General features: G+C 35.0%; 7 protein-coding genes across 7 annotated transcripts; 4 read left to right on the forward strand and 3 right to left on the reverse strand.

The window, feature by feature from the left end:
• The first annotated feature begins 6,882 nt into the window (after positions 1–6,882).
• LOC120156425 lies at positions 6,883–9,833 on the forward strand. Its single transcript, XM_039167736.1, has 3 exons — positions 6,883–7,603; positions 8,031–8,182; positions 8,275–9,833. The coding sequence occupies exons 2-3, from the start codon at positions 8,038–8,040 to the stop codon at positions 9,675–9,677; spliced, it is 1,548 nt and encodes a 515-aa protein (XP_039023667.1). The 5' UTR covers positions 6,883–7,603; positions 8,031–8,037; the 3' UTR covers positions 9,678–9,833.
• A 1,447-nt stretch (positions 9,834–11,280) lies between these two features.
• On the forward strand, positions 11,281–12,988 carry LOC120156426 (zinc finger protein ZAT4-like). The gene has a single exon (XM_039167737.1). It carries the CDS (start codon positions 11,907–11,909, stop codon positions 12,867–12,869), a length of 963 nt encoding a protein of 320 aa, XP_039023668.1. The 5' UTR covers positions 11,281–11,906; the 3' UTR covers positions 12,870–12,988.
• Positions 12,989–18,638: 5,650 nt separating this feature from the next.
• Positions 18,639–21,552, reverse strand: LOC120156427 (probable WRKY transcription factor 57). The gene is made up of 3 exons (XM_039167738.1): positions 20,952–21,552; positions 19,676–19,819; positions 18,639–19,009 (listed from the first exon to the last, which is right to left on the reverse strand). The coding sequence occupies exons 1-3, from the start codon at positions 21,359–21,361 to the stop codon at positions 18,643–18,645; spliced, it is 921 nt and encodes a 306-aa protein (XP_039023669.1). The 5' UTR covers positions 21,362–21,552; the 3' UTR covers positions 18,639–18,642.
• Positions 21,553–37,067: 15,515 nt separating this feature from the next.
• LOC120156408 (alpha-1,4 glucan phosphorylase L-2 isozyme, chloroplastic/amyloplastic-like) lies at positions 37,068–42,425 on the reverse strand. The gene is given in 17 exon segments (XM_039167719.1): positions 37,068–37,376; positions 37,507–37,563; positions 37,565–37,708; positions 37,792–37,978; positions 38,195–38,271; positions 38,428–38,664; positions 38,836–38,964; positions 39,156–39,308; positions 39,412–39,722; positions 39,725–39,812; positions 39,923–40,040; positions 40,212–40,483; positions 40,958–41,233; positions 41,356–41,532; positions 41,667–41,768; positions 41,880–42,109; positions 42,230–42,425. Coding segments are annotated over 17 exon segments (2,871 nt in total). The 3' UTR covers positions 37,068–37,259.
• An 854-nt stretch (positions 42,426–43,279) lies between these two features.
• LOC120156410 (putative SNAP25 homologous protein SNAP30) lies at positions 43,280–45,024 on the forward strand. Its single transcript, XM_039167721.1, has 6 exons — positions 43,280–43,388; positions 43,556–44,038; positions 44,297–44,390; positions 44,495–44,622; positions 44,700–44,797; positions 44,890–45,024. Exons 2-6 carry the CDS (start codon positions 43,613–43,615, stop codon positions 44,984–44,986), a joined length of 843 nt encoding a protein of 280 aa, XP_039023652.1. The 5' UTR covers positions 43,280–43,388; positions 43,556–43,612; the 3' UTR covers positions 44,987–45,024.
• A 212-nt stretch (positions 45,025–45,236) lies between these two features.
• On the reverse strand, positions 45,237–47,821 carry LOC120156409 (probable inactive purple acid phosphatase 2). The gene is made up of 2 exons (XM_039167720.1): positions 47,076–47,821; positions 45,237–46,677 (listed from the first exon to the last, which is right to left on the reverse strand). The coding sequence occupies exons 1-2, from the start codon at positions 47,763–47,765 to the stop codon at positions 45,409–45,411; spliced, it is 1,959 nt and encodes a 652-aa protein (XP_039023651.1). The 5' UTR covers positions 47,766–47,821; the 3' UTR covers positions 45,237–45,408.
• Positions 47,822–50,471: 2,650 nt separating this feature from the next.
• LOC120156481 lies at positions 50,472–51,250 on the forward strand. Its single transcript, XM_039167793.1, has 3 exons — positions 50,472–50,512; positions 50,693–50,784; positions 50,931–51,250. The coding sequence occupies exons 1-3, from the start codon at positions 50,487–50,489 to the stop codon at positions 51,248–51,250; spliced, it is 438 nt and encodes a 145-aa protein (XP_039023724.1). The 5' UTR covers positions 50,472–50,486.
• The last annotated feature ends 14,831 nt before the right edge of the window (positions 51,251–66,081 follow it).

The raw sequence follows: 66,081 nt of genomic DNA on the forward strand, positions 1-66,081 counted from the left end.
TTGAAAAGCATACATGCCAACACAAAGTGAAAAAAAAAATCTGATCTGATAGTGTAAGGAGTATACTGTCTTGATAATAGAGTTAAATTGTTATGTTATGTTATGTTAGATATATGATCATGAGATATTCCAAAGTGAAGCACAAGGCAATAGACTGAAGGTAATAACATTCACCTGCCCTGGTCAGGCAAGGAGAAGAAGGAAAACTTCAGGGAGTGCATGTACAAAATTAGAGAATGTTTCATGATGTTAAATGATATTATGATGTGTTTTTAATTTTATACTTCTATAATTCATAGAATGATTGTATTAAAAAGAGTTGAGAACACCCGAGTTCAAGGGTGAATTTGAGAAATGTTCTATTTTTATGGACATTTGATTAAATGATAGGAAGATAATGTTAGAAGGTTTTCCTTTCTCCAAAATGGATAAGTTAAATTGAGTAGTTTCGTTACTACGTGGGTAAACTAGAGTATGGTGAACAAATCACTATAATAATGTTAAAAGATCAAGTGGGTGGTTATTATTTGTAGAACAATTCAAGAATAAGTACATCGATGGCAGATTATAATAAAAATGAAGTTAGAATATACTAGCTTGAAGCAAGGGAATTACACGTGCATGTGTATGAATATAAGTTTAATAAGTTAAGCATATGTATTGTTGAGTTGATTCTAATTAAGAAGGATAAGAATGATACATGTGATTGGTTGTTTAGGGCTTGCGCCTCAAATTAAAAAGAGTGTTATTGATTTTGAAATTGTTCTCATTTCAAGAAATGGTTAATCGTGTTAAAGCTCTAGAGAGAGCTAAGAATTAAAAGATTGGAGAACAAAATTATCAAATGATTAAGATAATCATTGCTTCATAAAGTTAAACACCATCAAAGAAAGATAGAGATTATGGCTTTCAACTTTAAACCATATATGAATTAGTTGTATTCTCCGCTAGAGAATAAAGCCAATCAGTTCAGATGGATTGGAAATTATAGTATTAAAGTAACTTTATCGTCCTGAAATAGAATAGTTTCTTTATAGCATGGGCAAGATAAAGTGGAAGAGATTGATGTTAATTGGAGAATATTAAAAGACCAGGAATGGTTTAAGAATATGTATATCAGTGATCAGTTATAAGACAAAGGTAAATGGAATGGTTGAATTTGAACCAAAAGAATTGTATTATGGACAAGTGAGAATGAAGGTTTAATAAGTGAAGGAAATAACGAATGAATTATTTTGACTGGAAAGAATATATATATATATATATATGGATCGTTTGATGAAGGTTTATGTTTTTATTGAAAGAAATAAGTCGAATAATAAAGCAGTGTGATAGTGAATGTATTAAAGTTAAAGGATTTGTATGTTTTACGGAAACTAAGGATTGATAGGAAGGTTAAAAATGATAAAGAAGGAAAAGTATAAAGGATATGAAAGGAATGTAAAAGTATAAGGGAAAAAGGTAATGAAGGAATTAAAGTAATGAAATGAAGATTATGATAGCACGAAAGATTTATTGAAGGGGTGATATGTGAAAAGGAATATTAGAATTGTAAATAGTACTGTGTATAAGCAAGAGTATGGATATAATAAGGGATTTGCATTATAGATGGAAAGAGTTAGCAATGGCTAACAAAATTATGTGATGGAAATGTATTGAAATTATAAGATATTGTCAGGTTATAACCAAATATGAAGTGGATTCGAATACAATGTATATTTTTAATTATGTAATGTGATGTAGTGAAGGAGAAAAGGATTGATATGTTTAAGAGAAGATAAAGGGTAAAAAAAAACTTTAAGAATGAATATATCAGTGAGCAGTTTATAAGACAAAGAAAGTTACAACGTTTGATTTTGAAACAGAGGACTAGTAGTGTGTGTGAGTAAGAGTATGAGTTTGAAAAGTTGAGTAAATACCGTTGAGGAAAATTTCAACGAAAAAGAAGGTATATGATCAGGTTGATAAGGGTTGTACCCTAATTAAAAAGTTAAGGATACGTTCAGAAAATTAAATGTGCAACTGGATAATGTTAGAGGAAGTCCACTATTCTAAAGTAGAAAAGTTAGGTGAAATAATTTAGTTATTATGCGGTTGAGCTAAAATATGATAAACAAATATTATAATGGGAATAATGGAAGATTCATTAATGTGAATATTGTTTCAGAATGAGTTTAAAGAAACAGGTACATCGGTGATTATTTTATAAGATAGAATAAGTTGAAAGGTTGAGTGTGAACAAAGGAAATTTCATGATACATGAGAATGAATGTGGTTTGATAAGTTAAGTAAACTATTGTTGAGATAATTTTGATTAGAAAAGGGATAGATGATTAATTGATTAGGGTTTGTGCCCTAGATTGAATAGTTGTAAGAGTAAAGGTGATAGAGTTATAAGATTGGAAGAAAAGATAAAGTGAGTTAATCAAGTATGATGTGAATCTGGATTTGGTGGTGCATTATAATCATATAGATATGATGTAGGCAAAGAAATAAGTATTTGTATAAGATTAAGGAAGAAGTTTTCAGTACAAGAGATGGTAAAGGAAAATGTTCTGTATAAATAAAGAGAATTATCAAAATTATGAAGATGTGATGAAGATCAATAATCAGGAATAAGTATAAGCGATATGAAAAGGGTATGAGAGTCTGAGAAAAAGATATGACATAGGTTGTAAGGAGATTTGAATTTGTGAAGGAATGAAGGACTAAGGAAATTACATGATAAAGTTTAAAAGCTCAAGTATGACAAGGATTATGATGACGTATAAAGTATGATTTAGTATAAAAAAAAATGTTCGTAAGACTATATGAAAAATTGTTGGATTTTGGCAAAGTGTATGTATTAATCATCTGTAATGAGGATTTAAGGTTATGTTTCTTGGTCAAGTGGACATGGACAGAGAGATAAAGAATGATTCATAAATATTAAGGAAGTTAAGATGTAGATGAATAATAATTTAATAAAGTTGGTAATTAGAGACTTATGAGGAAAGTGAATGATTTGGGATTTTGAGTAATAAGAATTGATGTTACTATCTATATGATAAGGGATATGATATAGATGTCTAAAAGAAAAAGGTAATTGAAGGATTGAAGTAAGTTATCACCTTTTATTATAAAAGGGTGATTATTCCTTGAACAAGTACGTGAGATTATATGAAAAGATTTTGTGTATTGTAATATAGACAAAAATTAAGAAATGAGTAAAGATTTGGTTTATGGTGTAAAGCAATTAAAGAAGAATGTAGGAAATCAATTGATTCATAATATTGAGTAGTAAGGATTGGAAGTTACTATTTACGTGATGAGTGATATTATATGGAATTTTAGATAAATCAAAGAAAACTGCATAATCGAAGGAAAGAAAAGATAGAAATGAATGAGGTTACTGGTTATTGTTTATATGATAAGCGACAATAGATTAATGGAAAAATATTATTAGTTGAAGAATTAAATGAAGAAAAGATTAAATAAAGGAAGTAACATGAGATCATTAGAAGATATGTTTTTATCAAGAGGTGCAGTGAAAATTCGAGGACGAATTTTCTTAAAATGATGGGAAATTTGTAACATCCCAAACTACGGGTTAGTGACCAAATTGTAAAATTTTAGAATTTGGTGATTAAAGTAGAATAGTTGAATAGTTCAATGATTTATGTGGAGATATTTCCTGAAAGTTGTTATTAATTATCAAAAGAATTAAAGGGTAAAATGGTCATTTGACTTGAAAATTATAATAAAATGATATATAGGCATGTGGGGATAAGGATAAGGATATTTTCTCCACTTTATCTCCTTCTTCTTCTTCATCATACGAGAGAAAGAGAGACCCAAGCTTGCAAAGGTAAGTTTTCGAATTTGTTGATTTAAAGCTTGGGGTTTGATCATTAGATGATAACTACGCTTAAAGAAAACTTAAGTTATCTTAAAATCAAAAGATAAAGGAGTTATGATAGATTAAAGGAAATTGGTTTTTAGGTGGAATTTTGAATAAGAAGGTTTAAATGAATTTGGAAGATGAATTTGACTTGTCATCCATGAGAATAAGAAGTTATAAGTGTTAGAATTAAGTTTGAATAACAAGAAAATTTTGGTATGATTCTTAACCTTAAGAATTTGGATGAAATATGAGAGATTATAAAGTGTTGGAATGATAAAAACTAGTTAAAGTTGTTATAGATGAGTTTAGTAGCATAATAAGGATTTTATACATGAAAATATGGGTGAAGTATTGATTAATTTTGGGTGAAAATAGCCTATTTTGGACAGGTGCATCGATGCACTATGAGTGTGTACCGATGCACTAAGACAATTTTGAAGGTGCATCGATGCATGGAAATTTTGAAGCTATTTGTGTACCGATGCACCCATAGTGCATCGATACACCCCTAAAGGAAAAATGGAATTTTGGTTCATTAAATTAGCCTAAGTTATTAATACCAAGTTATAAGGTTTAGGCTTTTGATAATGGTTTTGAAAATTATGTTTATGTAGATATTGAGACTAAACAAGTTCCGGAACAATCAAAGAGTTAGGATCGAATCAAAGTAAGGCTAAGGTGAGTGCAATTTAATTGTACTTATGCTATCGAAAAACATTGGTTTGTGATGAGCCAGTGACGGAGTTACTATGGTAAGAAATGACTCCTAAAATGTTATATGATTGATATGATTCTTATGAGTGCATTAGGATTATAAGGAATTGGACTTGTGATAAGTCTATTTCCAATAGTTACAATGTATGGAGTATTGATTATAAGGATGTGAATGAAATGAAATGTACGTATACTTGATTATATGAACTGATATGTGCTTATATGTGCTATGTGATATATGTGATGCATGTGAAGCATATGAGAACAAGAGATGACATGATTTGTATGATAGATGAATTCTTGAGTAGAGGCATATATGTGAATATAATTTGTATGCATTATATGTCATATGAACATAAGAGAATAAAACATGTTATATGATATGAGGTTAAGTGATGAAAATAGATGAAATATATATATGATGATATAAGAATAAGACATGAATCAAAGGATATATATGTTTATGTGAATCCATGCAAAGTGATACGAGCTATGAGACATATGAATATGAATTCATATGAAAAGTGACATGAAAGTAAATTACGTGATTATATGCACATGTGATATGTGATTACAAGAGAAATGACATGAGTACATGAACATATGAAACATAAGAATAATGCTCATGTTATATGATACGAGAGCTATAGGTATATTTGGCATACCAAGAGTAGAGGGTCTACGCGGTCCTTTGGGACAAATTCTACGTGGTCCTTCGGGACATATATGTATTCTTTGGAGCATGTATGAGGTCTTTTGAGTCACTTACTTGATCCTTAGTATATGTATATGATTCTTAAGGAATTTATATGTGGTCCTTATGGACAATCTTATATGGCACTACGGTGCATTTCTACGCGGCACTTTGGTGCAAATTCTACGTGGCACTTCGGTGCAATTTATACGAGCTGTGGTGACAGCATTTGTGCACAACCTCAGTGTAGTCACATACCTTAAGTTCTCAACAGTGTACATGGGCTAACAAAGAAATTTAATAAGTATATTGACTATGATATGTATATGTGATTTGTTATATGAAATAGATCACAGAATTTATATAATGGTGTATTGCTCGGTTAATGCATGATATGTTATGTATAAGATTGTTAAATTATAAGGATTAATGATAATAAATATGAAATGTTAAACGTGTTGATAAGGGTATAAGTTACAGAAATGATATATGTTTTTATATGATATGATCGTAATAAATGTTCATGCATTTGATATGAATTATATGATGTTTCTTTATGAAATGTTTATTAGTTTCCATTATATGTTTATATGTTTCACTAAGTCTATGACTTAGCGTGTGATTGTTTCACATGTAGGTTCCGAGAAGAGGAAGATTGATAAAAGTTATGTAAGACAGGTCAGTTCCTCTTTTCCAAAAATCAGATCAGAAAAGAAATGTATAGTATGAATTTTGTAATAAGAAAAGTGGTTGGCATGTAAATAAAGGATTAAATCCGATATGTTCTAATCGGTTTTGAAAAGTCATACGATTGAGTTTTGTAATGGTACTGTTCATGGTACTGTTCACAGTACTGTTCATACCATATAATTTTGTTCATAAATACGTATTTGTACCTTAAATTTTTATAATGGTGCATAATTTAATAGTATTTATCATAATTTCTTAATATAAGTTCAAATGATTGATATTTTGTAAGAATATTATTTTAAAAAGTCAATGTGACATCTCGGACTCGTATCCAGATCGGGTACGGATTGAGGGTGTTACACGAAATTTTTAAAAATAATAACAATTATTTAATAATTAAAATCGATTGATTCGTGCTTAAAAGTATTTTTATATTAAATATATAATAAAGTATCGTGGACAAATAAATGATGTGATACAAAGGTATATATATACTCAATAATTGATAAAGAAAGGTTTCAATTTCATATTCAAATTTGAATTTAAAACCGAAAGTTCAAATTATTATAAAATAAACTTAATATCTAATGAGTCTTGCACTTTAGCTTAATTTTCATTTTACTTAATTGTATTATTGTTTTTCTTAGTTATCTTTGCATATTATTATTTTGTTTTCATTTATTCTCAGAATTATTATTTTGTTTTTTCTGTTATTTCAGTGTAATTTTCTGATAAAATGATTTTTTAAAAATATAAAACAAAATCTATTATTTTCATAATTTATATTTTTAAAATTACATTCTCTGAAAGTTGTAATTATAAAGACACCTATAATACAGGGACAATGAGATATTATGACATTAAAATATTTTTTAGATTGGCCCAATCCGGTTTATCAGTCGGACCGCTTTTTGCTTAAAGAAAAGCCCTCGAACCGTGTCTTCCCTTCTTCCTTGTCACCCTGTTTGGCGCCTCTTTCTCGATCCCCAAATTAAATCAGAAAATCGATCTCCGATTTTCTCCTAATTTCTTCCTCTAATCTATCAATCACGTAAATATCCGTTCAATTCTCGTTGTTCCCTTTCGATCGATCTCCTTTTCTATCCCGGCTGTTGATTTTACGTGTTTCTAGGGTTAGGGTTCTTCAATCTCTTCGATTGAGCCCTTTCTCCCATCAGTTTCTCATGGGTTTTCGTTTTATTGTCTATTCATGTTGATTTCTCCCTTTGGTTTGGTCTAATTTTGTTCGAATTTCCCGATTCGTTTTCCTTCTAGGAGTTGTATTTGTTCCGTATGTTATAGTTCGTTTCCATCTGAAATTATTATAGGGTTTCGGTGTTTTAAGTTGTGGCGTGATTCTTTGGAGGAGTTCTCTGTCGTGATTTTGTTGTTTTCTCAACGAAATTGGAATTTAGGGTTAGGGCTTTCTTACAAAAATTGGGGATTTTCCAGGTAGTCAAATTAATTAGGGAAAACGCGTCTTTCCGTGGTGAAATCAAATTTAGTACAAAAGTAAGTGCTGTTCTCATCTCAATTGAGGCTTCTGCGGTATTAATTGATCCTTGTCATTTTTAGTGTCATTTCTAACAGCCGAAGGTTTCCCAATTCAAGACAATTTAGAGGTAATTGACTTAAATAATTTAAATTTATTCAATTTTCTGTGTTTAGTGTCTTAATTCTTGCTTTCATGACATTGTTTACTAACCTTCTCAGCGTACCAAATTAAGACTAATTTTTTGTTGACTGGTGAAATACCTTTGATCTTAGTTATGCTTGTAGAATGAAATGACGTGCATTTTAATTAATATTGATAGTAATGTTCTTCCAAGCATTGTTATATCAAAATTTCTTAGTTATGTCAGTCAATGTTTACTGTTCAATTGTCCTTTTACATAAGCTTAATCTTGAAAGTGATGTATTTTTGTCTTACTATGTGTCACTGTGCATTTGTTGTTGTGTTACTGACTTGCATTAGTGATTTGCATCTTCTTCTTTTTCCCTCGTTGAATTATTATTATACTTTCTCTTATAATTAATTGTGTCCCACAGGTGTTAAATGGGATTTAAACTGCCTTTTGAAGATGAGGAGCTGCAAGAACTTCCTTTCAAGAATCCGAGACAACCTGTCTATAATGACAAGCTGACTCGGTGTGCCGATACTATTCCCCATAGTTATAGTCCTCAAAAACCTCATATTTCAGGTAAAGGGTGGCTGTTATTTGTTGTCTTATGCGAATGGTTCATATTATGCTGCATGGTTTAAATACTGATGTGACCTTCCTGTGTGATGCAGTTGAAGTCGAGAGTGGATTTTGTGAACACCAGTGGTATGAAGAATTTAAGACTGATGCTCTGGATGATACTCGTTTTGCTGAGGAGGATTCCAAGACTACTGCTCCAATATCTTTGGTCACTAGCATTTCTAGTGAGGAAGATACAGGCACTGGTGTAGCAGCAATTTCACCTGTTTCGTCTGAATGCTTTGACTTTGGTTTCCAGCGAAGAATGTTTTCTCCTGTTGAGGACAACTATTATTTACTCTTGGATCGGTCTCCTCGAAAACAAGTTCCGCTTGGGCCAAATCATCAAGCCACTGTTCCATCATGGGGTAGGCATATGAAGAATAATAAGTTTGCTCGGAATGATGTCTCAGAAATCGTAGATAATAACAGTGAAGATATTAGGATGGGAACATGTATCATTCCAATGCCCGACTCGAATTTCTCTGCTAACATAAGTGGTAATGTTGCTGCTGGCAGAACTGATTGTAGCTGCCTGGATAGGGGATCTTCAAGATGTGTGCAACAGCATGTTATGGAGGCACGGAAAATATTACGGGAATCCCTTGGGCATGAAAAATTTGTGAAACTGGGGTTTTATAACATGGGAGAGCATGTAGCATATAAATGGAGTGAAGAAGATGAAGAGATATTTCATGAGGTTGTTTACAATAATCCTGTATCATTGGGTAAGAAATTTTGGAAGCAGTTGTCGGTGGTTTTCCCATCACGATCCAAGAGAGAGCTTGTCAGCTATTATTTCAATGTCTTTATCCTTCAGAGGCGAGCTATTCAAAACAGATCCAGTAGTCTGGACATTGACAGCGATGACGATGAGTTTTATGGAAATCAACAGTCTTACGAAGTTCAAGCTATAGAAGAAGATGAAGACTCTGCTATTGAATCCCTTGCTGATCAGGAAGACAATAACAATGAGGATGATAATAGTGACAACTCCTATGGTTATAATGGTGCCGGATATTACAGCAGGGCTGCAATAAGAGAGGATTATGGTACAAACCTTTCGTTCAGAGGACATGTTACGAAGTCATTTGATGCTAGCAGGTTCGGTCCTGTTTTCCAACAAACGGACAAGGGTTTTGGAATAATGGAGGATATCAATGTACAAGATGACTCATGTATGTCTTTCGAGTTTCAGCCAAACATGGTTGACGCTCATAATCTGATTGACACAAAGGCTAACTTGCATGTTAGTAGAACGAAGACGGACCTTAGCAAGTCTTTGCAGCAAGGTAAACAAGGTGAGTCTAGTGAGCTGCTGAACAATATTTATTTATTGGATACATGTGGTGCCAAAATCTGGGACACTAGGTATTCTACATCTTCGAAAAAAGGCATCGATCTCCAGCCGACTTGCAACATAATTGAAGAGATTTTCGGACAAGACACGAGATAAAAGAAACAGATGGTTTGCTCTTGAATTGTCCAGAATCTTCTCAATAGATAAGGCCAAGGTTTTGGTTCTTAAACATTTTTTCCCCTGTAAAGTCGTCTACCAAATGTATTTTGCTTCAGCAAGTGCTGTTAATGGGATCCTTTTTGATTTTGTATATGATATTTGACTATACAAGGCTGGTGATAGCTACCATAAAATACCTTTCTATTTCATCGATGAATTCAACCAAATTTTATATCTATGATTTGTTTTATTCTTTTATCTCTATATTAACATTGCGTGCTAAATGGGATTGCATTGAGTCAACTAAGCACGTCCAAATTTTTAGTAGGAAAACAAGAAAGTTAGGCGGTGTCATCTTGAATACAAAGACAATCTATTGATATTATGGTTTGAGTTCCGTCGGTCTCTCATTTAGCGATGATATGTAAGTACCACTTTCATCCTTCTATGAGGTCTGTGGTAGGATGTAAATTTTAAATAAAATTATATTTGTGTTTGGTTATTTATTTTTGAAGGTATTTATGTTTGCTTGTATTCATTTAAATTTTTTGTATTTTGTTCATTTCTTTATTTTTTAAGGTGTTTGTATTCATATTCATTCGTTCAATATTCACAAATATGTTAGTGTAAATGTTTGTTAACATGTTCGTGTAGAGTTTGTAAACATGTTCATGTTGATTAAAGTTTTCCATTAATTCTTGAACTCCTTAGGTTTTACAAATTGAACTCCAAAAATTTTTCATCTATTTAATTTAGTTCTTACATTCACTAATATTTAAAATATAAAAAAATGAAAAGAAGAACCGAATAAACAAGTTTTTAAACAAGTTTATTCGTGAACACAAACGAACTGAACAATATAAAAAAATGAAAAGAAGAACCGAATAAACGAGTTTTTAAACAAGTTTATTCGTGAACACAAATGAACTGAACACACCTTTATTCATGCTAATTCTTTTATTAAATAAACATGATTTTATTCATACTTATTTATTTAACTTAATAAACGAACGGGTCATGACATATTTGGAATAACTTCTCATAAAAGTTTTCCGATATAGGATCAAAGTACTTCCTATGACCAAAGTGCATTCTGAAAAATCAAGTCAAAGTGAATTGCATTGTACCACAAACATGGTGAAACTTCACATTTCCATTATAAGAACAATATGTAAGAGGGCCCTTGACAGAGAAATTACAGCCTGAATTCTTCAAGTGGACCAAAACATTTTGTGTGTTGTAGGGTTTGGTGAGATTTGGCACCGATTTGGATTATCAACTTTCTTTTTGTATACATAACTTGGATCAACATAATAAAAGGATGACTATCGAGTTCAGTAGTAAGAAATTTATTGATCATTTAAAAAACGATTCGATTTAACTCTGAATATAATCGAGAAAACAAAGAAAATGGGGGCCAAGCACAATTTGACATATTGGCATTTATATACAGGAACCGATATCTTTTAGTGGAGGCAAAGGTATGACGAATTGGAGATTCTACCCCTACACTTGTGTGAGCTTTACAAGCAAGACAAAAGCGAAGGCATTGTTTGGATGTTGCAACAGAACTCCTCACTCGTCGGGGACCCTTAAAACAAATCTCGACCGTTCAATTCCTATCACCGGATGGTTCCCACTTGAATACACGTGTTGTCTATCTTTTTTTTTTTTGCCCTCCTAATCTCTTTGCTTACATGCATGGAATTCTCCTCCAAATACAATACAAAAACAAAGGGTATACACAGAGAGAGGAAATGACAGTCATGGGTTTATTTCTTCTTTGTTCTTCTTCTTATAAGCCTGCTCATCGCCTTCATTAGCGACCCATCGCCTTTAAAAGTTCGATTTTTCAGATTCAGAAGGATTTTGTTTTTGGTTTCATTGGAATAACGTGTTTGGGATGAGAGAAAAATGAGATTTTAAGGATTGTTTTTTTTTCTGTGGGTCGGATCTCTTTTGTTGTACTTGAAACGGAGAACTGTCACATCTCAGCTGCTAATTCTCGTTTTGATCATCATCATCTTCTCCACTGAAACCAAACAAGCAACTTTGCGATCTGTTTTCCTTTTTCTTCTTTTCCTCTGCTCCTTGATCTTAAATTTGATTCTTTGTTCATGGCGACAACAAAGATCGTTGAAAAAAATGCAATCTTTTTGAAGATTTGAGATAAGGAATGCGTCACTGTTTACTGGGTATTTTCAGTTTCCCAGTGATCATTCTCTAATGGAACAAAATCAAGGGAAGAAGTTTGTTTGCAAGTATTGCAACAAAGGCTACCCTAGCGGTAAGTCCTTAGGGGGTCACATAAGGACTCATATGAACAATGAGAATCGTGCTGAAGCAGAGGGAAGAGCTGAAATCTCCATAAACAAGTTTGTTTCCACCACTAATGCAACTTATGATCTGAGGGGAAACCTCAAGAAAAGCAAGAGATTTTCTGATGAATCAGGCAATGGCACTTTGCTCAGAGAGATGATTTGCAAAGAATGTGGTAAGGGTTTCCAGTCAATGAAAGCACTCTGTGGTCACATGGCTTATCACTCTGAGAAAGAAAGGATCTTCCAGAGATTTGAGGATCATTGGGATAATCAATCAGACACTGAAACATCAACAAGTAGGAGGAGGAGATCTAAAAGAATAAGGTGCAAAACTTCTATCAGTTCAGTTTCTATACCAAACGGTTCATCATCTGTGTCTGGGATTGAAGATCAGCAAGAGCAAGAAGAGGTTGCTGTGTGTTTGATGATGCTTTCAAGGGATTCTTCTGGTTGTAACAAAGGGTTGAACTCAGTTGCAGATTCTTCAGATAACAACTCAGTTATTTTGGAGGCTAAATCATCTATTAAGAAACAAAGGGAAACCAAGCTGAAATCTGGTGAGTCTGGACCCAAGAAAGTGAAGTCTAGATCTGGAGCTGAAGATGTGAATAAATTCAAATGTTCATCAAATGGCAATTCTGAGAAGAAGTTAGGGTCAAAGAGGAAGAAAGGGCATGAGTGCCCTTTCTGTTTCAGGGTTTTCAAGTCAGGCCAAGCTTTGGGAGGTCACAAAAGGTCACATTTTGTTGGAGATCCAGAGGACACAACATTGGTCATCAAACAAGACTCACCAGAGATGCCATTTCCAGCTCTAATTGACCTTAACCTTCCATCTCATGGTGAAGATGATGCAATTTGCAGTGTATAAAACGAACAAATTTTACTTCTTTTTTTTATCCTTCAGCTATAAGGTACATTTCATGCCCCTCATCATTCTTAATGCTCTCCTTTTGTCGCTAACAAAGGTAAGTTTGTCTGCAAGCTTATGTGCCGAGTCAAGTAATAAAAAGTTACATTTTTTTGTGTAAAAAAAGTGCTGGAAGAGTTTTATCTATCGCTCAGCGATTCGATTTGGCTCGAATTTGAATATAGTTGGAATTTCGGGACACAGAAAGTTTTAAAAAAGTTTTAAGTGACCTTTGTTTATCACATTGTTCTCTCCCATTGAACATATAGTTCAAGAATTTAGGTCAACCCCCATACCAAGCTTGTAAAGTAGGTAAAGCTTAGTTCAGTTTTGTGAAATTAAAATATTACCCTCTTTGACCTATGGAGATGGCATTGAAACATTGGAAGGTACATGGAGTGGTTTTAAGAATTATAGTTGGGCACGAACCAAGTGATCAAATAAATGGTTATTGTCCCCCTAGAGGTTTCAGTTCAAATATTTGATACTGCAAAGTATTTGAGTTTTCATTGTCAAATGGTTGAGAATCTGTAGAACATATACTATTTGTAATCACTTTAGATTAATAAAAACTAATAATAGTTTGAAGATTCAAAAAAATTATTAAATATCGACATTTGAATTCAACTAACATAGGCTATGGGATACGGTTGTATCGTGAAAGTAGTAATAAACAAAATAATCCCAATCTCATTACTTAGTGTGTGTTTGTGTACATTTTTTGCCATTTAATTTGACAGAGTGGTATACTTGTTTATGTTTATTATATAATTATTACAGCACGCCATGTCCCTTTTGTTTCGTTGTTCATTTATTATATTCTCTTGTCCTTTGATTGCGTCTACTTGAGAAAGACATTCATTGATTTGTTTGTTACTCGAATGGGCTTTAATTTTGTTGCCCTTTTAAAGCTGAATTATGGTGATGGAGTGGCATTCGGGCCGATCACACAAGACTCCACTATGAAATGGTAGAAAATCCAAATTGGGCTCAAAATGTTTATTATATCATCTCATAAAAATTTGTTGTATATGTGACCACCGAAATTCATTCGGCCCACACTAAATTCAATTGGGTCTATTAGTTTCAATCCCAAAACCATCCAACCAATTTAAATCAAATTCTAAACTTAGTTCAATCGAAGCTCAAAAAAAATCGATCTAAATTCGGGTCAACTTCAAATCTAGTTAACCCAAAATTTCCCCAATCACTTCCACCACATCCCCTTAAATTCCAAAACTTTAGCACCCTCGACTCCTAATTTGTATCTGTTGTACATTTTTTCCTGAAAAGAATAAACATACGCAATACATGTCAAAGATTGCACAAGCACAAATTAAGTCAAACGGTCGATCAAAAGGTATCCCTCATAGTCAAACATGCTAAGTCAATTTGTTTAACGTGTCATATCAATATTCTATTATTACAGTAACGATTGTTAACCGTAAGTGACCAATTTATTATAAATTGATAATGTTAGTGAACAATTTATTACTTTAAAATTTTAGTGGAGAAAGTAAAATTTATTTAAACATTAATGATCATTTGTGTAGTTTACCCATTATAAAAAGATCGCCGAGGATATGAGAAAAGTCACCAGTTCTACTTCTTCTGCCACCGCCAAACCGGAATTAATTGTACGGTAATCGGCTCCTCAGTGAAAATTCTATTTAGGTCTAATTATGTTCTTAATCTTTGTAGTTGTTGTGTTTTCTAAATTTAGTGTTTTCGATTTGTTTAATAATTAAACTCCAATTGTTAACATTGTTTAATAACTATAGTTAAATTTAAATATTCAATAACGATATTATTAATTGTACTTCAATTTATAAATCAAATAAATAAATGAACTTAATTGAAATTAAAAACAAATAGATTAAATATTTGACAATAAGCTTGATTTTTTTAGGAACGATAAAAAGGAATTGAAATCAATAAGTTTCAATTTGATCTTATTTGCTAGAGTAAATTTTTTAAAATCAAGTTTTGGGGTGTTTGTTTGATTTTTAAGATAGGGTAGAAGTCGCGGTTACGTTTAAACGAAATCCACATGTCCCAATATTTTTTCTTCTAATTTTTTTATATACTATATATAAAATTTTAAAGTGAACCAAATCAAACTATATCGAATTTGAGATGAATTATAAGTACACTATCGCTTCGTTTGGGAATGCTTCTCCAACATAAAAGTACCGTTTTTTCATATTTTTTTTTGGTTGAGTCAATAAGCTCGTTTGAATATGATTTTTTTTTTCTTTACTGAAAATGAGATGTTTGAGATTGCTTTGGCATTTCAAACAAATTTTTAAACCAAAAGTATTCTATAAGCATTCTCAAACGGTCCCTATATCACATAAAGATTGTGAGAGACAAAATTTCGATTTATCTTACCCTATCTATTATGATATTATCCTCTATAACCTCTATGTCTAAATCTTAAGTTCAAATTTTATAAATATATAAAAAACAGCATTAAACTTAAAATAGGATAAAAAACTATTAACTTAAAATTTGATCGAATTCTATATAATTAGAGATGAACCTAGAAGAAGACAGATAAGAACAATCATCTCCTAAAAATTTTAAATTCATTTATATTTTAAATATTTTCTATTAAAATATATTTTTACCCCTTTAAATTTTATAAATTATTTTATACTTAAAATTTTATAAATTCATCACTTACATAAAATTATCCGTCCCTATATAACTATTGAACAACGTGAATGAAGGAGAAAAAGCCAAAAGTAAAAGTTTTAATTAAAAGGGAGAATTTTGAAAAAGGTTTAAAATAAAAGAAAAAGTAGGGGGAGGCGAGGAGAGGTTTAAAAGCAATGTCGGCTAACTGCCTAACTCTGAAGCAACATTGAAATTCACGCATCTGAACCATTAAAAACAAGTGGCGCCCGTTAAACAAAAAAGTAGAAAGAAGTGGCGCCCAATTATTAACATTTATTTATTACTATTTATAGATTTCTGCATTTCACGGTCACGTACGAAACCATGACGAGACCCAAGTTAATTCGATTACAGCACAACAGATCCAATATATACACACACAAAACCTATATATATACACTCATGGTTTTAATATTTCCTCATTAAGCTTAAGATTAATTATTATTAAACTCTCTTTTTAGAACAAATTATTGGTTATCAATGTACACAGAGGGGCAAGTTAGAAACTAGTGGCTCTAAACTAGTATTAGAGCTAAAAGATACCATGAACTGCTGTACCTAACCTCAGGCACTTAAACCTAATAATAAACAGGAAATTCAATATATATCCGCGTGCATAAGCATCAAATATTAGATTTATATATACATTTATTCCCATGTATGTATTAGATTCGAAGAGCTTAGGTTAGATAAATCTGCTCATTACGAGAATGAACTCATCATATTAGCAAAATACTATAAGGAAAGGAATTGTATGTTCTGGTAAAGGACTCACGCACTTTTATCATGAAGCAAACAAAGAATTGCCTTGGTTTGGCACTTGGCAGACTCTTGAACTGATCTTTAGGGCAAGATCAGTGACCTTCAGTTCATCTACCAAATCAGTGGATATAGTCTGTATTTGAAAAGAAAAAAAAACCTAAGAAAAGGGTTAGTGTTAAATGAATAAATGAACTGCAGCTAGCTATATACTGCTAAATTCTTATAACATATTACTATATGGATTGGATTAATGTTCTCCATTTTTTATGCTTTGTTCCAAAACCGACAGGCACGCTTCAAAGTTCAACTCCAACCAGATTTTCATATATCCCTTGACGTGTCTGGAAAAAAAAAGTAATCATTTTGCTTTTTCTTCATCTTTTCATCACCTCCACAAGTGGGGAACAAAGACCTAATCTCGCTTTTTGTCTTTCTGCTTTTTCCCCTTTTCTCGTAGATCTGGTAAACAGACACGTGTTTCTTATTTTCTCCCAAATGGTATGAACCAGAAGTTATTCTATTATTTGTTCAACACACACTAACATTCTTACCAACTAACATTAGAGTTAAAGTCTCATCAATAATAAGGGGCGGATTGTATCAATCAGAGGGGCCTTGCCCCAAAGTTTAAAAATTTACATTATATTCCTCAAAATCTTTTTAAAACTTTTACTAGATCACCCTCTCAATATTTTTAAAAAATCTTGTTAAATCTTATTTTATTTTTGAATGTTTTCAATTAAATTCTATCAAATTAGAACTTAGAGTTCTATTTTTTCTGAAAATTTTAATCACATTCTCAACTTTTTTAGAAAAATCTTATTAAATCCCTCAATTTTTTAAAAAAAAATTGATAAGACCTCCAAAAAATTATCTCCACTAAGGTCTGCCACTGTTAATAATCTATTAGGTTTTGTAGGTTGAACATTCATTAGCATTTTTAGTAAACATTAGAGCTTGAGTCTCACTAGTAATCTATTTGGTGAGTAATTTATTAGTACTTTTAATCTTTTATGAAGATGATAATATGTTCTGATTCTGGACTAGAGTAGCCTTACCTAAACTTTTCTATCACAAATAGAAAAAAGAGAATTGTTCTATTTCCACCTATAATGATTTATCAGCATAATCATGATGATAGTAATGTTATATATATAAAAGGTCCTCCCTTTCCAGATAGAACATTGGTGCAATCCAGAAAAACCCAGAATCAAGGTATCATTGTATAAAATACAAGACATCTTTATATCACACCACAGTAGATTAATCTATAAGATGACTAAAAAATATTTGGAACCAAATTCTAACTCAAAACTCAAGCAGCCTTTGAATATTTTTTAACTTCTCTAATTTCTTAAAACAATCTAAACCACATAAAAAAAGCTAAGACTTCATAAAATCTCTTGCCGACGCATATATATAATGACTAGATAGGCCTTTTAGGATCCTTGATTAAGCTTAATAAAGCTGGCATCATCAAGATATAATAGAGCAGTCCAGAAAAACTAAGTAACCAATGAAACTATGAACCTTATGATGTGTATTGCTGCCAGGGAACAAATAAATTACAAAGATGACCGTGACCGTATCTACCATATCATTGTACGTATATCACAGTATATGTATATCCATCAATGTTAAAGGTCGCAGTCGGTTAGTGCTACAATACAATTAATCGTTCCAAGATAGATTAGGACTGGTCAAAAAAATGTCAAAAGGGGTTTCTATATCTCATCCTTGTGGGGTTAAATAGCCAAATATTAAACACAGTGGTCCATTAGCTACGTACTAACTAAGTAGCTATGTAGTCTTGTGAAGGCCTTGTGGCCAATAGGAGGCTGAATCTTATCAATAACTAAATTGAAGCCCTAAATAGTAAAATGCTCGGTGTTTCAGCCAATCGTCATCTCCTACCTTTTTTTGGCTCAGTCAGACTGTAATTTTATTGACTTGGAAACGGTACTTACAACAGTTCAATCCTAGAGGTTCTTCCCGGGTCAGGCCATAGAAGATAGAACATCAGACCAGGGTTATGCTACCGTTCATCAAGTTATAACTTAACAAAAACTATAAACTAATTCCTCTTTGAGTCGAAAAAAAAAACTTTTGATACTATAGTCCTCTCTTTCAACCTCCTACGCTCAATAGTCAACATACAAGAAGCAAACATAGAAAATAGAACAAACACACAAGAAATTCTTCAGGCAGACTAAGTGTGTCAAAGAGCTATTGTATGGCAGTCTGAGAGCGTACAAACTTGGTTCAAGGAAGATATGCATACCATATTTATTTCTCATCTGTTACGCATTCCAGGAGGCACAATATCCCCAAGTAACCCTTCATCTTTGGGGAACTGTGAGGTGGATTCTGGAAGCTCACGAGATTCTCCTACTTCAATAGGTACTTGGTGTGGCCGTGTCGTGCTTGAAGAGATTTCCCTATGTAACTGTATCCCATGTGGATGATAAAATTGAGAGCTTGTAGGAGTAAATTGACGAGCAAAGGCAACTTCATGGATGATGAGTCCACCACGGGGGAATCCGACACTATGATGACAGTGTTGACCTTCATATGTAGTAATGACAATGGTGGGATCTTCAGAGGATCGTTCTACCCTCTTCTTCACTGTACATTGGCTATTTGTGCAGCGATAGTAGCTCCTGTGAAATTAACTAAGTTGCTCAGGTTTTGCACAAAGATTCTGAAAAGTTTTACTTCCATTAATGAATGATTTTAAACATGAAGTCATAATTTCACTACCCAAAACTTAAGGAGCCTATCAAGGCTTTTTGCAACTCTACATGTGCTTCATAAATTTGACCTCACTTTAGAAAATGCATGCATACGTTGCATATTCTCACATAAAATATGACCGAATAAGGAAATTATTTATGCGGTACTAGAAAAATAGGATTAGTCAAATTAATAATAAAAAGGATAGTGGACCTAACATTCTAAGAAATTCTTCATATACCATAGACACTTCTTATCAATCATATAGACATGAACTGAGGGAATCTCATGCTATGACCTACTGGATTAATAATCTATATAACTTTTTTGAATGTATCATTAACTCTAGTTTGCAACCCTTTGATTTCGGGCATCTTTTTATCAATGAACTGATGAATCTCCCTCCTATAACAAATATCAAAGAAGGTTTAAAACTTATCAAAACACAAACTTTCGAAAAGAAAATTCATTAGAATATTGGAAAATGAATATTGTTTTCAATGTTTCAAGTTGAAGTTTATTTTGTTGAATAGGAAAAAATGGCATGCACTGAATCAATTCAAAAGGTGAATAATGGAGGAATAGCAACAGACCTAGGAAATGGACTATTTTTAACAGCTTTTTGTCCATATTTCCGCCATCTGTATCCGTCTTCAAGATGGTCAACTTCACTCTTGGTCATGAAAGCAAAACGTGGCTGCCGAATTCGCTTTTGCCCTTTCTTCCTCACCTTACTCCTACAAAAAAAAATCCACCTACAACTATATATCAACATGAAGGAGAAAAAAGAATCCTAAGCATTAAATATTTTGCTAAAAAGAAGGTTAATGCATATGTTTCAGTTTTTAAGAAGAGATAAATGGAAACTATAACCAAAATGTCCGGGGCCAATGTATGCAATTTCAAGGTATTCAATGGAAAGAGATTAAAAACTGAACATAAGAAACTTGCAATTACTAAGGTAGATATATTCAATGTAATGTACAAAATACGTGAATCATATACTTCATATATATACTGCAATGTGATGAAAATCAAGTTTCCAACTAATATGGAAGAAATCCATGATTTAGTGAGATGTCTGATCAAATTCCCTTTTATAGCAAAGAACATTTTATGAATCTTAAATGCTACTAAATGTTCATATATATAGAGGTATAGTTTCTCTCTTTAAAAAAATTCCACGAATGCATTTCAAAAGCCAGTAAGTGAAACCATAAAATGCATTTCCCAATTCATAAACAATGAAAATCCACCTCAGAAGTAGCACTACAACCCTATATATTTTCCTTCTACCGGGGGGGATGAATGTAGAACAACTGACACTCTTTATAAAAAACTAATGGAAGATGGTCCTAAATTATTCTAATTTGCAGTATCTATGATTTTGTTACCGAAAGGGGAATTTCGCAGAAGCTATATTCCCGCTTTTTGACTTCATTAAAACAAAAAATCTGAAAGCAAAGCACGCCATTTCCTCCGCAATAACGGCGGTGAAGACGGCCACTTCGTTAATAGCCAAAAAGTAACTTTTAATTTTGGCCTTCAATTTGACTTAATTGGACCTATTATTTCTCAAAATTACGAAACTACCTAAAGCCTTTCCTCCCCAACTTGCATGAAACAACAAGGTTGTTATCTTCTTTTTACAGTTTCAGTGTACGGACACCAAAAATTGCACCTTCTCATACTCAGAGATTCTCTCTGATTTAAGCATGCCTTTCCGATGCCATGGCTTTTATTGCCACCCGTTGCTTTTTCCCACAGAAATTGGAATTAATTACGACTCAGTTCCACGAAATAACACCCAAAAAATGCTAAAGGATAAAAGTTATTTTTCTTTTTCATTGTTGGTTCACAAATACTCACGGTATCTCAGGCTGTTTCCCGCCGATATCCGTTGATTTCTCCAGCGGATCCTCGCTGGAGCTCGAAGTCACAGACGGATTCGGTGTCAGCATTTCAGCTGACCTGCCCGGATTCGACGCCGTCCCTGAACATGAACCACCAGCTGCACCACAGCTCTTCGATGAGCCACTAAAATTTCCCGCCAAATCAGGCCTGGTGGCCGTCCGGTCTACTTCACTAAACCTTCCGAACTCATCGGCGTGGTCCGGTTGTAAAATATTCCAACTGAACTCATTCAGTATACTGCTTTCCCTATCGAAGAAGTAATTGACGCTATCCGAGACCGAGTCAGGTCCAGCAACTGTAGAGCTCGTGGTTGAATCGGATTTAAATTCAGTCCCAGCTGGATCAAGCCCCTCTTTATCTTCCATACTGAAATCAAACAATTCAAAGCATCAAAATGAAATCTAAAAGAAACTTAGAGAAACCATGAGATAAAGGAACGAAGGAGAGAGTGAGAGAGCGCTAGGGTTTTTTTTGGCTAGTTTCTTAGTCCCGTCATCCAACAGAAAAGGAAAATGGAAAGTTGGAGAATGAGAAGCACGCGCGAGTCAGAGAAACTGGGGGCGGGGATAGAAATAAGATAAGTTTTAAAAAAATCGTCGTCAACCGAAAATAGTTACGGGAGGTTGATATATAACCTGGGGAGAGGGAGTGGGCGAGGCGGGTATGTGGGACCCACGCGCATGAATGAAGATGCAAATGGAAAAGATATACTTTCCGACGCGAAGAAGCACCATGTTTTATTTCTTCCTTTGTTAATTGGGATTTCTTTTAAAAAAAATTAATCACCCAATGGTTTTTTACTTTTATTTATATCCAATTAAGTTTTTTAAAATAATATTATTATTCTAATCTTTTAATAAATTAATAAGATTATGTATAACAAAGAGATAATTATCTTTTTATTAAGATTTAATAAAAAATTGAAATTTAAAATTATGACCTTATCTAAGGATACCGAAACCTCATCTATATCAACTAATAATTGGTTATTTTTTAATCTTTCGTATTAATTTTATGATCTATATAGTATATGAGTGTGTACGTGTTTAAGTTTATATATAAAAGATTTTATCCTTTATGTACATTATTATCTTTGATATCTTTTAGACATTTTTAGAATTAATCGATAAACAATTTATTTATGTTATTTAAATTTGTATATATGCATTATGGATAGTTAATTTAAACTAATTAAAATTTTTATATAATTATACTTGAACTTAGAATTTTAAGAATTTCAAAACCTCAACATTACCAAATACCAACGGAATATTATCCTCCCACATGCCACATAGTTGTATTTGAAGCTTAATAGTCAACATAATGCAAATGGCTTGAACCAAATACTTCTTCTTTACATATACTGCACATGCAAGTGGAGCTCTTCCCTCAGCTAATTATGCCTTTAATATCGACTATAAACCAATCGAAACTCTGTTCAAAAATTTGTAAAACATTCTTGAGCACATGCTCTTGAAGGCCCATGGCCCAACTCTTTCCAGTCTTAGGGGCTGTTTGTTTGCCTCTTAATGGAACCATTCAGCGCTAAATGTTGAACCGTGCTGAATGATTCAGTGCTGACTGATTCAGCAAAACAGTGTTGAATGATTCAGCACATAAGTACATTCTGAATGATTCAGAGCCATTATCAAACAACATGTCACATTCAGAACTAATTCATACAGAGCATCTGAATCATTCACAATTTTAATCATTCAGCGCTTATTCATTCTGAAGTAAACAAACAGCCCCTTAATAGTACAACTAAATACGATGTAAATTTATCAAATTTCATACGACATAAATAGTAATATATTAAATAAAAAATAAAATAAATAAATATTCTCTTGATTATAAAATATTTTTTTGAGTCCCTTAATTATGAAATGTTAGATTAATTTTTTGAAAGTAAGACCAAATGAAAACAAAATGTAAAAATCCAGAGTTAAATATATTGTTATGTCAATTTTATTGAATGTCACCTCATCATCGTGAATGGATAAAAAATTAATTTGTTATATTTTGAAATCAACAACTATTTTATAATATTTTTATAGTCAAATGACTCAATAATAAAATATTATATAATCGAAAGACTATTTACATATTTTATCTTTTTATTTAGTATGCTATAATTTATTTTATATGAAATTTATTAAGTTTATATTGTATTTATAATATATAACTGTAACATATTCAAAATTATCAAATAATGATAAGTTACTATCCGGTCCTTCAACTTTATATTTTTTAATTTGATCCTCTAATTATAATTATGTGTTATTTTATTTTCCCATTAATTCCTTAATTCCTTTATATTCACATAGACACTTTGTCATTTAAATATTTTTCTAAAAATTAATATTATATGAATTTAAAAGATATTTAATCTATTAAATAAAATTATAAATCTTAGTTACACGTATGAAAAATATGAATATATATATATATGGTTAGTGAGAATAATTTAAGGGTAAACTACATGTTTAGCATTTAAACTATCAGTTTTGTTTCATTTTATACCTAAACTTTCATTTGTTTCAAATCATATACATGGCGTTTACTTTTGTTTCATTTTAGTATACCGCCATTAAAAACTTAACGCAACTACTGCATGTATCATTTTTCATGAGTAAATTACATTATTCATCACTTATTATCTTCTCAATCCTATTTGGTCACTAAAGTTTAAAATTTTAAATTTAACTACTCAACTTTCAAATTGCTCATGTTTTAATCACTCTAATTTATTTTATTAATAATTTTTGTGACATAATTTTTTATTATTTTTTATTAATATAATTGAAATAAAAAATTAAATTTGAAAGTTAGAGTGATTAAATTAGGAGTAATTTGAAAATTAAGTAATTAAATTAAAAAAATAACTCCAGTGACCAAAATAGGATTGAGAAGATAGTTGAGTGATGAATGCTATTATTACCATAAAAAATGTCAGTTGTATAAGTTCCGCTAAGTTTTTAACGACGATGTACCAAAATGAAACAAAAAATAAATCTTAGGTATGATTTTAAAAGAAATGAAAGTTTAAGTACTAAAACGAAACAAACTAATAATTTAAGTACTAAATGTGAAACAAAAAGTAAATCTTAGGTATGATTTTAAAACAAATGAAAGTTTAAGTACTAAAACGAAACAAAACTAATAATTTAAATATTAAATGTGTAATTTATCCATAATTTAAATTGGAAACAGTCATTACTATAACTTTATAAAAAAATTTAAAAAAAATTAAACATATACTAGAACAAATATATTTAATTTAATTTTACTCGAAAACACTTTAAATAAATTTGAATAATAAAATAATTTCATAACTCGACTAAATAAAAAAAATCGTTGGACTTAATTGAATATTCACTTCAAAACACAGTAAATATTTCATTAATAATATATTTAATATTTAATATTAGATATAGAAACATTTGCCTTATTATTAGAATGGGAAAACAAAAACGAGACTATAGCTTTTGGATTTTAATTGATCATAAGAAAACATTATTAGTTAAAATCTAAAATTGATCACTTTTTTAAAATGTAATAAAATCAACAATTTTGATTTAAAATTTAATTATTAGGTTTATCATGTCGGCAACTTGAGTTTTTCTTATTTTAAATTAAATTTTATTTCTTTAAAAATTTGTTTTGACATTTGAGTTGATGCCCCTTTAACATCAATTAATTTTTTTCTCTTGTCACCTGGGTCAATCAAGCAAATATTAAGTCAATAATTCATAATTAAAATTGATGGTATTATGTTTAATCAAAGCATACCTCAATTGCCTTGGTTCGGTTGTCAATATATAAATGGATTTTCAATGTGAAAATGAATTCATTTAGGGTTTATTTGTTCAGTTTTTAACATTCTGCAACTTCTTGGAACCCTAGCTTTTGCAAGCAGCAGGGGAATTCATGCATACAAAAACCAGAAAACTTTCTGTTCTTTAAATGAAATATCCGATAGATGTTGAAGGCAAATACAGAATTTTATGTGTATATATATAATATATTGGAAGGAAATCTAATTAAACCAGCAGCTGCAGTCACATTCAGGGTTCGAGGACCACTTTTTCTCTCTCATTTTCCAAGTTGCCAATCACGTCGCAGATTAGCCACTGGATCCCTTCATCATCTGATCATCGAGCTCATCAAAGTTTTCAAGCAGTATAAATATAAATTACAAATGGTATAATAAGAGTGGACCAATCTCCCTTTCCTTTTCTGATTTGGGTTTATTTTCGCTTTCATGAAATGATAGCCATCAAAACCCTAATCTTATTGCAGATTCTTTGTTTATATGTATGTACCGACAATCTTACTAATAATTATGCTAATATGAGGTCTAAAGAATTAAATCTGGGATTTGGGTTATTTTTCTTATAAACTAATGAAATGTATTAGTATTATTTGAGATAAATTTGTTTTATTGTATTAATTTTAAAATTAATGAAATGTATTAAAGTATGCGCATTTGATGTGAATCTGAATAGTATCCGTATGCCAAGTATGCATGAGGTAGTTTCTTTGAACGAGATAACTCATTAAACAAAGAAAACTACAAGCAGTAGCTTGCTCAACTCACGGCTAACAACTAATCTTATCTAGGCTTTGTAAATGAGTAGAGTGTTCAGTTAGTTATATGTGAATCGTTTATATCACATTAGTTTATGTTCGTTTATTCAGTTAAATAATTAATTATAAACAAAAATTTTTTGTCCATTTAATGAATGAACAGACATGAACATAAGTGTGTTCAGTTTATTTATTTCACGAACAAGTTCGTTTATCTGGTTCTCCTTTTCTTTTTCTTTTTCTACATTTTAAATATTGATTAAGATATGATTAAATTGAACACATAGTAAACTTTAGAGTTCAAATTATGAAGTCTAAAAAACTTAAGAACTAGTGGGGTAATTTCACCATTTTCTAAACATTAATAAACAAATACGAAACTAAACAAACTGAACACAAAAATTTTTAAAAATTAATAAATAAACACGAACACGAATCAAATATAAACACCTTTAAAAAAAATAAACAGACACGAATGCAACTTATTAGTAGAAACTCAACCCTAATCCTATCCAAAGGATTCACGTCGACAGATACAGCACGACCATCACGACAAGTTGCATTCTTCAACACCTATATCTTACAATGATCATACGATGAAGCAAGTGGGCCAAATGGGGCTCGTACCAAAACCAGAAGCATTGAATCAGGAAAAAGAAAAGAAAAGAAAAAACAGCAGTACCCATCATAAATATATTTTTCTCTTTATTTGGAAAGTTGATCTATATAATTATTACATACATAGTGGTGGGGAAAGGCAAGATGGAAATGCCATGGTTCTTTCAAACAACCATTCCATTGGCTCTAGGCACATGTGAAAGTAAAAGCCCTTTGTGTATATATGAAAGTGACACTCACCGCAACACAATTTGATGCAAAACAATAGAGTTTCGTTTCACGCAATCTCAACCTCTCTCCCACACTAGGGTTAAAGACAAGTGATAGAAAATTTATAAATACTTCTTTCATTCAATCTTATGTAGAAGCAAACATTATCTATAGAGAAAATAACTTCAGTGACTGAAAATGTCTTATAATATACGATTTTAATCAACTTTTTTTGGATTTGCGAAAATAACCAACAAATTCGCAACGCGAACTCCAATTTCGCAACTCGATTTTCGAATTCGCAACACGAATTTTAATTTCGCAACATGTTTTAGTTTCGTAACACAAATGTTTTGGGTATATAACTACGCAGCAGCAACAACTCATAACCTAAATCCCTAAATCGCAACTCATTCCATCTCCATCTATCACTCTTTCCGGCGACATTCGTTCCTATATCCAACGACATCCTTCCCCATCTCTATTTTTTTTACATAATTTTATTTCTATATAATTTTTCAATGACTTCTCTCCCAAATTATCAACTATCAACTTAATAAAGGTATGTTTTTCTCTAAGTTAGTGATGATCTGTAGTTTATAGCTCGTTTGTTTAGTAAATTAATTTACAATTTGTAGAATGAAATCATCTAATGTTGATCATGTTTGGATAGATTTGTGTTTTGGAGGGTCATGGGAGAATGTTCATGGTGTTTTACAATATATGTCTTTACCCATGAATCTTCAACTAAAACTGTCATTAAAAAAGTTAACTTATGAAACTCTAATGTTACGTGTTGCAAAGAAATTGAATTTAAAGCCTCTAAGTGGATTTAAGCTATCTTATCAGAGAAAAGGTAAAGTTTATTTGTTAACCGACAATGAAGATGTTGAACGATTCATTGCTTACATTAGTGTTTCGCAAGAAGATGATGTTACATTGTATGTTGTTGAACCTAGAAGTAGTGAAGTTGGGTCAGTAGCGGGTAGTAATCAACTAAGTTCTTCAACCCCAGTTTATGGTGCTCACAATGTACAACGTTGTTATCAACCTCAAAAATTTAATGGTTCAACCACAATTTCATCACCAAGAAAATTTTGTTTCACCATATTTCCAATACCAAACACAATATCAAAACCCACAACCTTTTCCTAATCCAAATCACAATCAACTTTCAGCACTAAATTCCAGTTTTCGTATTGACCAGTTAGACGATTATGAGCCAACAGAAAAAATTGTGAGTTCTAGTCAGTATTCGAAATTTGATCTTGGTCAATACCCGGACTTTGATCTTGGTCAATACTCATATTTTGATGATGTTTCAGAAGAAAAAACAGACCCTACGTGTAAATGATTTTGATATTGGTCAATACCTGAATTTTGATGTTACCGAGGAAGATGTTGTTGATAATAATGAGGAGGAAGTTACGACTGTGAATGAACATGTTGAACATCCATTTTGTAATTTATATAACCCTGAAGAAGAAAAAGAAGAAGAAGAAGTCCCTGAAGAAAAGAATAAGAAGAAAACGCCACGGGAGTATAACTGGAATATGCCAGAATTACTTCAGATACCGGAATAAGAGTTGGTAAAGATAGCAGTTGATTGTTACACAAAAGTTATTCGTATCAAGAAAGATGATTGTTTTGATACAAATGAAGACTTGAAGATAGATTTGTATACAAAATGTGTGGAAGATTGCTATCAACTAAAAGTTAACAAATCAGTCAAAGATCGTTTCGAAACAAGTGTATGATTGACAAAAACTGTACGTGGCGTATGATTGCAAAGAGGATAAAAGATTGTGAAATGTTTCAAGTTAGGACTTTTATTGATAACGTACATGTTCAAAAACCCAAGTTTTTCCTCACCATAGACATACAAACAAAAAAGTGTTGGGTGGTTTTCTGGCTGAGTTAATGTTTTTGAATGACATGGTATATCGGGGACATGAAATTATGACTGACATGAATGCTCGGTTTAAGATTAGCATCTCATATTCTCAAGCTTGGAGAGCCAAATGTTATGTCTTGGAATTGTTGAGGGGGTCTCCAGAAGCATCGTTTGCCCAACTGCCGGCTTATTGTCACAATTTAAAGCTGAAAAATCCTAGGTCGATAACTCATATCAAAACATATAGAGATGGATGCTTTGAGTTGATGTTTATCGCCATTGGTGTTGCGGTTAGTAAATCAATATAATTTTGTTGACTCATTTTTGTTGGTTACATGTATTTCACATTTAAATGATTATGTCTTGTGTATATTATTTTGTAGATTCGTTCGTTTATTACTTGCATGCGCCCAGTTATTATAGTTGATGGAGCACATTTGAAAGGTCGATACATTGGAGTAAACTTATTAGCAGTAGCCATGGATGCTAATAATGGGATATTGCCAATAGCTTACGGGGTTGGCAAATCTAAAACCTCTGATTCATGGACATGGTTTATGGGGAATCTTAGGGATTTCATAGGTCCTATTAGCAATCTGACAATCATATCCGATAGGGAAAACTCAATTGACAACGATGTTAGAAGGTGTTTCCCAGATGCTTTTCATGGACTTTGTGGTGTTCATTTGTACAGAAATCTAAAATCAAGGTCTGCTGGTATAAAAAATCACAAATGGACATACTTGAAGGCTGTAAAAGCTTATCGGGAAGTGGATTTTAATAAACATATAAATTGTTTAAGACGTGTTTTGCCTCAATGTGCTCAAACACTAGAAGATGTCGGGTTTGAAAGATGGTCAAGAGTGCATCAACTTGGAGTAAGATATGGTTTCATGACGTCTAATAGTGCAGAATCAATCAACGCTCTAAGTCGTCATTCCCGGAAATTACCCATTACTATGTTAATGGAGTTTTTTTGAGCCTCTATTCAACAGTGGTACTACAAGAAAAGAAACCATGAATGCATTATTTCTTTAAATTCGTAACTTATCATATATTTTACTAAGTATTATTTATTTAAATTTACATGAACATTGGAACGTCGTGTTACACCATGGACTGAAAAAAAAGATAACGAAACATGTTGTGAAGTCAATGTCATGAAGAGTTGAACCATGTTCAAACACTTTGTTTGAAGTATTGGATAATAACTTAAATTGGCTTGTCGATCTAAATGCAAAGACGTGTAGTTGTATGAAATGGCAAACATCTGGTTATCCGTGTGGCCATGTTATAAAATTTGCTCTTCATCTAAACCAAGATGATTCAAGCGCATACGCTATGGATTGCTACACTACAGAAGTATATCGACAGACTTATGCCAAGATTGTCTACCCTATTCCATGTCCTTCTGAGTGGGATATACCAGATGACTTACAAACAGTTTTGCCACCAGTCATGGACAGCAGGCTACCTGGACGACCAAAAAATCACGATTGTATATCGTCTAAGGGTGAAGAGAAGATGATATCGACATGTAGTAGGTGCAAGGAAAATGGTCATACAAGGTTGACCTGTGGATCACCAATGCCATCAAAATCATCTTTTCCTCAACCAAAATATGGATCCTCATCAAAATCCAAAGCTCATATGGTGCCAAGGAAAAGGAAATCAAAATCGTAATCAAAATTAAAATCCCAATCACAACCGGCTTCACCTTTTGAGACTTATTAACTTAGGTGATTTTTAAATGCAAACGTTGTATTATATGTATTTTATGTGTGAATGCATACATTTCAGTTAGACATTCATTAGTAACTTGAGTTTGAACATTCTATGATATGTTCAGTTGTTATCACTTATCAGATTGTTGTCTGTTATCTTTTTGAAGGTGTTTTCCTTGAATTTGCAACGCGAAAGTTAAATTCACGTTGCGATTGTTACGAAATTCAAATTCAAAACGCGGAATCGCAACGCGAATTTGACTTTTGCATTGCGAATTTGACTTTCGCGTTACGAATTTGATTTTCGCGTTGCGAAAGTGTACCTTCAACAGGTTTTTTTTTGCCTTCAACATAATGCAGATTGAAATTTAAAACAATAAATCAACTTTTACAAATCAATTAAACAAGCAAAAAATAAGAATTATTTATACATCAATTAAACAAATCAACTTTTACAAATCAATTAAACAAGCAAAAAAATAATTCTTATTTCCTCATCAATTAAACAAATCAACTTTTATAAATCAACTTTTACAAATCAATTAAACAAGCAAAAAAAGTGTACCCGAGACAGTTGTTTATGCACAAATACATCAATTTCATGCAGCTCACTTCAGGATTAACCTGCAGAAACCAAACATTTGCTCAAACAACACTTTCTACACATATAAAACCAACAAACAACAAATTATTGAATTCTAGGTACTTAACCAAACATTTTCAAACCAACAAAGAGTATATATGTTAACAACACTTGCTCAAACTTACCAATTGTTTATGCACACTTTCAGTACGCGGATGCAAGTAGGCAACGTCTCGCATATATCGCTCGAGCCATAAAATACCGAAACCACAACCCTACTGCACTTCTATCTCTATCTGTGGGAGGTAGAAACTATTTACTTCCTGTCGTCAAACGTTCCAATCACATGCATACAAGAGGACCACAATCCCCTCTGGCTCCCTCCGTTTGTTGTGGAGCAGTCTCGTCTCTGATCATTGTAACTTTGAACTTTTTTGGCTTCTTGTTTCCAGAATTAGTCCAATAATCAATCACATCCAAGTATTTAGCCAAATGAGCACTCCATCCCTTACAAATAATATCTCTCAAATTATACAATGGTATGTAATTCAACATGCTGTCATATACCATTGTCTTTAGGGATGGGGAGTTGAAGCTCGATGAGAAGTCAATGACAACGTTCCAAAACAGGGATAAACACCTGCAATCATAAATAATAATTCAATTACGCATATCAAATTTTTATTTATGAACACCTTTAAAATATTCAAAAATAAATACTAACCTTATCGACCTCTCACCACGCAGGATAAAGTTTAGCTTTTCCATTACCCAACACATATGAAGTGTCTCTCTGATCCTTCAAGTGAGCTACGTGAAAAGACGTCGGCATAATAGTCCATCGCGTATTTTTTATTTTCTTCAATTTCCTTATTATCAGAAGACGTGACACTCATGCATCAATATGCTGTTTTATAAAAAAATACATATATTAGTGAATTTTATAAATTAAAAAAAAATTAATCAAAATGCAATATAAGAAGAATATAAAGCTTACCCCATTCAAAATAGCCATTGTCTTCAACCCCTAATAACACACCCCACCAAGACCGATAAAGAAATAAATGCATATCATCGTCGAGTTTGCATATGTCAGTGTAACACCCCTGACTCCGTTCATGTAGATAAAAATCAACTGCGGTCTTAGTCCAAAGGGTATTATCCAGAATTGTGTCTTGAAGTGTTCTCCTCTCCACTTCAGATACCGGAATGGTACTGACCAGTAACTCATACGAAAGCCAACTCTCATCCATCATGTCGGGTACGTGAGGGAGTTTATCAATATGTCGAGATATTATGCCATGTGAATCGGGCTCTTGAACGGTAGGAGGGACCTCTTGAACGATGACAGGGGCCTCTTGAACGATGGGAGGGGCTTCTTGAAGGATGATAAGGGCCTCTTGAACGATAGGAGAGGCCTCTTGAACGATGACAGGTGAATCGGACTTCTTCTTACGGAGTCTTGGCACTATTGAGGTGAACGAAGACGTAATGACACGTGCACGATGTCTGATGCGTGAACCCTGTCGTGCAAGAAAAACCCGACGTAAAGCATCTACCTTATCGGGCCGCTAAAAATAAATTAATACATAAATCAGTAAATAAACAAATAAATAATGTCAAAAAAAGTTATTTGCATTTTTAGTATAGTATTAAACAAACTTATCTCATTGTATAGAGTATGAACCTCATTCTGCAACGATGCAACAATCTCACGTAGAGCGACTATCTCATCACGTAAAGTAGATACCTCACCACGTAAATCACCATTGTCATCGCGTAAAACCTCTACCTCACCACGTAAAGATCGTACCTCATCACGACATGTACAATTGTCGTCACGTAAAGTACCGACCTCCTCACGCAAAGCATTGACCTCATCACGTAACTCCCCTAACTCATCCCGTGGAGGTGGAGAACGGAGAGATAAATGTCGTGGCATCCTTGCCGGTCGCCTATCATGAGGTGATGGTGGAGAAGAGGCTCGATGATGTGATGGAATAGGTGATGGTTCTCGTTGTGGAGGTGATGGCTCTGGGTGTCGAGCTGTAGAATCGGCTCGATCAGGTGATGGCTCTCGAAGTGGGGCGTGCTCATCATCCGTGCCATAAAAAAAACACTGACTAGCTTGCCACCAGTGGCAAGCTCAACCTCTGTGGGTATCAACCTCTGTAATGGATAGTTGGCCTCCTAACAATATAAAAGCTCAAATAAAGTTAAACGTCTACTAGTAATAACTTGTTTATATATATGGTAGTATTTGTGTTAACTTACATCATTCATCGTCGTATATGGTAGTAACTCTTCCCAATCCAACAGCTGGATCCTCCTCCAAGAAATAGCCCTAGGAATATCATTTGAATTTTTGATTGTATATGTCCGCATGCTGGGAAAAGCCTCAAATATCCAAATCTACAAACAATATAATACACAAACATTAGTAATTGTTAAATAATTAATTATAATTTTGTAAATATTATATAGAAATTCTTACCTTAAAGGCCCAAATAAAGCCTGCCAAAGTGTATTTGGAACCATTACCACACAAACTTTTTCGGTCCTCAAAGGCAGACGATAACTTTTCCCATGTAGCTTTCCATAGATATGAACCCCACGGAAACACGTTCCATGTATTTAGGTCCTCTACCAATAATATTAGGTCCTCAGAAATAGGTTGTCTGGCCTCTTTGCCTAAAAAGTTGGCATGCAAAAGTAATAAAAGGCATACTCGGACAACATCGAGGTCATCCATCCGAGTAAAACCATCTTTAACAAGTAATCTTTTCAAGTCGTCGACGTGTAAACTCGGCTTCGCCTTTGCTAGCTCAGGAAAAACCCGAGATAACCATGATGGGCGGACGATATGACTAGTGTACCAACCTACTTCATCGTGTCCGAAGCGTAGACCAGTGATTAAGCAAAACTCCTCCCGCCCAAAACAAGGTATACGCCAGAGGAAAATGAAACCATATCTCTTCATCACCACGTTGTATCCTCTCGGGTAGATCGTTAGTCATGGTCTGAAGAAACAAATGGATCAATATAGCATCTCCACCTGGATGTTGTACTTTCAGCCATGGCCCGAAGCAAGTATCCTCAAACAATTTTCTTTGTACAGGTGTAAGCGTCGACGCAATTGTAGTGGCTAGGCTTAATTTATTCCTTAAGGTCAAAGAAACCGAAAAAAATTTCTACAAAAACAATAAACATACCAAGTTAGATATAACAAAAACTACAAATTATACACTATAAACAGACATGATATTAAACAGTGAAAAAAAAGCCAAATATGTTTCAAACTTGCATGGTATTCACACAAGTTATTATTCTATCATAGTTCACAAAATGCATCAGATAAATTCCAGAAGTAAGCACTTATATGAACATTTAAAAGGACAACATATAGGTTTAGTGCAGGTTCAAGGACAACATAAAGAGTAGTAGTTTATTCTTGAAACTTAAATTCACAACACTGTAAAGTTAGTATTTGTCTTTGTTTTTTGGTTGGAGTAATACAATTCATTCAAGTTTTAATTTGCAGAAGAAGAATAGTTTCAAATAGTCTTCTGCAAATTGAAACTTGAATGAATTGCATTACTTCAACCAAAAGACAAAACAAAGACAAATACTAACTTCACAGGGTTAAAGACTAAACAGTTTAGTAGTATTGACAGCAACCGAATGAATTTACTAAGCAATCTAAGTGAAATGGTTAATCTATTATTGAAATTACCAGTAAATTTATCATCAATTTAAACATGAAAAATCTAATAATAATACAAAAATTTCAAAATAAAAATAATTAAAAAAAAACTAACCATCGGTGGTTGATTTTCCATTTTTGACCGTGAATGGTTGTGAGAGTGGCTCTGAGAGATGGAGATACACGGATTTCGTCGGAGATGGGGACGGATTTCGTCGAAAATGGGGACGGATGTCGTCGTAGAGAGTGAGAGATGGAGATGTGACTGAGTTGTGATTTAGGGTTTTAGGTTATGATTTGCGATTATACTATTTACATTTGTGTTGCGAAATTAATATTGTGTTTCGAATTCAAAAATAAAATTCGCGTTACGAAAATAAACGCGCTTTGCGAATTACAAATTCACGTTGCGATTTACAGATTTGCGTTGCGATTTACAGATTCGCGTTGCGAATTTGAAAATCGTAATGCGAATTCGAAAAAGCGCAACACGATTTACATATTCGCGTTGCGAATTTGGAAATTGAGTTGCGAAATTGGAGTTCGCATTACGAATTTGTTGATCATTTTCGTAAATCCAAAAAAAATAATTAAAATCATATATTATAAGGTATTTTCGGTCATTAAATTATTTTCTCTTATCCATATATGGAGTGCGTGCATGAACCTACATGCATGCTTCACAACTGTAACTGACGGATATTGACAACACAATTTTAAAGTTACTTAAAACTTTTAAAAATTTAAATATCTCAATTTTTTTTTATAAGAAACGATTAATTTAAAATAACTCAAACAAATAATTCAAAATGACGTGATTTCGAGATATTTGACTCAAAATGATTTGATCGAACCACTTCAAACGCTGTTTGTGATGATGCTGAAAGGTCCATTCTACCTTTTTACCTGTGTTTTTGAATGAAGTCGAATGATCAATGGGCAAGTAAAGTATATAATATTGGTTATGAAATCTATGATGCTATAATATATTGTAAAGCTTGGAAAACAATTCTATGTGCTGCCGTAGACTTCACTTTCTGCATGCTTACATTTCCTGGAGGTGGAAATGGGCCTAATTCTATGGTAAAGTTGTACTTTTATTTATAAATTTGATCTAATTTAATTAAAATATAATTAAAACTCTTATACTAATTACCATATTTTCAAAAGTTTATATTAAAAAAATGAGAAAGAGAAAAAGAAGGGTAAAGAATTGATTGATTTTGGGAGCATCTAACTAATTAAATAAAGTTAAGCAATCTGCACTTTTCATCTGCTGAATAAAGTGGTGTTAGTTGCATTGCCTAGACTTTTAGAGACTCTAGGTCGTAGGTGACTTGATTATAGCCAAAGCAATTTTTCAAAGTCGGAGGAGTTATTCCCAGACTATATTTTTAATATTATCGGTATATTTATAGATTAATTTAAATTAAATTTTATAGATGTTTATATACTAGTGATTCTTCTAATTCAATTTACAATTTGAATAATTTATAATATGATTCGTTTATTGAAGAAATAAAATTGAGAGAAAATAAAAACATGTATTAGAAGTTGAGGTTCTTAGATCCAGTTCGCACATAATATCCTCCTATTCGTTTATTGAAGAAATAAAATTGAGAGAAAATAAAGACATGTATTAGATGCGGAGGTTCTTAGATCCGGTTCGCACATAATATCCTCCTATTCGTTTATCGAAGAAATAAAATTGTGAGAAAATAAAGACCTATATTAGATGCGGAGGTTCTTAGATCCAGTTCGCACATACTATTATTCGTTTATTGAAGAAATAAAATTGAGAGAAAATAAAGACCTGTATTAGATGTAGAGGTTCTTCGATCCAGTTCGTACATAATATCCTCCTATTCGTTTATTGTGCGATCGTTTTTGTTATTCTCTACGTAACATATAATCGGAATGAGTAATATGTTAGACTTTGTTATTCAATCGTTGATTTCGAAATTAACAGTTCTGCAATCTATATCATATGTAAGGAGTTAACAAAAGTCAATGATTTAATAATTTATACTAAATAAATTATCACAAACCAACTATTTAAGTTTATTTGTTTGCTCATAAAATGAAAAGATAAAATCTTGATAAATTAAAATAGAGAAATTCAATTATCAAATTTATTAAAGTAAAGGAATGAAATTTGTAAATAGACCAAATTGCTAAGCACCACGTTTAGAAGGGACCATATGCATAAAAAAGGTACAGAACATGCAGGCAAGTGTGAAAGTAAGTCTAATCCCTTTCGAAGCTTGCATGTGGCATTTTGCGGTTAGAATTGTTCGATGTAGCAAATCAAACAGGCTTTAAATCTCCATCATAATGTCTTATAATTCAAAAGTAGATTCTCTTGATGCATCTGGTCTGGTCTCCGGTGTAAGAGATACATCAAATCATCGACTGAAAGTAATTGGTTTGGTATATAATGAGCAAATCCTTCATGGTGATGATGATGATGATCATCGTGTTGTTGTCCCATGACCATTGGTTTGGTATGCTAGTGTCGTTCTTTTTTTATTGTTTTGCGATCGTTTAATCATCATTATCTGCAATAAAATCTCATACGAGAAGGTCCCTATTCGAATTTATAAAGGTATACCTTAGGGTCAAGAACCTGGACGGGCACACCTTAGGGTGAAGAATCCTTACAAAGTTGGACGACATCTGAGGAGGGCAATACTTGCAGCTAAAGATATAAAAAATGGTGTTGTTTGATGATCATTGGTTTGGTATGCTCATGTAATTCTTTCTTATTGTTTTTACCAATGTTATCCGTAACAAACTTTCATATGAGAAGGTCTCGATTTGAACCCAGAAAGGCACACCTTAGGGTGAAGAATCCTTGCAAAGTTGGTGGACATCTAATGAGGACAATACTTGCAGCTAGAGATATAAAAAGGGGAGAAACAGGAGGCTGCATTAACAGTAATCATGGAAGCACAACAGGATCGATCCCCCATATGTCCCTGGCATATTCATGTATTGTACGGTCACTGCTGAACTTGTACGATCCAGCTGTGTTCAATATCGACATTTTCGTCCATCTCTGTTAAAAATATATATATGAATGATGAGTCGAATTCGAGTCCGGATAGCATAAAACATGATAATTGGTATCACAAAGCCTATCTTGCATTCCAAGACAGTAAATGCTAGAGTTACCAAATGATACTCACCTTTTGGTCTCTGTATGCCTCATCAACCTTTTCTTGGCACTCGATGTAACTCGGAAAAATCTTTTCCAACGAGGAAATAATCAGCACGGCCGTAACCTTCATTTCCTTCCAAGGATCCCATCACTTCTTCATAGTTGTAGGGACCAAAAACACCGGTTCTTACGTATGTCTTCACTTCCTCAAACCTTGGGTCTGGCACAAACTGTTATAAGAGAAAAATATATAAGATTCTTTGTTATGCCACATTCTCATCTTGCAAAATAGAAAACTAAAGTAAAGGCTCACCTTTCCCTCAGCTCTTTGTTTCCTTAGCCCGGCGATTTCATGAGCCTCGGCACCGAAGAGGAAGAAGTTATCCTGTCCGACCTCTTGTCTTATTTCGACATTAGCTCCATCTAAGGTTCCGATTAGGATGCAACCATTCATCGCAAACTTCATGTTGCTGGTTCCACTAGCCTCCATTCCGGCCGTGCTAAGCAGTTGATTTGAAACAATGAGTTAGCCAGAGAGCAATATTAATCAACCTGCAGGGAACTTATTATGCATTGATTGTGTTTGTATGTTGTTCACCGTCATCGGAAGGATTCGAAAGTACGAATCCTTTTCCGAGCAGCTTCCGAGTTCAATCATTTGATGTTAGATACTTAGATTAAACACAACTACACATAGGAAGAGGAAAGGAGCCGACCTTATATGCTGAGACAACTCACTGCCGGGAATAAGCATTTCGGCCACACTTACATTGTAATCAGGAACAAACACAACCTGACATAAACACAAAGAACAAGATCATGGTTACAAACAAGGATCATTTCCAACATCAAGCAACCATAAAAGATCAGTTTTAAGTATGAACAGCAAATATGGCCGACAAAGAAACCGATTAACTCGGATCGGAAAAGAGTTCCCCATATATAATACCTTTAGAAGATCACCTATTTCAGGATCATGGTTCACAATATTCCCAACATCTGTGATGAACTTCACTATCCTTTTGGCTTGTACGTACGTGGCAAAAGCTTTTCCTCCAAACATGCATACTCGAGGAACAAAGCTTGCTATTCTTTCCTCATGGCTCATTTCTTTCATTTTCTTATACCGATAAACTATTCCCATGATGTTCAATAACTGCCTCTTGTATTCATGGATGCGCTTTATCTGCAATTACATCCATTAGGTGTACGGTTGGTTTATACTGTTGTATTCATTACTAGAACAATCCGCATTCGACACTTGTAGCTGCATATCACACATATTTAAACATGGATATAGGGATATGCAGATACAAAAGAGTGCAGAAAAAAATAATATTAACTAGGAGGAAATAACCTGCACATCAAACATTGAATCGGGATTGATGATGTAGCCGGTTTTTTCTCTGAGGAAAGATGCAACCTTGACCTTGTTTCTTCTCTTTGCTTCCCTCCATTCAGATTGAAGATCCTTGTTATCAGCAAACTGTGGACAATTCTCATCAGTCCTCAACTATATGAATGTAAACACTACTAATTGACTGAGAATATAGCAGGATCAAAGTGCATGGCTTTTCCCTTTGTAGCAGAAACTTTCATGTAAAGAAACTATATGAATTGGATGCTATAATTGATGTACTAAAGCATTCAATCAAGTTATTGTTCGGATATGCATACCTTACGAAGTGTTGCCAATTTCTCTGTATTTACAACCCAATCTTCTGATGCAGTCCACTTAGTTATAATTTTGCTCAAATCTGGATTGCAGAAGCGGATCCATCGTCTTGGTGTAACCCCATTTGTTTTGTTCTGAAATTTCTCAGGCCACAACTGCCAAAAGCAAAATATATGTATATCAGAAGTCCTAGAACAAAACCATTGGTTCAGTATGTCAAAATACAGTGAATGGAAGAGGAACATTTTGGATGGCAACCTGATAGAATTCATTGAAAACTTCATTTTTCACTATTTCACTATGAATCTCAGCAACACCATTCACTGCATAGCCACCGGCAACGCATAGGTTAGCCATTCGGATCATCTTGGGAAGTTTTGGATTCGGCTCAATAATCGGTGGCAGTGGCACCTCATTTATCTCCTCCATGTCCTCTTCCTCAAGTTGGTCCTCCTCGGCTGTAGGTTCGGTTTCTTCATCAGAAACATCATCCTCTTCAGTTGATTCAATGGCCTCAACTGAACTTTTTTCTGGTTTTACAAACAATTCAACTACTGACTCAGGCAATCAATGTTATCCAGAATTCTCATTTGTTTCAGTTTTTCTTGCAACAGATCCAGATCCTCCGTGCCGTACTCGGCAATAATGGTTTGAATAAGCTTATACAGAGAGTAAAAACAGATGTTAGATCATGTGGAAAAGAATAATTATGTGGAAAAGAATATGCATCTTAAAGAGGAGAATTTCACAAGATTGCCTATAAATTTACCTCCTCATCAATCATTCTAATGATCTCAACATGTCGAGGAAGCAATTCTTGCATCAGCTCCAGACTCCATTTCTCCAATGCCTCAGGTAGAACTGTATGGTTTGTGTATGCAACAGTTCTGGTGGAACAGATCACCATTAATATAAATACAATCTACTATAACCAGAATCCAATTTACTAGAGCAGTTCTTTCTCGATTTGTTATTTGTTTTCAAGGATGTAAAATTGATATTCGGAGCAGAATAACAATTTATAATATGCAAGTCCATGAGAGTAACTGAGTAAGTACCTCTGAGTGATATTCCAGGCTTGTCCCCAGTTCAAACCCTTGACATCAATCAATATTCGTATCATCTCCGGAATGCATAGTGTTGGGTGAGTATCATTCATCTGAACTGCAACCTTTTCAGGGAAATGTTCCCAATTTACAGACTCTCCTGATCTCCTTTCGTAACGTGCAATAATGTCTTGGAGAGAAGCTGAGCATAATGTATATTGCTGCTTCAGTCGAAGAGTCTTCCCCTCAAGTGATTCATCACCAGGGTATAATATGTAGCAAATCTAGTCATAATAAGAGATTATAGCATCATGTAAGAGTTAGAATGACTGTAACTTGGATGTCTCCCCTGCATCAACACGCGTATCGGGATTCAGTTGTCAGCCCACATATGTCTACATCGAAATTATCATCATCTTTGAAACCTGCCCTCAGAGCTGTCACTTAAATGTGAGCTCCCTTTGATTCAGATTAAGAACATCTCCTTAAGAGGCCAGGTGACAAAGCCTTAAAAGAGCCTGCTGGTTTCCAAAGAAGACAATTTGTTTAATATAAGAATATCCAGGGTCACAACCAAATCTCGATACGTACAGTGATGCAAACCAGACTTCAGAATCTCCACGACTACGACAACTTCTCAGCTTTGAAGTGCATCAAAAGAATGCATGAAAGGGCTTAGATATTGTTTTGTAAGGTTTTTAAAAACTAATATGGAAAATAATGGTCTAATTGAACTCCAAATGAATGTGAATTCAAACCTTTTCAGCATTCTTCATTGCTAAATAAGCTTTGGCATGATCTCCAGCATTGAAAGCACTTAAATCAAACTTTTCTGGTGCAACTTTAGTAGACCACAGCCGGAGGTTAATCGTAGTTTTAGTTCTATATCCAGGAATTGGGACATCATAAGCAACAGCGGTTATATCTTCTCCTCCAACCCATTCTTTAGTTCCTTCTGGGCCTGAAATGACTTCACCGTAGAATTTTACAGGGTATGACACATCATTTCTCATAAGTTCCCATGGATTTCCCATCTGCAATAATAACCAAGAAATGATGATTAACGTTCATTCAGTCCTTGAGCATTCAGTCTTATCACTAAGAAAACAAGAAAATGACCTACTGAGACCCGTATCGGACTTGTGTAAAACAGTACCTCGAGCCAATTTTCTGCAACTTCCTCCTGACCATCTTTCGTGATATGCTGCTTGAATAATCCATACTTGTACCTAAGTCCATATCCCCAAGCAGGGTAATTTAATGTTGCTAAAGAGTCCAAAAAGCAAGAAGCTAAACGTCCAAGGCCGCCATTTCCAAGTGCAGCATCTGGTTCCTGTTCAGCAATAAATTGAAATTTTCAGTAACTTAAATAAAGAAAAAATGTGCAAATCTTGATGAATTTCCCATTTTAAGCAAGGTAATTACGCTATAAATATAAGCATTTTTAGAATCATGTAAGGATTTAACCTCCCTAGCTATATCTTCTAAATTGTGCCCCAGTTTCTTCAAAGCTTCTGCATAAGCTCCTGTAAGCTCTAAATTACCAATGACATTCAACAAAGCTCTACCCTGCATCAAATAGAGACTGAGAACATTCAAAAGAAATTTGGCAAAGTAAATTTGTTTCCAAAAAGCACATCATTAGCATGAAAAAGTACATAAATTTAATGTCAAATTAACCTGTAGATACTCCATAGAAAGATAATATGCTTGCTTTACATTTATCTTCTCATAGTAATCATAAGTAGCATTCCAGTTTATAATAAGAGAATCGCGAATACTTTGTGCCGTTGCATAGAACGCCTTGGGGAGCTCGAAACGGTCCGGAGAGAAAGACGGTGTGAACTCGGCGTGGTATTTGATACTCGATGCAATGGATGCAGAATAAGGAGCAAAGGTATCTAAAGAGGCTGCATATCACAGAAAAATATAAAATGAATGAATCAAATGACCAAAAAAAAAGATCAACAGTTCATCATGTTCAACTACTATGAAATTTGCAGCAAGTTGTTAAAAAAAGTGGAAGTTACCTTCTCCAGTGACTTGAGCTTCATCTTTGAGGTCCTGCTTTTGGTCACTGGCAACACTTTTAACAGAAATTTTTCTCCTCAAGAAAGTGAAATTTGAGCCTTGTCTGATGAAGAAAAAGTTTGGGTTTTTTGCTTTATAGTTAAAACTAACGAAAGTGGAGTGAAAACTGGTTGCAGAGAAAGGTAGAGACGCCATTATTGTTGGTTTCACTACCCTTTCTCTTCAGTTTTTGAAAGAGTAGGAGACTATCTCTGTGTGTGTATGTGATAATAATAAAAGAAAGAGAAACGAAATGAGTGGAAAGAAAGAGTGTTGCTTTTGTCGTCTTATCTTCAAACTTGTTGCTTCTTCTTCTTAGTCTCATGTTATACACGAGGGAAATTTTGAAACTATATAAGATTATCCACGATTATATGTTATTGCTGTGAATAAATTAATGGACAAATGAGGACCATTAATGGAGATTATAAGCATGCTTAAAATCAGATATTTTCTGACAAAAACTAATGTTGTGTTGAGATTACGCAAAAAAGCAGGAGATTCTGATCACATGGAGTAGTTGAAGAGGGGACCATCTCAACTGGAGGCTAAGACTTGTCCTATTGTAAGATATTTTGCAGAAAAAGGGGGGGGGGAAGGAAGAAAGGATGTGATAGCTGCTTAAGAGAAACTCTCTGTTCTTAGTCATTTTGTTTTCTTAGTTAGGTCTCTTATTCATTTCAACAAAGATAAAAACACAATCGATCAATTGAACATTAACTCGGTTGATATTATTATTATCACAATGTGACGTTGAACATAATTTTTTACTAAAATTAGAAAGCAAAAAAACAGTATAATGCTTTTCTCAAAATGGGAAAATCCAACAGAAATTCAAACACCAACGGTTTAAAACAAAGAGATTTCCTACAGTTTTGGAGATTATTGCGAGGGGGGAAAGGATTGCTCTGTTTTTCTCCGGGACGCCTACCATTTGTTTGATCGAAGATGGAGCAGATTACAAATAAATGGTAATTCAAAGTTAACAAAAATGAAATTCTCACACTAACACTCATCCATTTCCAAATAATTCCTTACACAAAAACCCTTTTTTTGTTGGTTTGTTGGGTTTGTGTGTATATTTTGTTTTACTCTCCATTTTTTGTCCAATTCCAAGTTTTTCTCAGGTACCCTTTTGTTTAATCTGCTTGTATTTGTGTTTTTTGTTGATCCCGTTGCTTTGAATGTGATGAGTGGTTCATAGTTGAATTCTGGGTGAACGAAAGACATTCCTTGAAGTTATTAATCTTTGTTTTCCTTTTTTTTATGAAACAATTGCTTGTTTATTTCAGGTACCATTTGTTGAATAAATAACTGAACAGACAAATTTCGGGCTTGACAAAATGTTTGGGTTTATGAAATCTAAGCAAAAGCCGGCTGATGGTGAGGACAACCAGGACACAATGTCACCTGCTACGAGGACTTCCTCTGGTCCTTTGCTGTTGGCAGATTCCATGGAAGAGGACACTGCCAAGGGAAAGAAAAAGCAAAGTTCGGCATCCAGTAGGCCATCACCGGCAAAGAATCGCAATAAATACAAGGACGATTTCCGTGACTCAGGCGGGCTACAAGCCCAGACCACCGAAGATCTCGAAGGTTACGCCGTCTACAAGGCCGAGGGGACAACGAGTACTGTCAATAACTGCTTGAAGATTGCTGAGAACATCCGAGAGGATGCTTCAAAGACTCTTGATACTTTGCACCAGCAAGGAGAGCAAATCGAAAGGACTCATCAAATGGTTGTTGGCATGGATAAGGATTTGAGTAAGGTAAGCTCGATCTATGTAGCATGTCTTTTGCACGATATTCCGTGTTGTTAGCTCCACGGCTTTCCCGATATAATCTCTTTGGTAGGGAATTGTATTCTCTGTCATTACTATGGACTGAAGTGTTAATAATCGAAACCGGTATATGCAATATTCTTGTGGTGTTTTGGACCATATAATGTTATTTGATTTCCTTGTACAAGAAGGCAACTTCTTTGCAGCTCTCATTCTCCTACTTAGAGTTCACGTTTCCAATATCAGGGTGAGAAGCTTTTGAATAATCTAGGCGGTGTGTTTTCTATGCCCTGGAAACCGAAGAAGACTCATGATATTACTGGTCCTGTGATCACCGCAGGTTTAAACTTCTCACATCTCTTCAATGCATTGATTTATTCGAATACTTTGCATTCAGCATTGAATTGTGGTATGATTGGAATGTTCATTGCATTGGTTTGGTAGATGATCACAAGAAAGACAAGGGCCGGAAGGAGCAGAGAGAAAAGCTGGGTCTGGCTCCTGCACCTAAGAAGGGTGGAAGTAAGACTACTTCGGAACCAGAACCGACCGATGCCATGCAGAAAGTAGAGGTAAGTATCATGACATGCCTGCAAATTTTAGTAAAATTCGACGACTGTGCTAGGATTAATCCATTGTCTAACTCCAGCTCGAGAAGAGAAAGCAAGATGATGCACTTTCGGATTTAAGTGATATCTTGGGTGATCTAAAGGGCATGGCTGTTGACATGGGAACTGAACTTGATAGGTCTGTTATCTTCACTTTTGTCACGTTGGCTTTACGCTACTCGAAAAATCTTCATTTCTCATATTATTATTACATGAAATTGGTGATTGCAGACAAAACAAAGCTCTTGATCATCTAGCTGATGATGTGGATGAACTGAATAACCGAGTGAAAGGTGCCAATCAACGTGCCAAAAAATTGCTCAACTAAAAACAGTTACAGAGCTTACCAAATTTACTTTCACATACCTGTCTGTATTACAGATGTTTTAACATTTCCCTTTCGTCACTCTTTTCCTGACCATTTGAGGGTGAAGATTTTGCCGGTTACTTTCTCGTATATGAATCACTGAATGGTGATTAAACTTGTATTAAATAGTAATGATTTCTTCCCCCATCCGACACAAACATTTGTCGTCACCGATTTACTCGATTGGTTTTATGTGGAACAAAACGAGTTTTTGCTTTTCCATTTCTTTCAAATATAATGCTTTACTTCAGAACCATGAAAGATTGTAAACTATGGAGGTTTAGAGATACATCAAGCCACATACCCTGTAAATAGCATGAAAGCACCATAATGGCATTGCAAATAGGTTTAAAATTTGAAGCGAACTGTGCATCTTTAGCTCTTCATGCCTCCGGTGTTTTCACCAAAGTCCAGTCCCTTCCCGGTCTCCAAGCATGTGAAACAAAACCAAGAACATAGCCGACAAAACCCCCGAGCACCAAGACACTGCCACCCCAGAGATAGTGTGAAAATGAGTAATGTGTCACGTCAACCTTATGGAATGCACCAACTTTACCACTGTTGACATCACCGCCATTAAGAACTTCCCCGGATGCCAAAATCTCAACCATATCATGCACCTCACCATCATGGTTTCCTACGAATGAAAGTCTAAGTTTCTCTCTTGTAGCAACTAATCTAGTGTACCCAAACTCACCTGTACGGTACACAGATCTCTTGGGTTGTGGGAAGACCGGGTCGTCTGGATGGTCTGCTCTAGGTTCCCATTTTGGTTGCCAGTCTTGTCCTCCCATCCCGATCACAACATGAACCGGTAATGCTTCCCAATCTTCCCCCTTCTGTCCTAAGCTTCCACATGTGAAGTTCCTCATCGGACAAAACCTCTCGTACCGATGGACATGGCCCCACAATGCAAGGGTTACCTTGTTTTTCACAAACAAAGGTTCCAAGTGCTCAAGCATTCTCTCTCTCAATGGGGCATCTTTACTTGCAAAGCTTGTAGTGTACATCGGTCTATGCCCTTGAAATACGACAAAAGGTGTCTTCATCTGATCAACGGACTCAAGATCATGCTTCAAAAAGTTATATTGGTTGCTTCCTGGAAGGAAATTGGTTTCAGTTGACATGTACACAAAATGAACCGGCCCTATATCAAGTGAGTAGTAAAGGTTTCGGGTAGCTGGAGCACGGGTTCCAGTTGGTTCTGAAGAGCTTCCGGGCATATTGAATCTAAGGCTGTAGGGAACACCACATTCACCACCTCCATCAGTTCCATAAATGGAATTGGCCCACTCAGGCTTCCAAGGCTGTGAAGGCCAATCATATTCATGGTTACCAATGCACACATGATACGGCACCTTGGAGGCAACGGGCTCGATTAGGTTGAAAAATTCATCCCACAACCATGAGTAGCCTCTTGCATAGCCGATATCCCCGATATGGGAAATAAAAGCAGGCTCGTCTCCGAGAGCTTCAATGTCACGCAGTATCCACTTCACAGTCGATATGCTTTCGTCTTGTGTACGACTAAAGGTTAAGTACGGTGTAGCAGTCCCCATATCACCAAATAGAAAGGCTACCGTTTCGTTCGAATTTTTGTCCGATGACACAAAGCTCCGTGTCGTGCTCCAACCTTTAGACTCGCTTCCAACCTTGTAGAATGAGAAAAGCAAAGGTAAATTAAGTATTGAAGTTGAGTTGAGAGTACGCCATGCCTTAAGGACACTTCAACACTTTTCCTTAGTCCTAACATGTAACAAGGATACAACAAGTACGTGAAACTAACATGATAAAACTATATGAACCACACAAATAACATGTACATATGAAATAAATCGAATTGGAAAATTTATTCAACTGTCAAAATTTCAGTGATCATTTTATAATGGTTCGATAAATTTAATGATCATTTTGTAACTTTTGAAAGTGAAGTGGCTGAAACAATCATTTTACTATAGTTTAGTGACCTCTTGTGTATTAGCGCTTTAAGTTGAAATCTAGTTCTAGTTCAACATTTCCAAATTTAGCAACAAAGATATGCCTACATTACCTGATAATAGTATTTCACCCCACCCTTTAAACCCGAAACAACTGCGTCAAATATCCAACCGGGATCCCTCCACCCGACGCTCGCATTCGCCGGCGCGTGACACATGTCCTCCCTCTCATACCTCCTGGTACGCGCCACCGCCACGTCACTTCCCCACTCCCATTCCTTCTCCCCGTACCTCACGTACCTCTCATCTGAATCCTCCGCAACGAACATCACCCGCATCTGTCCATCCCTACCAGTCAACGCCAAGTGGATCTGCTCCGGTCCATGACCCGATTCGAAGCCCACCGCCTCGGATTCCGCCAATAAATGTTTGGTTCCGGGGAGGGGATTATGATCCTGGTCGTGGAACCCCGGGTCGATCTCGGATTCGATCCAGCGGAAGATCCGGAAGGTGTAGTTAGAGCGGAGAGAGGTGAGGGGAAGGGAAATGGAGCCCGACCCAGATTCCCAAGTGGAGGAAGACGAAAGGAACTTATAGCCGATGAAGTTGTCGTGGGATGAATCGGGGGGTGAGTAGAGTCCGAGCCAATCGAGTTTCGATGGTGAGTCGATGCCGGACCATTGGATGAGAACCGAATCACCGGATTTGGACAGGGTTTTCGGGTTGACTGTGAGGGTGGGATTGGATAGGAATTGAGAGATAAGGGAAAGGAAGAAGAAGGAGAAAACCAGGATTAATTCCATGGTGGATAATCACGTTAAGGATTGCTGTAAAAAGGAAGAAAAATTATAAAGTTCAAAAGTATGGGCGTTAAAGGATTAGGTATAGTTTCAAGTTGAAGATATTCTAATATTTACGTGGCATGCTCCATGTGTTTCCCAATAGTACAAGTAAACAAAACGATATATAATAGGATAAACTATATGTTTAATATTTAAATTATTATTATTATTTTATTTTGATACTTTAATTTTATTTTTTTAAATTATATGTAATGGTAAGTTTATGTTTCTATTTAGTATCTTATTATTATAAAATTAACAGAACTATATACATGATATTTTTTTATTTCTCAATAATGATGTAACATTATTTTATGATAATACACTAACATCTCCGTGCGAATGTGAGCTTTAAATGTTAAAATCTAAATTCGACTCATATTTAAACAAACCTATTTTTCTATTCAAATCCTTTTTGGTTTTAATATTTTTGTTCAAACCCTCTTAATTTTTATTTCAAATTTAGGTGAACCAAAAACTCACCCCATTGTGACCTCTAGTTCGCCCTCAATATATATATATATATATATGAAATAGTTTGAGATAAATTATAATATAATATATATTTAATCATTAATAATATTATATATAATAAATTTACACATATCATATTTTGTATATATAAAAACTACTGACGGCATGCAACATGTTCTTATTAGACATGGGTAAATGGTAATTTTGAGAGTAGAATCAGACGTAAAAGATAAATAAAGTACCGAACAGAGATTAAAAATAGATATCAAAATGAAGAAGAAGAAGAAGAAGAAGAAAAGTATAATTCAAGGCTCAAAATATGCATTAAGCCTTTTTTTTATTAAAGGATTCTTCCAATAAGGAATGAGTCACTTTATTTCTTTAGGTATCAGAAGCTTTGCATATCAAAATAGGAATAAATCAAGAGAAAATAATCTCAATGATCGAAAATGCATTATAATATACGATTTTGACCAACTCTTTTTGGATTTGTCAAGATGACCAAGTTCGCGTTGCGATTTTTCAAATTCGTTGCGATAGTCCAAGTTCACGTTGCGATAGTCCAAGTTCGCGTTGCGATTTACATATTCGCATTGCGATAGTCGAAGTTCGCGATAGTCCAAAATCGCAACGACTGGGGTATTGCATTTGTTTCTTAAGAATTTTCTCTAAAAAGATAGTATTCGCGCGGACGTGTCGAAGACACGTATTACCACGACCCGAGACGAGACGGCGGCGGCGCGCAAAGAGTCCCCCTTGTTCTCTATCACTCAACAAGGAAGTAGGAAAACCAAGCCTTAAATACCATTCCCAATAGTGTTTCCAATACTATGTGGGATTGAACATTACCAACACTTGTTCCCAATATTATGTGAGATTGAGCTTTAAATAGTGATATTATTTGTGAATTATAGTTAATGACTTTAGTATTTGTATGAAAAGTATTTGTGGTTCGTTTAGTTTTCATGCAATTTTAATTTATTTTCAATTGATTGTAATTGCACGATAACAATTTTTTTTATTCTCGCGAGTGATGCAATTTTTTTTGAATGTTTTGCTTAAAATTACGATAATCAGAACATGACTTTTAGTTTTCATGTTTTTTGTGCCCACAATTACAATTATAAGAGATTTTTTAATTACATTATATATCAAATTATGTGATTGTAGATTGACTTTTAATTATGACATATTTAATCGTATAATACTAATGCAATTGGTTGCTGATTCAGTTGTTTTAATGTGCATGATTGTTAATTGTTTCTTGAATAATCACATAGTATTGGAAACAAGTATTGGTAATGCTCAATCCCACATAGTATTGGAAACACTATTGAGAATGGTATTTAAGGCTTGGCTTTCTCACTTCCTTGTTGAGTGATAGAGAACAAGGGGGACTCTCGCGCGCCGTCGCCGTTGCCGTCCGTCTCGTCTCGTGGTCGTGGTCATACGTGTCTTCGACACATCCGCGCGAATACTATTTTTTTAGAGAAAATTCGTAAGAAACAAATGCAATACCACCAGTCGTTGCGATTTTGGGCAACGCGAATTTCGACTATCGCAATGCGAATATGTAAATCGCAACGTGAATTTGAAAAATCGCAACGCGAACTTTGACTATCGCAATGCGAATATGTAAATCACAACGTGAACTTGGACTATCGCAACGCGAACTCCGACTATCGCAATGCGAATATGTAAATCGCAACGCGAATTTGGAAAATCGCAATGCGATAGTCGAAGTTCGCGTTGCGAATCTGGAAACTGATTTGCGATACTGGATATCGTGTTGCGAATTAGAGATCGCATTGCGATTTTGTTGGTCATTTTGACAAATCCAAAAAAAATTGGTCAAAATCGTATATTACAATGCATTTTCGATCACTGAGATTATTTTCTCATAAACCAAATGTTATCTTCTCAAACCTCTAGCCTTCCGGGACAAGAAACCTTTTTCTTAAAAATGCTTATAACATCAAATTATTCATATGTATAGTATGTATAAACATTAATTAACATTTAAAATCAAAAGGATTAAGAGAAATAATACGTTTCTTAAGAATATCAAACCAAGCTTTGCATGCAAAGCATATTTATCCAAAGCTTGTCTTCTTCCCATGTCTAAATTGCCTGAATTATATAACCTTTTAAAGCAAAGCAGGCCGCGAAATACGTCTGAGATTTCTTCGGAGAAAGTCATCTGAAACAATGGAGAATTTGTTGAAGCAGACGAGGTAAATTCTATTTTCCTTTTCGATAGTTCGTTTCCATGCACTGTGACCTTTAGGAATCTGCAGATGAACTTTGTAAAAGAAAATTAAAACTATAAATGTTCAGGTAACTTACCATTCGGTGTGTATAAGATTTTGAAATCGTTAGGAATCTGCTTCCATTTGACTGATCATTTGCACCAGGGGGAGATTTTCCGGTGCCGGACAGGACAAAACAGAAGAGTCGATCAGAAACCAAAGGATACCACCACAAAAAACTCAATCTTTCAAACGAGGTAAAAGTAACACTGATTTTCCGCAGCTATTTTTCTAACCTGAAGATGAACTACTTTAGATTATGTTCCTTCTGCATCATTGTTTTAAGATGGAAAGATGTACAAGTGGGAGCAACGATGACCGGCCTTGATTTTGGATTTTGCAGAGAAGAGAACCCAGAACTGGTTTCGAAGACCATTTTCGGGCAAGACGATGAGTTCGAATGATGATTCAGACCATAAACCGGAGCAAGTACTTGCAGTTGCAGCTGCTACATATGTCATTAACTCAATTGCAAAACCAAGCATCCAAGATCAGAAAAAGAGCAGTTCAGGTCTTGAACCCTCGTTGATCAGAGATAAGAGCAGAAAGGAAGATAAGTCATCTTCAATATCGGAAGCTGGCACTATATACGAACGATTCTCAGGTAAAGATCCAAAGCATGAGAAACTGAATCCTGATATCCATGTTTTAAGAGAATCATGAACTTCTAGTTTCTGCTACTGCTTAACCAAATGAAATTAACAGGTGTGGATGTTAGGAAAATAAATCGAGTACAAGTAATTTCCCTATAACCATATTAGTGAGAATGCGAAATAAAAGCGGAAAAATAATACCGAAAATTGATAACGGAGTTCAGCCAATTGTGCTTACGTCTCCGGGCTGCTGCAGATCTTTTACTAAGAGAGAAAATTTACAGGTGTTTACAAAACACTCACTACTCACAAGAAAGCTCTCTAGTATAGGAAGAAAGAAATGTTTTTGGGATGATTTTGAAGCTAAATGGGTAAGGGTATTTATAGTAGAAACTTAAGGACTAATCTTTGAAAATACCCTAAAGTGCAATGACTAAAGTGAATTTACCTATTCCTATTTTCAACAAACATCTACTAAAATTTTACCAAACTTTGAAAAACATTTTTCAAAGAAACATTTACCAAACTTTGAAAAAATATTTTCCAAAGTTGGTTGCCAAACTTTGAAACTTTTAACAATCTCCCACTTGAAGACTGATTTTAATATGTCTTCACACCTTGATCAATGCAGCAGCATGTCTGGTCTTGTTATTCTAGCATGCCAACTGAAGCTGAACACAACTTCAGTTTGTCCGTAGTCACCGTCTTTGTCAACATGTCTGCCGGATTTTGAGCTCCACTAATCTTTTCAAGTTTCAAAATCCCATCTTCCAGAAGAGACCGGATAAAATGATATCTCAATTGTATGTATTTCGTCCTAGAATGAAAAGACGGATTCTTTGCTAGATGGATAGCACTTTGACTGTCGCAATACAAGACATTGTTTTCTTGTTTCTTGCCTAACTCTTCCAAGAAACTTTGGAGCCAAACCATCTCCTTGCTGGCTTCCGTAACAGCGACATATTCTGCTTCAGTTGTGGAGAGAGCAACTATCTTCTGCAGTTGAGAAACCCAACTCACTGCGGTTCCTCCTAGAGTATAGACATACCCTGTAGTGCTTCTTCTGATGTCGACATTTCCGACTAAGTCAGCATCTACATAGCCTGTCAATATCGTATCTCCACCTTTGAAACAAAGTGCTTTGTTTGTGGTACCCCGCAGATATCTGAGGATCCATTTGACTGCTTCCCAGTGTACCTTGCCTGGATTATTCATGTACCTGCTAACAGCTCCCACTGCTTGAGCAATATCTGGTCTGGTACAAACCATGGCATACATTAGACTTCCAATTACTGAGGCATACGACACCTTCACCATGTGTGCACGTTCTTCCTCCGTCTTTGGTGACTGTTCTTTGGAGAGTTTAAAATGAACACCTAAAGGTGTACTTACTGGTTTAGCATCTTGCATGTTGAACCTGGAGAGTACTTTGTTGATGTATTCAGCCTGTGATAACATCAAAGTCCCCGACTTTGTGTCTCTCTTGATCCTCATCCCAAGAATCTGCTTTGCAGCGCCCAGATCCTTCATAGCAAACTCCTTCGACAATTTTTGCTTCAAGTTTATAATCTCTTGCATATCTGAGCCTGCAACGAGCATGTCATCAACGTACAATAATAAAATAATGAAGCTGTTGTCGAACCTCTTGATGTAGCAACAATGATCTGCTTGGCATCTTGTAAAACCACTGCTACTTATGAAACTATCAAACTTCTTGTACCACTGTCTAAGAGCTTGTTTTAAACCATACAAGCTCTTCTTCAACCTGCATACCAGGTTTTTCTTGCTTGCCTCTATGAAACCTTCTGGCTGCCTCATATAGATTTTTTTCCTCCAAATCACCATGAAGGAAAGCTGTCTTTACATCTAACTGCTCAAGATGTAAATTCTCTGCAGCTACAATTTTCAACACCAGTCTGATTGTAGACAGTTTTACGACTGGAGAGAAAATTTCATTATAGTCAATACATTCTTTTTGCTGAAAGCCTTTGACAACCAATCTTGCTTTGTAGCATTTTCTCCCATCGTGCTCTTCTTTGATCCTGTAAATCCACTTGTTATGGAGCGCTTTCTTGCCTGGTGGTAATTCAGCTAATTCCCACGTCTGATTTGACATTAGCGAGTCCATCTCATCTTTCATGGAAGACTCCCACTTGACTGAATCATCCACCTGCATCGCTTCATCATAGCACTCTGGTTCACCATTGTCAGTCAACAATAAGTAGTGCAAAGAAGGCGAATACCGTTGGTTGGTTTAGGAATTCTGGAGGAGCGTCTCAGTTCTGGTGTGCCTGGTTCTTCCTCTTGAACTGCTTCAGGACTGATCTGAACATCATTTCCAGAAATCTCCTCGAACTCAGCAAATTCCTTTGTTTCAGCTTCGGTATTACTTGATTCTGCGGTTGACCTGTCTTTGTACATCACATTTTCATTGAAAATGACGTCTCTGCTTCTGATGATCTTTCGATTTTCGTAGTCCCAAAACCGGTAACCGAACTCATCACCACCGTAACCAACAAAGACGCATTTGTTGGACTTGGCATCGAGTTTACTTCTTTCAGCAGAGTTTATGTGTACATAAGAAATACAACCAAACACTCTTAAGTGTGAAAGGTTTATTTCTTTCTTGCTCCAAGCTTCCTCTGGTATTCCGCCATCCAAAGGAACTGAGGGCCCACGGTTGATCAGGTAAGCTGCAGTGTTGATAGCTTCAGCCCATAGAAATTTGGGCAATCCGGCATGTATCCTCATGCTTCTGGCACGTTCATTCAGAGTTCTGTTCATGCGCTCTGCTACGCCATTCTGCTGCGGTGTTATGGGAACTGTTGTCTCCATCTTGATCCCATTGTTTGCGCATAAATCTCTGAATCTACTGTCTCTGTATTCTCCTCCATTGTCAGACCTCAACCGCTTGACTTTCAAACCAGTCTCATTTTCCACCATGGCCTTCCATTTTCTGAAGGTATCAAAGACTTCTGATTTCTTCTTCAGAAAATAAACCCACACCTTCCTTGTTGAATCATCGATGAAGGTGACATAATATAGTGAGCCTGCAAGAGATGGAACTGGGGATGGTCCCCATACATCAGTATGAACCAACTCTAACCTTTCTGCCTTGGGTGTCTTGCCAATCTTTGCAAAACTGACTTTCTTTTGTTTGCCAAAGATGCAATCCTCGCATAGTCCGACATCTACATTCTTTAGATCCGGCAGCTTCCCTTTTGACAGAAGTATCTTCATTCCTTTCTCGCTCATATGGCCAAGCCTTTGGTGCCATAGGTTTGATTTTCCATCAGCATCTGCTACTGCAATGGTATTCTCTAAATTTGAGGTTACATAGAGAGTACCAGTCTTCTTACCACAAGCAATGACGAGTGCTCCTTTGGTAATCTTCCATTCACAGCCTGAAAAGGTTGTGCTATATCCTTCTCCATCAAGCTGTCCAACAGAAATCAGATTTCTTTTGAGGCCAGAATATGTCTCACTCCTGTCAGCTTCCAGGTGGTCTGGTTTGGCAACTTTAGTCGGATGTCTCCTTTTTCGACGATCTTTAAGGTTTCATCATCAGCAAGATGAACCTTCCCAAAATCACCACTGACATAGTTCTCCATGATTTCTTGGTATGGGGTGGAGTGGAAAGATGCCCCTGAATCCAAGATCCATGATTCAATCGGACTGTTGACGCTTAGAATCATGGCATCACATGTCTCCTCTGTCACGTTGGCAGATTCCTGTGCACCGGTATCTTTCTTCAGTGCTCGGCAATCTCTTTTGAAGTGACCATTCTTGCCGCAATTATAACAGGTAAAATCTTTATTTCCTGTTCTTGATTTGCCCATTCTGGATTTTGATCTGCCACGATTTGAATTTCTTTCTGAAGTTCTCCCTCTAGACTCCGTGTGCAAGGCTGAGGAGGTTGATGCTTCACCCGATTCTCTTCGTCGAATTTCTTCACTCAATACCAAATCCCGAACATTATCGAATTTTAATTTGTTGTTTCCCGACGAACTGCTGACTGCTGTAACAGTAGCATTCCAACTGTCTGGTAGAGATGATAAGAGAATTAAAGCTCGAACTTCATCATCGAACTCAATTTCCACTGAACTCAACTGGGTTGTGACTGTGTTGAGTTCATTTAGGTGTTGTGCCATTGATGCCCCTTCCGCCATCCGCAAATTGAATAATCGCCTCATCAAATGAACTTTGTTTGAGGCGATGGCTTCTCGTACATACTGGAGAGAGCCGCCATAAGACCCGCCGTGGTCTTTTCCTTTGCTATGTTAAAAGCAACATTACGGGATAACGTCAGTCGGATAACTCCGAGGGCTTGTCTGTCGAGAAGAGCCCAATCTTCATCCTTCATGCCTTCTGGTTGCTTTCCTGAGAGAGGTTGATATAGATTTTTCTGGTACAACAAATCTTCAATCTGCATCTTCCAAAAGCCAAAGTCCGCACTATCGAACTTTTCAATTTTCACATTCCATTCGTCTGCAGCCATCGCTCCCACTCGAATCTGGCTTCGTTTGGATCGTTTCTGACAATTCTTGCGAATCACCGTGTATTAGAACACCACCGTCGACAAACTCGTATCGCCGACCGAATTTTACTATTCACAAATTACTATTCACGTGAATAGTAATGAATAGTGACCTCGCAGAAAATTTAACAAAATTCACAACCAAAAGCTCTGATACCAGTTGTTAGGAAAATAAATCGAGTACAAGTAATTTTCCTATAACCAGATTAGTGAGAATGCGAAATAAAAGCGGAAAAATAATACCCAAAAATTGATAACAGAGTTCAGCCAATTGTGCTTACGTCTCCGGGCTGTTGCAGATCTTTTACTAAGAGAGAAAATTTACAGGTGTTTACAAAACACTCACTACTCACAAGAAAGCTCTCTAGTATAGGAAGAAAAAAATGTTTTTGGGATGATTTTGAAGCTAAATGGGTAAGGGTATTTATAGTAGAAATTTAAAGACTAATCTTTGAAAATACCCTAAAGTGCAATGACTAAAGTGAATTTACTCATTCCTATTTTCAACAAACATCTACCAAAATTTTATCAAACTTTGAAAAATATTTTTTAAAAAAAATATTTACCAAACTTTGAAAAAATATTTTCCAAAGTTGATTGCCAAACTTTGAAACTTTTAACAGCCGAGAGTAAGGTGCCAACAACTGATGGCAATGATGATGGCAATGATGACAAGGAGATTAAACGTGCTCCATCGTTTAGAAAATCTCTTACCTTTGCTGATCACTTGCGCAGAACCAGCATTACAGAACCGAAAAATTCCTCTAAACCTGATATGCTTTCCGGTCAAACAGAAAGCACAGCACGAAAATCTGATGTCTCCACCGTAAAACCAGAAAGCACAGCACCAAAACCCGATCATCCTGCCATTAAACCAGAGAGAGAGCAGACCAAAGCAGAGGCTTGGGAGAAGGATGAGATGGCCAAGATCAAACAACGGTAAATGAGTCATTCATTGCTTGCTTATTAAGTGGTATCGAATAGTACTAACCAGTTAGTACCCGTTATATTAAAGCCAAAAAGCAACTCAACTACATTGAAACAACAAAGTAAATAGTATCATATCTTCTTCCTCTTCCTAACAGATAGATTGCAGGTATATGAAGTTGAAAAGCACTTTACTTGCCTGGGAGGAAAAGAAGAAGAAGAAAGCCAAGACCAAGCTGTACAGAGCAGAGGTGAGATTGTTTTCGTTTCCTTAATTCAAACTATTTCTTAGAAACTAATTGCTTACTTCTTGGAGCATTAGAGAGGAATGGAGCGAAAACGAGAACGAGCCTTACTAAAATTTCAAAATGAAATGGACCATATCAAACAAGCTGTGGATGGAGAAAGAGCAGAGGCAGATGCGAATGAAAAGACGAATATAATTATTGCCAGGGAGGGAAAAAGGAAGAAGAAAGCCAAGGACAAGCTGGACAGAGCAGAGGTGAGACTTGGTTTTTTCTCAATTCACTATTTCTTAGAAACTAATTCCTTATTTCTTGGGGCATCAGAGAGGATTGGAGCGAAAGAGAGCACGAGCCTCAAATTTAAAAAAGAAATGGACCATATCAAACAAGCTGTGGATGTAGCAAGAGCACAGGCAGAGGAGAACCAGAGAAATGATGAACTTAAAGCCAATGAAAAGGCAAATATAATTAGAACAACGGGAGACATTCCGAGGACATGCATCTGCTGCTGAATGTAAGGCAGGATAACACCTATATGTTTTCATCAAATACTAGTAGATCACAAGTCATTAGACAATAAGTAGAGAGTTGAAACATTTAAATTGTTAATAAGACGGAAGAAATAGATTTGAGCCCAAGAGGCAGTTCCCACTTTTCATTTGAACTGAAGTCGTCATCAAAACGAAGTCAACAACTAAACCCAAAAACAAGGCTCGTTGTTCATTCTCATACAGTTAAAAGATAGTAGCCAATATGAAAAAAGGTGCGATAAGTTGAGAACCATGAGCATACAACTCCCTCCTAAGGACGCCATTGCTAGCTTGGTTTCCAACCATTAGATTACATCGATAATCCCCTGATCGCATTCTCCATAGGCCGCCCTATCCATCACCATTCAAGCTCTCAATCATCCATAAAAGGAAGAAATTCTTTCGAGGAAACTTGAGGTTCCCTCTGTAAACCAGGCGGAGGGATAGCAAGTGGCACCATGGACAATGTTGAAAGATTCCCAACAAATGGGACATTCCAAACCTTCATCGCTACTACCGTTTGAACAGACTTCATCAGCCAATGATAACCAGAACGTGTCGAACAAACAAAACACCAGTAGAGTAAGGCGTCGGTGTTATCAAACACTTTAAAATCATAACGACATCAGTCGCCGTAAACACACTACGAATCACCCGTTTATTCCAAGAAAGTGTATCGGAGAACATAAAATCACTAGAACGTATAGGAGAGAGGCTGTCAGGACTGTATTTTCAGTACCCGAGACTTTCTGATATCAAAACATCGGTCCGTGTCCCGGCCCGTTAAATCCGAATATCCGGAAGTCGGGTACCCGTAAAACTCGAGTATCCATATTTTTAGGTAAGATATACTTCATATTTTTTTTAATTTATTTTTCTTCAAATTATATTATTTTTAAAACAAATCACTTAGAAAAAAAATATAATTTTAAAAATTAAAAATCTATAATACATAATTCACCCATAAAATTTAAAAATTCAAATTACATAATTAAAAGATAAATCTTATTAAAAACAAAATAAAGAAATATAATCAAATTTAAAATATTTTAAAATTGAAATAAATAATTTAAGAAATTAAGAATTTAGAATGCTATGGTGGAAATAATTTAAGAAATTACGAATTTAGAAGGTTATGATAAAATAATTTGGGTATTAGGAGTAAAATATTTAATATAAAATAAAAAAATAAGACTTAATGCAAAAATAAGTGCTCAAACTATAATTAATTTTAGGTGCTTAAAGATTTTTTTCGTTCAGAAATCTAATGTTTTCAACGTTACACTTTTAAATGTCTACGCTGTAACGACCGTTAAGTAAACTCCATTAACTAACACATGTCACATTTATATTTTTTTGAGTTTTTTTTTTCAAGGAAAAAAACTTAAGAATATTATTAATTTAAAAAAACTCATTTTTTTTGAAATTACAAAAAAAGCCTGAAATTCTTAAACCCCTCATTCTAATCTGCATTACCGGTTGTCGTCACCCATTATCGACGGCTTTTGTTATTGTTGAACGACCATTCAACCGTCATCGGACTTCCATTATCGATCATCCTTTTTACCATCACCCAATTCCTTTAAATCTATAAATCCCTAAACCTAATCTCAAAATTATTGTATTATTTTCTTGTTTTAGATAGAGGAAGAGTGTAATGATGCATCAGCAGCGGTTAGGCGCAAAAATGGTGAATCCTGTAAACATGAATCCCCTATTGGTCGTGATTTGAGTGTTACAATATTAGAAATTTAGCCAATTTGCTTTAATATTTTATTTGGGACGCTTCTGCCTTGTTGCCAAACTATATTATGTATTTAAATTCAATGGTTAAATAACACATGTTAAGTTAATTTTTTTAATTTTATTATTTTTAAATATTAAAAATATTATTATTTATAAAAGCACACAATTTTTAAAAATTATAAAAGACCATAAAATCATTAATTTCAAATTTCATCTCCAACCGTCGTCGATTATCTTTGGCCATTGTCTCTATCGTCAAACAATCACTCACTTGTTGTTGCTTACTCACTGATCGACCATCACCTTATTGTTATCTCAAATCCCAAAACCCCTAAATTCATAACTCTAAAATTAAATAATAAATTTTGGGTAAATCCAATGCGGGATTATCTGTCGATCGCGGTGTATTTTGTCTTTGTTGATTTCGCATATCTCTTTCATGTTCTTGGGCAAGCGCTCTTGCTCAAGTGGGCTTTGCAGGAGCATTGTAGGGGATAGGACTTGAGAGGTGGGGGACGATGAGAGGAGGAGAATTATTATTTTTAAATTACTTTTTTAATAATATTTTTTATTTTTAAAAAATAAAATTTTTAAAATATATATATATATAAGTGTTAGATAAAGGTCAAATTTAACAATTATGGTCTAGACACCTAAAAGTGTAAGTTGAAACGTTAGATACCTAAAAAGTATAACGTCGGAAACATTAAACACCTAAAAGTATAACGCCGGAAACGTTAGACACTTAAAAGTATAACGTCGTAAACTTTAGGCAGATATTTTTAACGAAAAAATCTTTAAATACCTAAAGTTAACTTTAGATATAGTTTGAACACCTATTTTTACGTTAAAACTTATTATAAATATATAATTTTAAATAAATTAGTTGTTCTATTTAAATAAAAAAATGGGTTTTTAATTAGAGAAAATAACTTCAGTGACCAAAAATCCCATATAATATATGATTTTAACCAACTTTTTCCGGATTTGCCAAAATGACCAACAAAATCGCAATGCGATCGCTAATTCGCAACGCGATCTCCATTATCGCAAATCAGTTTCCAGATTCGCAACGCGATTATGACTATCGCAATGCGATTTTCCTAATTCGCATTGCGATTTACGTATTCGCGTTGCGATTTTCATAATTCGCAATGCGAATACGTAAATCGCAACGCGATTAAGTAAATCGCAATGCGAATTAGGAAAATCGCAATGCGAATACGTAAATCGCAATGTGAATCTTACTATCGCAATGCGATTTACATAGCGCCATTCGTATTAACGCGTATTTTTTTTCAAATTCCAAACACGAATTTTTTCTTAATATATCAGAAACTGAATCGTCCACAGTAATCGCAACTCATAACCTCAAACCTAAAATCACAACACTCAGTCCCATCTCCATCTCTCACTCTCTACGGCGAAATCCATCCCCATCTCCAAAGATTTCCGTCCCCATCACCGGCGAAATCCCTCACAACCATTCACGATCAGAAATCCCTCACAATCATTCAGAAATGGAAAATCAACCTCCGAGCGTTAGTTTTTTTAATTATTTTTATTTTGAAATTTTTGCATTATTTTAGGTTTTTCATATTGAAATTGATGATAAGTTTACTGGTAATTTCAATAATAGATTAACCATTTCACTTAGATTTCTTATAAAATTCATTCGATTGCTGCCAATACTGCTAAATTGTTTAGTATTTAACCCTGTGAAGTTAGTATTTGTCTTTGTTTTCTTTTGGTTGAAGTAATGCAGAAGAAGAATAGTTTCGAGAATGAAAATCGCAACGCAGAAATAACTATCGCAACGAGAGAATCGCAACGCGAAATGAAAATTGCAACGAGATAATCGCAACGCGAAACCAAAATCGCATTGCGATTTTCATTTCGCGTTGCGATTCTCTCGTTGCGATAGTCATTTCGCGTTGCGATCTGCGATCTTGCGATTTTCATCTCGTTGCGATTTTCATTGCAACCAAAAGATAAAACAGTGTTGCAAATTTTAGTTTCAAGAATAAACTACTATTTATGTTTATTGTTTTTGGTATATCTTCACAGTGTAGTTTTTGGTATATCTAACTTGGTATGTTTATTGTTTTGTAGAAATTTTTTTCGGCTTCATTGACATTAAGGAATAAAGTTAGCCTAGCCACTACAATTGCTTCGAAGCTTTCACCTGCACAAAGAAAATTGTTTGAGGAAACCTGCTTCAGGCCATGGCTGAGAGTACAACATCCGGGTGGAGATGCTAATTTGACCCATTTGTGGCTTCAGACCATGACTAGCGATCTACCCGACAGTATACAACGTGGTGAGGAAGAGATATGGTTTCATTTTCCACCGGCGTATACTTGTTTTGGACGGAAGGAGTTCTGCTTAATCACTGGTCTACGATTCGGACAAGATGGTGTAGGCCGGTACACTCGTCATATCACCGCCCATCATGGTTATCCAGGGTTTTTCCTGATGAGTCAATAGAGAAGCCGAACTTACACGTCGACGATCTGAAGAAATTGTTTAATAAGAAAGATGGTTTTACTCGGATGAATGACGTCGATGTTGTCCGAGTATACCTTCTACTACTTTTGTATGCCGACTTTTTATGCAGAGAGGCCAGACAACCTATTCCTCAGGAGCTAATATTATTGGTAGAGGACCTAAATGCATGGAATCTGTTTCCGTGGGGTTCGTATATATGGAAAGCTACCTGGACTAAGTTGTCGTCTACCTTTGATGACCGCAAAAGTTTGCGGGACGATGGGTCGAAATACACTTTGTCAGGCTTTGTTTGGGTCTTTAAGGTAAGAATTTCTATATAATGTTTTCAAAATTATAATTAATTATTTAACAATTACTAATGTTTGTTATTATATTGTTTGTAGATTTGGATATTCGAGGCTTTCCCCAGCATGCGAACATATACATTAAAAACCTCAAATGATATTCCTAGGGCTATTTCCTGGAAGAGGAAATGTCTGTTGGATTGGGAAGACTTAATACCATATGCGACAATAAATAATGTAAGTTAACACAAATACTATCATATAAATAAGTTATTAATAGTAGACGTTTAACTTTGTTTGAGTTTTTATATTTTTAGGAGGCCAACATTCCATTAATGAGACTGAAACCCACGGAGGCTGAGCTTGCCACTGATTGGTGGCAAGCTAGTCAGCGTTTTCTTGATGGCACGAATGATGAGCATCCTCCACTTCCTCCACTTCGAGAGCCATCACCTCACCCAGAGCCATCACCTGATCGACCCGACTATACACTCTACAACGAGAGCCATCACCTATCCCGTCACATCATCGAGCCTCTTCTCCACCATCACCTCATGATAGGCGACCGACAAAGATGCCACGACTTCTATCTCCCTGTTCTCCACCTCCACCTCCACGGGATGAGTCAAGGGAGTTGCGTGATGAGGTCAATGCCTTGTGTGAGGAGATCGGTACTTTACGCGATAACGATGGTGCATGGCGTGTGGAGGTGTCTACTTTACGTGGTGAGGTTGCCACTCTACGTGAGATGGTAGTATCGTTGCAGAATGAGGTTCATACTCTACGCAACGAGGTAAGTTTAAGATTTTCCATATTTATAAATTTACTCGTAATTTCACTTAAATTAACCATTTCACTTAGATTGCTTAGTAAATTTATTCGGTTGCTGCCAATACTGCTAAACTGTTTATTAACACTTTGAAGTTAGTATTTGTCTTTTTGTTTTGTCTTTTGGTTGAAGTAAATTTATTCGGTTGCTGCCAATTCTGCTAAACTGTGTATTCTTTAACACTGTGAAGTTATTATTTGTCTTTGTTTTGTCTTTTGGTTGAAAGTTTGAAATATATTTGTCTTTGTTTTCACTGTTTAAATATCATGTCTGTTTATTTACTGATATTTGTATTTAATTATTTAGAGGACCGATAAGGTGGATGCTTTACGTCGGGTTTTTCTTGCACGACAGAGTTCACGCATCAGATGGCGTGCACGTGCTATTAAGTCTCCGTACACCCCAATAGTGCGAAGACACCGCAAGAAGAAGCTCAACTCGCCTGTCATCCCTCAAGAGTCCACTCCTATCGTTGAATAGGCCCCTATCATTCCTCGAGAGTCCCCTCCCACCGTTCAAGAGGCCACTGTCATCGTTGAAGAGGTCCCTCCCACCATTCAAGAGCCCGATTCACATGGCGTCATATGTAGGATTCTTGAGAAACCCTCTGACGTGCCGGACATGATGGATTCAAGTTGGCTCTCGTATGAGTTACTGGCCAGTACCATACCGGTATCTGAAGTGGAGAGGAAACAACTACCGGACACAATTCTGGATAACACCCTTTGGGCTAAGACCGCAGTTGATTTTTATCTACATGAGCGGAGCCAGGGGTGTTTCACTGACATATGCAAGCTCAACGATGATATCTATTTGTTGTTTGATCGGTCTTGGTGGGGCGTATTATTAGGGGTCGAAGATAATGGCTATTTCGATGGAGGGGTAAGTCTTATATTTTTCTTATATTTTAATTTGATTATTTTTTTTAAATTTATGTAAGTTACTAATATATGTCTTTTTTTGTAAAACAGTCCAAAAAGGTGAAGCCAGTTGTGATTGGGATTTTAAAGATGATTGCGATTTTGATTGCCTTTTTCTTGACACCATATGAGCTTTGGATTTTGATGAGGATCCATATTTTGGTAGAGGAAAAGATGATTGTGATGGCACTGGTGATCCACATGTCAACCTTGTATGACCACTTTCCTTGCATCGACTACATGTCGATCTCTTATTCTCTTCACCCTTAGACGGTATACGATCGTGACGTTTTGGTCGGCCAGGTAGCCTTCTGTCCATGGCTGGTGGCAAAACTGTTTGTAAGTCATCTGGTATGTCCCACTCAGAAGGATGTGGAATAGGGTAGACAATCTCGGCATAAGTCTATCGATATACTTTGTAGTGTAGCAATCCATAGCGTATGTGCTTGAATCATCTTGGTTTAGATGAAGAGCAACTTTTATAACATGGCCACACGGATAACCAGATGTTTTCCATTTCATACAACTACACGTCCTTGCATTTAGATCGACAAGCTCATTTAAGTTATTATCCAGTACTTCAAACAAAGTGTTTGAACATGGTTCAACTCTCTATGACGTTGACTTCACAACACGTTTCGTTATCTTTTTTTCAGTCCATGGTGTAACATGATGTTCCAATGTTCCTGTAAATTTAAATAAATAATACTTAGTAAAATATATGATAAGTTACGAATTCAAAGAAATAATACCTGTATGGTTTCTTTTCTTGTAGTACCACTGTTGAATAGAGGCTCGAAAAAACTCCATTAACATAGTAATGGGTAATTTCTGGGAATGACGACTTAGAGCGTTGATTGATTCTGCACTATTAGACGTCATGAAACCATATCTTGCTCCAAGTTGATGTACTCTTGACCATCTTTCAAACCCGACATCTTCTAGTGTTTGAGCACACTGAGGCAAAACACGTCTTAAACAATTTATATGCTTATTGAAATCCACTTCCCGATAAGCTTTTACAGCCTTCCAGTATGTCCATTTGTGCTTTTTTATACCAGCAGACCTTGATTTTAGATTTCTATACAAATGAACACCACAAAGTCCATGAAAAGCATATGGGAAACACCTTCTAACAGCGTTGTCAATTGAGTTTGCCCTATCGGATATGATTGTCAGATTGCTAATAGGACCTATGCAATCCCTAAGATGCCCCATAAACCATGTCCATGAATCAGAGGTTTCAGATTTGCCAACCCCGTAAGCTATTGACAATATCTATTATTAGCATCCATGGCTACTACTAATAAGTTTACTCCAAGGTATCGACCTTTCAAATGTGCTCCGTCAACTATAATAACTGGGCATGCAAGTAATAAACGAACGAATCTACAAAATAATATACACAAGAAATATAATCATTTAAATGTGAAATGCATGTAACTAACAAAAATAAGTCAACAGAATTATATTGATTTACTAACCGCAGCACCAATGGCGATAAACAGCAACTCAAAGCGTCCATCTGTATCTGTTTTGATATGAGTTACCGACCCAGGATTTTTTAGCTTTAAATTGTGACAATAAGCCGGCAGTTGGGCAAACGATGCTTCTGGCGACCCCCTCAACAATTCCAAGGCATAACATTTGGCTCTCCAAGCTTGAGAATATGATATACTAATCTTGAACCGAGCATTCATGTCAATCATAATTTCATGTCCACGATATACCCTGCCATTCAAAAACATTAACTCAGCCAGAAAACCACCCAACACCTTTTTGTTTGCCTGTCTATGGTGAGGAAAAACTTGGGTTCTTGAACATGTATGTTTATCAATAAAAGTCCTAACTTAAAACATTTCGCAATCTTTTATCCTCTTTGCAATCATACGCCACGTACAGTTTTTGTCAATCATACACCTTGTTTCGAAACGATCTTTGCTTGATTTGTTAACTTTTAGTTGATAGCCATCTTCCAAACATTTCGTATACAAAGCTATCTTCAAGTCTTCCTTTGTATCAAAACAATCATCTTTCTTGATACGAATAACTTTTGTGTAACAATGAACTGCTTTCTTTACCAACTCTTCTTCCGGTATCTGAAGTAATTCTGGCATATTCCAGTTATACTCCCGTGGCATTTTTTTTTCTTCGGGGACTTTTCTTCTTCTTTTTCTTCAGGATTATATGAATTACAGAATGGATGTTCAACATGTTCATTCACAGTCGTAACTTCCTCCTCATTATCATCAACAACATCTTCCTCGGCAACGGTTTTTCATCAAAATTCGGGTATTGACCAATATCAAAATCATTACACGCAGGGTCTGTTTCTTCTTCTGAAACATCATCAAAATCTGAGTATTGACCAATAT

The sequence above is a fragment of the Hibiscus syriacus genome, unplaced genomic scaffold, assembly GCF_006381635.1.
Source record: "Hibiscus syriacus cultivar Baekdansim isolate YM2019G1 unplaced genomic scaffold, ASM638163v2 tig00111220_pilon, whole genome shotgun sequence".
Taxonomy (NCBI): Eukaryota; Viridiplantae; Streptophyta; class Magnoliopsida; order Malvales; family Malvaceae; genus Hibiscus; species Hibiscus syriacus.

Coding starts and splice junctions, on each gene's coding strand:
- LOC120156425 (XM_039167736.1), top strand. CDS start 8,038: ATGGGATTTAAACTGCCTTTTGAAGATGAGGAGCTGCAAGAACTTCCT. Junction 8,183..8,274: donor TCAAAAACCTCATATTTCAG/GTAAAGGGTGGC, acceptor TGTGTGATGCAG/TTGAAGTCGAGAGTGGATTT.
- LOC120156426 (XM_039167737.1), top strand. CDS start 11,907: ATGGAACAAAATCAAGGGAAGAAGTTTGTTTGCAAGTATTGCAACAAA.
- LOC120156427 (XM_039167738.1), bottom strand. CDS start 21,361: ATGGAAGATAAAGAGGGGCTTGATCCAGCTGGGACTGAATTTAAATCC. Junction 19,820..20,951: donor GGGAAACAGCCTGAGATACC/GTGAGTATTTGT, acceptor TTTTTTTTGTAG/GAGTAAGGTGAGGAAGAAAG. Junction 19,010..19,675: donor AAAAATAGTCCATTTCCTAG/GTCTGTTGCTAT, acceptor TTAATTTCACAG/GAGCTACTATCGCTGCACAA.
- LOC120156410 (XM_039167721.1), top strand. CDS start 43,613: ATGTTTGGGTTTATGAAATCTAAGCAAAAGCCGGCTGATGGTGAGGAC. Junction 44,391..44,494: donor TGGTCCTGTGATCACCGCAG/GTTTAAACTTCT, acceptor TTGGTTTGGTAG/ATGATCACAAGAAAGACAAG. Junction 44,623..44,699: donor ATGCCATGCAGAAAGTAGAG/GTAAGTATCATG, acceptor GTCTAACTCCAG/CTCGAGAAGAGAAAGCAAGA.
- LOC120156409 (XM_039167720.1), bottom strand. CDS start 47,765: ATGGAATTAATCCTGGTTTTCTCCTTCTTCTTCCTTTCCCTTATCTCT. Junction 46,678..47,075: donor GGGTGAAATACTATTATCAG/GTAATGTAGGCA, acceptor TCATTCTACAAG/GTTGGAAGCGAGTCTAAAGG.
- LOC120156481 (XM_039167793.1), top strand. CDS start 50,487: ATGGAGAATTTGTTGAAGCAGACGAG. Junction 50,513..50,692: donor AATTTGTTGAAGCAGACGAG/GTAAATTCTATT, acceptor CATTTGCACCAG/GGGGAGATTTTCCGGTGCCG. Junction 50,785..50,930: donor AACTCAATCTTTCAAACGAG/GTAAAAGTAACA, acceptor TGGATTTTGCAG/AGAAGAGAACCCAGAACTGG.